This window comes from Hirundo rustica, chromosome 2, assembly GCF_015227805.2.
Source record: "Hirundo rustica isolate bHirRus1 chromosome 2, bHirRus1.pri.v3, whole genome shotgun sequence".
In the NCBI taxonomy this organism is placed as follows: Eukaryota; Metazoa; Chordata; class Aves; order Passeriformes; family Hirundinidae; genus Hirundo; species Hirundo rustica.
Window position 1 is genome coordinate 102,156,595 of NC_053451.1, and position 72,089 is coordinate 102,228,683.

Below are 72,089 nucleotides of genomic sequence, written 5' to 3' on the forward strand. Positions count from 1 at the left end.
ACTCTAGAAAAATCAAAATTTGTTGGAAGAAGTCAGAAAACATCAGCTATCCTTTGTTATATGTGAAAAATCAAGTTTTGCAACATCTATTGGCTGCTTGCAGGGATGATGTCTACACCCTCTTATGCCTCTGTGATATGAAAAGGACTTAATTTTTATGCAAAATTAGTAAAACAACTGAGAAAAATGCATGCTGCAGGCATATTTCTCTTCCTTAAAGAGGCTAAATTCTCCACATGAACTCTTTACAAGATCTTGGGCTCTCACTGGGGATCTGGCTGACATACTGCAAGCTCTGGGATGTGAGACAACCTCTGAAGTGAGAGTCTCTCTGTTATCTTACTAGACACCCTTTGGGCCCACTTTTGGAGTCAGTTTGGTTTGTTCTCCCCACGTGTGGGATGATTTGGCCCCTTCTGCAATCTGTCTACCTTATTTGACATGGGTATTATACATCTATAAAAGTAATCTATCATAAGCATGTGTGCTGCATGCGTTGAGAAGCTTGTTTCGGTAGTGATGGGATTGTAGTATCTGTAATAGTCCCTACACCTGTTAGTGATGGCTGGTTATTGGTTGCTATAATATCGATTGCTGTTATACAATTGATTGTTGCTATGCCACTGGCTGGTGCTGTATTGACTGCTGATGGTAATTTGTAATGGCTTGAGAGACAGATATGTAAACTTTATTGATAATATGTATCCTTGCTTAGCATTTGTGGTGATCTGTAATAAAAATAGAGACATTTAGAAGATTAAGCCTCTTGTGTCCTTGTGTGTTAAAAAATCCTGCAAACCCATGGTCATGATCTCTATATATCCATGGGCTGGATAACCCTTTAGGCCATGATAACCAGTCACCGGCCCAGTTGGACCTGGGAGAGCTTGCACACTCCTGGAGAGCTGCATGACATACCTGATGAGTTAGCCCAGGCCAGGGAACTGTCTGTCTTTAGAGAGTAAAATAGTTCCACAGTACAAATGTGCTCACATTGCTCTTCTGACATGCCCCAATTGGCCTGCATCTTCATTAAACCACAGTGCCCCAAACTGGGTAAGATATTCCTGCTCGGTTCTTACTGATACATTGGGTGTTTTGCCAACTCCACGTGTGTTTATAGATCATGGTACATTGTTTGCCTTTTTCATAACAGTACAGCACTGTTGTATTCTGCTCATGATCCTTCTCCAAAACAGCAACCTAGGTATTTGTTAAATTTACTGTGCCCAAGCAGTTGGGTGCTCACCTCTGGAGCACTCCCTTGCAGTTGTCCTTGGTTTTCATGCCCTTTCTCTATATTGCCAAGGTAACTTTGAACTTCAAACTTGTGTTCCAACCCAACTTTGTGTCACCTGTAAGTGTGTGATTTGGATCACCAGTGCAATCACTGTACAGAATTGGAACAGAAAGACCTCTGGATGAGCCCTTGCTGGCACTTTATATTTTGCCCTTGAAGTAAATCTCAGTGTAGATACAGAACATGTTTTGGATTCACCATCTAGTGATTTAATCCATGCTGTATTTCTTTTGCTGGCTTATAAGAATGTCATGTGAGATCAAATCAAAAGAGTTCCCAAAGTGAGGTTTTATAGATTAGTTCTAGATCTGCTTTTCAGCTGCAGAGGAAAATTAGATTTTTGTAATACAATTTGCTCCTTACAAATCCCCACTGCCTCCTTAGCTTTCTTTATCTTTCAGGTATTTTCTAAATAGTTCATCATTTGATTAAAATAATTTCCAAACTCACTGACATGTAATTCTCCACATCCTCTTTTTTCATGATTATTGGGAGATTTGCTACCATTGATCTGAGCTGGGTCCTTCAGAAGAGGAGGGAAGGAAAATGATTGCTGTTGAATTCATATCTAGACCAGCTGATCATATCTAGTGTAATACTGAGAATGCTCACCATTCCTAGTGGCTTCCATAATGTCACATGACAATTCTGAAATGCATCCTCAGAAAAGGCACAGAGTAGCAATATCTTTTTACAGTCTGCATTTTAGGCAAACTCCTACCAAGTCTGATCTGTTGTGGGAGGTGGACTTAGTACAGCCATGGTGGGAATCAGTTGTGTGCATAGGCCTGCTGAGATCATCACAGAAGCTGTATGCGGTGGGCAAGAGGGAAGAAGAGAAAGAAGGGTGCAGAAGAGCAACTGTGCAAGAGCTGACATAAGTTATTGCCACTTGTTCTGCAGAAATGTGCCTACAGGCTTGCCTAGACAGGGTTAAGCTGATAGGAGACGTAACTCTTGTACACAGTCAACCTGCTTTTCTGCTTCTTTCACAAGTCACAGCCCATGAAAGGAGAGAAGACACTGAGTGAGGGAGAAATAAGGCACATGGTGATCAGGGCACATCAATATCTCGGCAGCAAAGTACTTCACGTTGAATAAAACACTTCCTTGTTCCTGTATCACGCTGTGTGCCTGTGCCTTCAGCACATCTACAGGGTTGTCACACACTGTGGTGGCCCGTTGGCTCCCATTGGTTAGGAGGAAATAAAGTAAAATTAGCTGTGACATAAGCTGAAATGTCAGGCTCTGACTTGAAAAAAAAAAAACAGGTAAGCAGAGTTATTGAAAATGTTTGAGCTCTAAAAAATAAATACTGAGATAAGCAGGGTTCCTTCCTGTTCTACAGTAATACATTACTGTTCTACATTAATACATATAAATAAACAAATAAAAATCAATATTTTTCATTAATAATTCAATTTAGGGATTTTCTTGGCAACTTTCAAATAGAATGTATTTTATAAATGGATCAGAATCACTTTGGGCAACACTGTACAGAACAAAGTTCCTAATAGTGGATGGGAGAAGACAACCTTTTGTTTTCTCCATCCAAGGAGCATTTTTCCATAGTCCAGCCTGACATAAATTGTAGTTAAAATACCAGAAAACCTGATGTAAGAGTTTGATTTAAAAAAAACCTCTAAGTTACAGGAATATAGTTGGTGTTGCATAGCATTATGCCGCAGATAACAAAAATCTCATCAAATAACTATTTCAATATATATATCTTCAATAAGATGACAAATTTAATGATTAAAGATAACTTATATAATAGTCACACACTGTGTAAAGGCTTTAGGAGATGACAATACTCTGCTTAAAAATGTAAAATTATAGAAAAGAAAAAAGCACAGGCTGGAAAGAAAAATAACTGTCTGATTGACAGATTTCAGGTTTCTGTCAGCAGGGAGGTCATTGAATGGGAACATATATCTTCCTCATGGACTGGCCCTGGTACTCAGCATCCTCATCAGTACCTGCAAACAGATACACACTCACTTCTGGTAAACCACAGGCATGACAGAGGTTAGCAGAGAGGTCAACAAACACTAGGGACTGGGGCAAGAGAGCACTTTGAGAAAAGTGCATGAGTGTAGCTAAATGCCAGTTATGCATCAAGGCAAGAGGGAGGAGAAGTATTCCTGTCGAGAAAATCCAGGGTGTCTGGAAGGTTTGTTGGTCTTTCAGAGGAGAAGCAATCTCAGTGGAAAATGCTTTGGCAAAAAAGTTAAACAAAAAGATTATTCTGGAAAATTAACTGGGAGAGATCAATATTCAGTTGTTTCTTAGTACCATGGCTCTAGGGAGCAAAGTCCAGCAAGAGCAAACAGCTGGAGAAAAGAGAGCTGGACCCAGGCCTTTTAACTTGGAAATCAAAGAAGAACACCACTGGAAAATGACTACTGAAGTACCTGGAAGAGCTTGTTTTGATATAAGGGTGACACTGACATGAGAAGAGTGCACTTGAGCTGTTTCTGAAGCTGCGAAACAGGTGTGCAGGCATATGAGTACCAAACTGCCTGTACAGCCTGTAAACCAGTCAAAGAGTACTCAGGCTGAGGTCTTCTCTTACGCTGGGAATTTATATTATCTATTGGTTCTGCAGAGGTAATGGGTTCTTGCTGCATGGAGGGAATGCAAGGCTCTAAATAGGAGCGATATCAATTTATGCAATTGCTTGTTTCAAGTGTAATACAGATTTATTATTTTATCATTGAAAGTTATACTGGGCTTTTAAAATATGTGTCCAAGTTTTAATTAACTCAATGTGCTCATCTTCCTAACAGTTCTTACAAATAATTTGTGAAGGTAGATGGCAGAGGAAGTGCTTCAGGGAACAACAAAGATGTTTGGAAGCCAGGCAGAATTAACTGTTGAACTCCGCAAGTAATGAAGCAACTGCAGTGCTTGCTGACTTCCACATATGGTTTGGGCTTCCCAAAATTCAGGCTGTAAGTTACTGTGCAATGCACTGAAGCTTCCAAGACAAACAATTGTGTGCATGTGTCTGAATTAATCACAGGGATACAGGGTAATGTTATCTGTGATTGATATGAGGTGACATTTATTGGAAATACAGCTTTAATTTTTTCGTGCTAGTGAGAAATGTGGACGCAGAGTACAGAAAGAAACAGACACAGTTTTATCTCTTTCATCTAAGCAGCCAGACTACCAAGTAAAGCAGCCTGCCTGGGTTTTTTTTGAAGTTAATGGAATTAATTATGCTGACTGCAGATGTGCCATTACATCTTCTGAAGATGTGGCTGCTGTCGTCCTGATCCCCACCGCATATACCTGTGAAGTCCCATGAGGATGGGATGTATCTCTGAGCTGCACCCTCCCAGAGTTGTCATCCTCCAGCTCCCAGGTCTGAATACCTTCCCCCAAAGCTGTTCCCACAGCCTCATTGTGAACATCTCTCACAAGAGAGCCAAACACAGACTGGCAACATTGACAAGTGACAGCAAGTCCAAAGTGTCTGTTTATAGGGACACACAAAAGCCCACATAGGGACATGACAGCCAAGTTGGATAGGAGACAGCAGGTAAGTGCAATAATTCACGGTAGTATTTATGAAGTTGTGTTTCATATGAAAAGATCTGCTATTTGCTTTGATTCCTTTTTCTTCTGATACTCTTACCTGCAACTCACAAATATTCCAGGTTACAAATAACACATGCCCTGGATTCAATTTTCTGATTCTGGTCTAAAGGGTACTTTTCATTTCACCAAAGAGTCTTCTCTTTTTGGTAAGTAACAAATGGCCTAGACAAAGAAAGATTTTTTTTCCGCTTCATCTTTAAAATTCTGGGATTATTTTTATCATGCCTTGCCTTGTTGTAAGTTCCTCCTTCTTATTTAAATTCTATACCAGGCAACATTCTAAAGTTGCAGGTACTAAACTCCACAGTGCAATCTCATGCGTTATTTCCTTGGAGTAAGAAGAAAGGATTTGGGGAGTTAATATTTGAGTTAACTGGCCCAGCAAAGGCAAGACGTGGACTGGCTTTTTCATTGGTATCAGGTGTACAGTTTGTATATGCTGATTGCATTAGAAATGAGTAATTACTTTCAGTTTGGCAGAGCTTTCTTTCTTAGCTTAAAAAGTTGTAAACAGAAGCTGAAAGAGGCATCTTGTGTTCTACTAATTTTGAACCCTGACAAAATTGTGAAAATAGAGATGATTTGGTTTGTTGATTTTACTTCTGATAATTCTACAGTAAAATACAGAGAAAATGAGTTTATTGCATGTGGGAATTTCAGCTCAGATATTACAAAACCAGGAAAATGCTTTGGAGGAATTCTGAAGATTCAGTGTTTAGTCTTACTGTATCTAGGAACCTCATTTTAATATCCAAACTTTTTAAAAATGTTACTTTGAGTAATACCATAATTTATGCTGCATTTAATTCAGTCCAAATTGAGTTTCACAGAATCATGAAATCACAATGAATCATTTCACAGAATCATAAAATCCTTTAGGTTGCAAAGGACCAGCAAGATCATCAGTTCCGACTGGTAACCCAGTGTCTGGGGTTGCAATATGTAACCAAAAATATGTATTCTATTTTCCATCTGTTGAAACTGGTTGGGGAGGTATTTTATTTATCTCTTGTATAATCCCTTCCTCATAACTCCGGGGTGGGGGGGAGGGGGTGGGTGCCTTCTGTTAATGGGCCAGCTGTTAAAACCAGGTGGGGCAGTGTTTCTTTATCTCTTTCACAACTGATCCTCCCTCCAGGGGATATCTCCTGTTTATGGGCCATTAAGGCTCACCACATGACTGATACAATTACATCATCCCATTGTGAGATGATCCACCCAGTGGGAAGAGCCAAACATTCCTACCTGGATAAAAGCTGAGATTCAGACCAGCAGGGCAGCCTATTTTTCCACTAGATTTCTCAGAGGAAGGCTGGTCTCATCTCACCACCGCTGGACCCTTCTACAGAATCATCTCTACTCCAACAGGACCACATCTGTTACACTAGGAGAATTTATCTGGACTGCTTTCAGCACCCTGACCAACAAAGATCCAGGTCATATCCCTGACTCTATCAGGGTTTCTAGGATTTTTGTTTGGGTGTTTGTTTGTGTATTTGGTTTTGTTTGTTTGTTTTTGTAGTACTACATTTGTATTTTTAATTTTCCTAGTAAAGAATTGCTATTCCTATATCTTTGCATGAAAGCCCCTAATTACAAAATTATAATAATTTGGATGGAGGAGATTTACATTTTCCATTCCAAGGGAAGCTCCAGATTTCCCTGGCAGACACCTGTCTTTCCAAACCTAGACACCCAGCACTGCTAAGTCTGCCACTAAGCTATGCACCCAAGTGCCACATCCACAGGTTTTTTAATGTTTTCTGGGATGGTGAGTCCACTATCCTGGGCATCTAGGAATGGTTCCAATGCCTGATCACCCTTCCAGTGAAGAACTTTTTCCTAATATCCAACCTGAACCTTTTGTGGTGCGACTTCAAGATGTTTTCTCTTGTCCTGCCACTTGTTACCTGGGAGAAGAGACCAACCTCCACTTGGCTACAACCTCCTTTCAGGAAGTGATCAGGTTTCCCCTAAGCCTCCTTTTCTCCAGGATAAAAAACCCAAGCTCCTTTAGCCACTCCCCACTGGACTTACACCTTCCATTTCTAATATTTCTTTGCTTAGTCTTTGTATGTATGATATTTTCAGGAAGGGGAAGTCTCTTTGCATAAAAATATAGAGTTTGGGAGGAGAGGTGGATGGCAAAAACTTCTTCTTTAGCATATCTAACAGACAAAATTCTTAGAAGCTAGTCTCTCTATTAAGTTTTCAAGGAACATGAATAGCTTCCAAATAGTTACTTCTGAAAAATTGAGAGTATTTTTAATACTTCTGAAAAATTGAGAGTATTTGGATAGTAAAAGATTTCTAATCACATGAATATACATGCAAATCTGATCTGTGAGAGTGGTCTCAGCTATATATGTCAATGTAAACAGCATGGATGTCTGAATTTCCTGCACAAATTAATCTGAAGGAAGTGATGACAACTGTGAGATATGGCAGAACCCATTCCAGAGTTACAGTGACAGTGGAAGACAGGTGCCATAAAGGATGTGCAGGAAAAACAAAATTCTGTTGACAGATGTTGGGGAGGATGAAGCCAAAAAGCCCTATAAAAATGATTGCCTATATTCTGAGAATGAGAAACCTGTAAGTGAGATAGAATTGAAAGTAAGTTTTGATGTTTGAGATGTATTAGCTACTGGATGTCTGGGAAAACAGTTATGTGACCAGCTGAAAGTTACCTGCAGCCAGACCCAGGTCAAATGGGATGTTCTATCTCACCCCCCAATGTATGGTCCATCCCACACCTGTTCCCCTCCCCTGAAGTATCAGGTATCCGTAACCCCATTGGCCCAAGTCTTGTTCCAGCCCACCTTGAGACCCCTTATCTGGGGGCTTCAAGGGTGGGAGGCACTCTTTCCTTTTTGCTCTCTCCCACTTCCAACCTCTCCCTTCCCCCACCTTCCTAGGCCTTGCCACGAGCTGCAGCCTGGCAGCTCAGAGCAGGGCCTCACATCCCTTACAATAAACCTCATCTTCTAAAACCCAACTTCAGAGATCTCTCGTCTACATTTATCTACACTGTCCTGGAGTCCACAGCAGCAGCAGCAAAGCAATTTCTACAGACAAAAATACAATTCATCCAGGAGTTCTCTAGAGGTGCATTCGAAGTCAGACTGTGTTTCAGTGTTATCTGCAGTGGTCCGTAACAAATTGGGAAAATGTGCTGGTTTTGCACAGCCTGGTTTTTGGTAGCAGGGGGGCCACAGACATGACTTCTGTGAGAAGCTGCTAGAAGCTGCTACCATGTCCAGCAGAGCCAATCCCTGATGGCTCTGAAGATGGACATGCCACTGGCCAAGGATGGGCGAATGACAGATGATGGTAACACCTCTGTGACAACATTTAAGAAGATCAAAACAAAGGGGGCACAGGTTTTTTTTCTTCTAGTCAGAGAAGAGGAGGTGGTGAGAACATGTGAGGGAAACAACATGGAGACACCAAGGTCAGTGCAGAAGGAGAGGCAGGAGGTGCTCCAGGTGCCAGAGCCGAGATCCTTCTTCAGGCTGTGGTGAGACCATGGTAGAACAGCTGTGCCCCTGCAGCCCGTGGGGATCCACAGGGGATGCAGAGATCCACCTACAGCCCGTGGGGGAGGTGCCCATCCCAGAGCATGTGGATTCCTGGAGGAGGCTGTGATGAGTGGAAGATCCAGTGGAGATAGAGGGCCCTGTTCCTAGGCTGGAGCAGCCTGTCCTTGGAGCACTGCACCCCGTGGGAAGAGAGACCCACATCACAGCAGTTTTGGGACAGCTGTGTGCTTGTGGGAGTGTGAAAAATAAGGTTCACTTTCTTAGAAAAATTTATAAGTTTAATAAAAATTTGAAGAAAATAGGCAGAGAGACAAAAGCAAAATACAGTTTCTTGGCCGAGGATGCTCGGCACCTAGCCAGCCAGCATACCTGCTGACAAAAAGTTTGCTCCTTAGAAGTATCAGCTTGTTGCATATTTATAAATTCACATGCATGATTGAAACATTCTTTTTGAGTGTGAATTTCTTTGTTCAGTTTCAACCCCCCCTAATCATTTTCCTGGTAGATCCATCTGCGGGTGGGTCCATTCCATCTGATAGCACAGGTCCTATAAATTCTTCTGGGGTTTTGGTTATCTTCATTTGGATAAGATACTTGATAACAGAAGCTCAATAGCGTTTTGGTTAGCAATCTTCATGCAGGAATGCAGGATGACTCCTCCTACCTTCTGGTTTGGCCAGTTTAGATGTTACAAAAAAAACCCTCTAGTCTTTTACTTTTAACACTATGTGACAATCCTAAAAATATATACATCACATTTCTAAACTCATATTAATAAAAAAAGATATAGTACAATCTTCCTACATTATACATACAGTAGTCATTTTAATATTTCCGAAATGCCAACTATATAATATGCATTTATAACAGGAGGGACCCACGCTGCAGCAGGTGCAGTTTAGCTGCTGCTCGTGGGAGTGGACCCACACCAGGGAACTTCACCGAGAGCTGTATCCTGTGGGAGGGACCCATGGCCTCACAGGGGAAGGACTCCTCTCCTGGAGCAGTGGAAGAAAATCTTGGTGATGAACTGACCCAAACCCCCATGCCCTGTCTCCCTGCACTGTTGGTGGGAAGGAAGGGAGGGGTTGGGAATAAAAAGTTGATTTAAGGGCTTATTTTACTTCTCATTATCCTCCTCTGACTTTGTTAGTGATAAATTCCCTTTATACTTCTAAGCTGAGCTAGTTTTGCCCTTGGAGTGTTTTCTTCCAGTCCTTATCTCACTCATGAACCATTTGTTAATTTTTTTCTTCCTTCTCCTCTGCCCAGCTGGGGTGGGGGAAAGCGAGTGACTTTTTCAGGGTGCTTGGTATTTGGCTGGTGTCAAACCACAACAGAAAGAAAGAAAAAGAAAGGCACAAAAAGGCATATGTACAACACATGAGACTGCTTCAGAAAGATTGACAGGAAGAATGTATTTGTGATATGAGCTTCCCTCAGATTTGCATCCTGTTTCCAGCAAAAATGCAGCTTTGAATCCAAATGCACTGAGTCCCAAAGAACAGCTAGTCATCTTGCTCCAGGTACACTGTATTCTAGAAATGCAGGAACAGACCATTAAGAATAATGATGATACAGATGGGCAGAGTATGAGAATTATTCCTCTCCACTGATCCTGCAGATTTGTTCTGTGGGTTTTTTTGTTGAATTTGTTCCCTCAAAGTCTGAGTGGAGCTCTCATAACAAAATAACTGTAATCAGATTTTTCTCCCTGGTGTCATCCTCATGCATTCATTTAACTTCTTTGAGAGGAAAAAGGAGATTGAAAATATTAGTAGGAGCTTGGAAGTGGCTTGAGTATGTGGCATAAAATTTCACAACTTGTTGGACTTTTAATTGAAAATTATTACCTTTCCCCTCCTTTCCAAGCACAATAAAAGCAGATGAGTTGGTTAGAGTCCCAAAGAAAATTGTGCTCAGCTGGATTCACTACAACAATTCAAACTTCCTCTAGGGGTGACCAGATGGGTCAAATGGGAAAGTAACTTTTATATTTTCCTCCACTGAGTTACTCCAAATCTTACTGCCTGCTATTATGGTATATAATATATTGCCATTAGAGTGCCTGAGTCACAGATGCTCAGTGAATATTTTGCAGTCTTCAGCCCAAGATTGTAGTCTTCAAAAGAATACAGCTCTGAGAAAACAACAGTAGAAACAGAGTTCCTCTTCTCCGCAGTAAATCCTGATCTAACAAATGGTCTGGTAAATAAGATACACTGGCAAGATTTAATAAATTTCTGTACATGTCTCTATCCTCCCTTTTGAAAGCATGCATTAACAGGCTAAATGAGTTTCTAAATTTCAGTCTTTCCAAGAAGATGCATGGAAAACAAGGCTGACATGTCACAGGACTGTCAAAACTGCACCCCTCTTCTGGGAACCTTCAGGACACTGTGTGTTCCTCTATTCCCAGTGCTTATGCACTCTCTAATCTGCACTGTACCTGGGCCTGGAAAATATCAAGTCTTCCAAAGTCTTGAATCTTATATGAATTCACTTATGTGTGTTGGTCTTCAGCTGTTTTCAATAAACATAAATAATGTTTTGAATAAACTCTCCAAATTTCCAGGAAACAGCCACTGCTTTTCTGCACCTAAGATCTGCCAGAAACGTCGACCAGTTCTTTACCAAGGCTATACACACTGAATGGCAATTTAAACCTGTAAAACAAGTTAAACAAATTGTTGGGAAAAGTATGCCCTCCTTAAAACCTGTTAGTGGGCTTAGTCATGCTGCAAGTACCTAGAGAGCTAAATATCCAGGGGGTTGGAAAAAAGAAGGAAGGACTAATACAAGCCTGAGCAAACCTGCGTTTTACTACACCACCAATGCCAACACAGCATGAGATCTTCAGCTCTGTCTTCCAGAAAGAAACGATAGCTACAGAATAGATAGCCTTGATGAACCCAGTATCCAGGACAGGAGTACAGGTAGGCAGAAACAATCTGGCAATTTCTCAAAGCTGGCAACAGCTTTTTACAGGTTTTGTGTACAAAGAGCCAATAAAAAACTGAAAAGGAGACACTGCAAGAACCATGAGCATTAGGAAGCAATTGGAATCAGAATGAAGGGTGAACATGGTCCTTAAGATAGAAATCAAAATAATCAGGCTTCAGAATGTCAGCCTTCCAGAAGTTTATCTGGTTCAAATCTGGAAGGAAGAAGGGAGTTTCAGGGAGCTAAAATTTCCTCAAAGAGATAGATCTCATAGATGTGTTTTGTGGCCAACCAGATACCAGGCAGAGTGAATAAGGAAAAGGAAAGGTTAGATAATAATTTCTTGGGGGAAGAAGCAGCAGATGAACCAGATCTCTCTGCAGTGAGGAATTGCATCCATAAATTAAGGGATAGATAGGTAGATAGATAGATAGATTAGATAGATAGAATGCTAAGCTGGCATAACTTAAAAAGAAGACCCACCTTCCAAACAAGGCAAAAGTTGTGAGCAACTTAAAATAAGTAGTTTAATTGTCTCTAATCCTCCATATTTTTCATTGAAGTATCTTCTTTTATAATGTTCTTGTAGTAAAGCTCAAGATAAAAGCATTTCTGTTTTCCAAACTGCACAAAATAAGCCACAGAGCCTGGAAAAAAGAAGCTGCAGTTCAAGAATAAAAGTTAATTGCAATTGAAATATGTATCACAGACCTGTGAAAACAGATAATTGAAAATATGGGTCAGGCGGACAAACAGGTGCTGGGGAAGGGTATTTATTAAGTGGAAACAGCCAAAGGAAAAGATACTTGTGCCAGGTAGTGGATAACGGTGTGGATTAGAGTCAAACTCCAAAATATAAGATGTCTAAAGTGGAATTGATGATATATGTGTATATCATCATGATATATATCTTATATAATGTATCATATATAGTATATAATATATAATATATGATGCCATTACAGATTTCAAAGATGCAGCTGTCAAGAAGTGAGAAGGAGTTCCCACAACCATGGGGCATAGGATCCCGGGGAAGTGGGGGGTGGGAGTCACCTTTGAATGATGCCAAGGAGACACTCAGAGTTGCTAATCAATTGAAATTCCCATAGTTGAGATGGTTAATGGAGGAAACAGAGGCAAGAGAACCCACTAACAGGCAAGACTGAAAAAATTGGGCTGTTAGGGAAAAGCAGTAACAAGAGCAGCAGTCATATGGGCTGGAACAAACAAGGAGTTAATTACACTAGCAAAGGGGAGGGAAAGCCAAATCCTTAAATATATTGCTTTTTCTATCTGATTTGTTCTGACATCACTTGTTTCTTAAGGAAGGACCTTCCAGCACCTGTTCTGATTAAAGGCTGTGGACTTCTTGTAACAAGAAAAAGTATTAATCACTGCTTCCCCACACAGGCAAAGAATGCTCTGTAAATGCCAAACACTGTATTAAATAGCCATGTTAAAAACTCTAGGCAAATAAATATTCACACAGAAGAGATTGTGCAGATGCAGACTGAAGCATGTATAAACTTTGCAACGACTTACACAAGCCCAGAAGCATTTCTGCCAATTATTGGAGTAATAATTTCCAAGGATATTGGCCAATATCCTTCCTTCATTTTCTTTTAGGGATATTTGATAAAACTCTGTGGCTTTGGATTGTGTCACAAACTGAGATTTTTCCTTTGATTGTTTCCAGTAATTTCCCCTTTCTCCAATCTTCTATCAGTTCTGTGAAGGCCATGATGAAAAATCCACTTTTTCTCAGCAGAAGACAAGTCTGCCACATCATGGCACAGTGAGGATTGGTCTTCAAAAAGTCCATATGCCCTCTTCTGAAAATTACCAAAGTCCAAAAACATGATCTTAATCAACTTTAGGCTCTTATTGCATGACCCCACATGCAATGGACTGCCACACACTTCACCACAATCTCTGTGTTTGTCTCTGATAATGCTCATTCCAGCATCCTGGAGTCAGCACTGAGGAGTGTCTCAGGCAGGTGCCTGGCCAGGGCACAGAGCTGTGACATTTCTCTCCTGAAAGCCTTCCCTGGGTAGCTAAGACACATCAGCATGAGTCTTCCACAGAAAAGGAAATTGTAATTTCCATTTGCATTTTTCTGATTGCACATGAAGTGCATGGTTCCATTTTATTCCCAGGTTTTTCACTCACTCAGTTAATACAACAGAAACAGCACTGGTACCCAGACAGCGGGAGATCAATGCATTTTTTCCTAATGCTGTATGTCTTGTGAAAGCCTTCTAGACAGCAATTGAAGTGGGTTTAGATGGGGCACAATACAGCTTTTTTGCAGTGTGTTGCATGCTTGATGAACAGGAAAGGATCAGGGGACATGTTATTAAAAATTCCAGCAGGTGATGGATATACTTAGATTGCACAAAACAAAGCTCCAACAAGAAAAAAAAGCGGAGCTGCTAAAGACTTCCTTAAGGAGTGTATCTTAAAGTGGTAACACTTTTGTAGTTTAAGCAGCAGGAATTGTGACCCAGGTACAGTCTAATCCTTGCTCAAGTGGAGAGTAAGCATAGTAAAGCATCAGCTGCCCATTTATCTTTAAAAAGATACCTCTCAGCTGACTGAACAGTAACAGTGCTGAAGGATTTTTTGTTGTTGTTGTTTACTTTGAATGTTTAGACCATGAAATGTGCTCAATATCAACTCAGGTTTGCCTGACTTTAGAGGATGATTCAGCTCCAAATGGCTGCAGGCTCCTGATGGGTCTCTGCAGAAATAAAAGCTACTCAATTCATGATTAATCACAAGTCTTTTATTTCTTATTTCCCACTCCTTGTTTTGGTTTGGTTTGTGGTTTGATTTTAAATAATGAAAAAGTCAATAGATTCCTGTTTCTTGTCTTTCCCTACTCTGCCCTCATCAAGTATGACCCCAGGTTGTCTCTTTTTGGTCGCATCTGCCTCTTCATCTCACCAAATGTACCATAGCAAGGTTATCATGGATATGCAAAGAGGTAGACATCTCAGAAGTCACAGGGCACATTTCTCTTTTAAGTTAGCTTCTCTTTTTAAAGTACTGGGAATTGACACTAGTTGAAAGTCTCATCTTACAAAAGGAAGGCTTTTACATTATAGATATGCGTGTTGAAGTTGTCCTGGACCCCTTCTATGGTCAACGAAGAGAAAGAGGTATCTCTGTAGCATGATTCCTCTCTGTCCAAAGAAGAACGAATCCAGTCTGTAAGTGCCTGTTCCTTCCCACTAACCAGTAAGGGACCTTGGGATTACTCACTCCTACGTTTTGTCTATCTCCAGCAGCAAGATGACTCTAAGCCCAAATATTCACCCAAATTGTTCAGATAGACAGAATAGTCCAGACACATGGACAAACAATCCCACTCCTTTCTCTGCACCAGTCTTGCCTACTATCTGTGCCATGCACAAGATGTGCTCTGGACCCTGGTCTTTTTCTGAGGCAAGGAGTGGAAGTGCCTGGACCCATCCAGTGATATCAGCTGGGTCCAGACTCTCACCTTTGCTGACCATGTGGGCCAGTACTGGCAGGACTGAGCATGCCACAGCACAGTCCCACAGAACATAAACAGAAATCATTTCCTGAGCCCCCTCTACAGCATGTCATTAATAAGCCTGTGCAATTACATTGCCCACAGCACTTTTACCAAGCTGTGTGCGTCGAAACAGCTCTATTATTCAGCATGCACCATATTAACCTCTGGAGAGCAGCACTTGAAATAAACTCCTGTTTCTCCAACCAAAAGAAAGAGCATTAATTAATTTTGCCCTCATGCTGCTTTAATTCCTCAACAGATAGATTAAATTAAATTGGAACAATACATAGGTGAATTGAGACAAAAAAGGGAAGGATTGCTACACGTGATGTTGTCTTTTGAACTACTTGATGCCTGATTAGCTGAGAGCTCTTCTAAACAACGGCCTGAATAGCAGCTGAATTACTTCAGGAAGCCCTGACTCGGTTGTAAGTGGTGCACACAGGAGAAGACTCATCCTATGTGACATCAAAGGGTGTGACTTGGAGCATCTGTCATTTTCTTTTCCTTCCCTCATAAAAATCTGTCAGGCAGTTTCATCTGCAGTGCAAAGGGCACGTAGATCAACACACTCAGCTGGTGTTGAGTGGGAGAGAAGGTGCGCATCATTATGATAAGAAGTTATGCCAACTGGCACTCATCCATCACGCTAGCATCTCATACGTAAGGAGAGACTGTTTATCAGCAGGATGGAATGCAAAACAGGACAGTCATTTTGTGATTGAAGGAGTGCCAGAAAATATATTTTTTTTTTTTTAAAGGAACCCTGTTACATTGTATTTTTATCATCTAAGTGCAGAACTGAGAGATCAGCTGGCATGTCAGGCATGAGATTGTAGCAAACAGAGGAGGGGCTCTTTGCATCTGTACATGTTCTATGTAGATGGTAAAACAAAATGGTCTTCATTGATTGTTGAGTTTCTTTATGAGACCAGACGACCGCCGATGGCAAAAGGAAAAGAGTCTGCTCTCTCTCACCGGGGGAATATTGGTTTTATTCTGGAGTCCTGCCCTGCCTGGCTGGAGCTCTTTCCCCATGGACACCGGTACCAGAGAGAGCGAGACCCCACCCGTGCCGGGGCTTTTTCCCCAGGGAGCAGGGTCCAGAGGCAGGGACACGGCACTGCCCAGTCAGGGATAAAGTGGGACTGGAACAGAGTTGGGGTACATTCCAGTGTGGGGGACGGGCACTGCTGGGCAAGGACAGACCACGAGATACAGAGAAAAAACATTACAAATCTGATGAAACACAATATAAACCTAATTAATGCATTACAACAACTGATAATGTGTACTTTTCTATCAAAATAATTTTGCGCAGGTGCCAAAGACTCCTCAAAAAGGCAGTTAGTTCAGAAAATTCCTCCTGAGCACAAGTGGTTCCTCTGCTTCAGTATGGGCTTCATAGTCATATAATTGACAGAATGACCATGAAAACTGCTAAATGCTTCTAGAAAGAGACTGAATAACAAGGTTGCAATGTATTAAAAGAGCTGGGGGGTGAGATTTGCTGATTATCTGCCCCCAGACAGATCCATTAATCCTCTACTATTGAGCACACTCTAAATTTATAGTAGAATAAATTGCTTTTGGGAGGAATATTGACTTCAAAGGAGAGAAAAGTAGGGTGAAAGAAAATAAAATAAATCTTGTGCAATACTAGGGGGCTTGTATTCTGCAAGCATTAATAAATAAACAGAAACTCTGCTGTTTTTAAAAGAAACTAGTGGGATGAGGTTTAGGAAAAATAACTATTCTGCAAAGAGAAGTTCCTCCATTATACATGACAATAAAAAGTTGTCAACACAGTCCCTGTCAAATAAAAATTGTATTTCATATGTAGAACAGCAAGGCATTCTAAAACTTGCAGAAGCAGTAGATTTTCCACCCATGAACTTCTAATAAATTTCTTCTCACCAATTTCAATCTGTGTAAGCTGCATGTCTTTCCCTGCATCTGGGTACTCACTCGTGTGTTTGCCTGCCTGCTGGCTGCTTATGACTGAAGCCAGGCTGCAAGATGTGAAAGACAGTAGGGCTCTCCTTCATACCTGTTGTAAACACTGAGTCCTTTCCCAGCTCATGGTTTATCTTGCTTCTCTTCCTTTAGTGACAAACTGCTGCAGTTGTGCCCTTGTTAGGGAGCAGGAGGGATGCCAAGGAGATTTTCAGGATAGCTATGCTCCCTAGGCAGGGGATGCAGCATGGAGTGCTCCCCTCCCACAGAGCATCACACCCTTGCTTATGGATTTGCTCTTATCAACAGGTAGGAAAGCTACCCTGTGACAGATGTCATGCACAGTGTTGGATAAAGGGTTTCAAGGTTGGTGCATTTTTCTTGTAATATATGGAGAAGGGAGGGGAAAACCTGCCTGCAGACCCAGCAAATGACCAGCCGTGCTCACTGGCAGCACACAAATGAGAATCATAGGTCTGCAGCTGCTATGCATAGGTTTAGGGGGCTTTCCAGAAAAAAAACAAAAGCTCAGACACCTCTGGAATTAATAGTGGCTTTGTGAAAAAATATTTTCCTCTAATTTCACATCTGTAGATGAGAATAATTGTGCCATCTCATCAGCAGCTTACAAATGATGTGCCAGTGTCACATTGCACAGCACACACTTGGCCATGTCAAATAATGCATTTATATATGTCGTTGTGGTTGACCTCTCACTTTAAGATAATTCAGGGATGAAGGAATTCCTTTTGTTTTGTTTCTCAGTTAATTTAATGAGAGGTATTAGCTCTACAGTGTACTAGCCCCTCAGTCAGGGAATGGGATTCAGGAGTTTGTATATAAACATCTCCGTCTTCCCCTCTGCAACACATCGTACAGGAGACCTGTCCTTACTATATGTCATCAGTGAAAAGCTCAATATTCTTTCTTCTACCAAAAGCTGGAAACATAACACTTGTTTCTTCTATATTTTACAAGACCTTTTATAAAGACTTCCTTGAATTCCTAACATTAAAACTATCATGTGTTCATTTGACACAGGGATAATTTATAGCAATAGACATGAGCTGATTCTGCTGTCATAATGGGAGAAGAAAAGAAAGCAATTAACAGAGCATTTGGGGATATGAAGTAAACAGAAATTCATTCTCTTCCCTTCCTCCTCTACTACACCCACACACCAACACGTGGTTCTCTAATTTGCTCTTTTACATAACACAAGGCTTCAGATAAACTCTAAGACCAATTACTTTTTATTTAGAATAGGAAACAACTAACTGAGAAATTGGATTTTAGGCTAACAATATGTGCTAGTCTGGTCATTTGTTCCAGAACCAACTTCAAAACACTGTGGGTGATATAATGCGTAACCCGAAAGAATAAAAGAGCACATTACAGTTTAGGCTACTTTTTAACTGTGTGTCCTTCACAGAACTAGAAGACCTTTCTAATTTTCTGTTAACGAGCTACCTCAGTTGTTCATCCTCTTCTCTGAGATGTCCTGATACTTTGGCCAATAAGAATTAATCTCTGTGCCAAAAAGTTTACGATGCTCTGTGGCCAAGCAGGGAAAAGGAGCGTGCTGACATAAACATTAGAAAAGGACATTAGTTTTCAAGCTCAACAAAGCTAGCAAGAAAAGTTAATTCAATAGCTATAGAAGGTTTTTAAATTCCCTCCAGGTTTCCACCTAACACTATTTGCCACCATCACAGAAGCAGAGCCAAGGTGTAGAGATCCAGCACCAGCACTCTCAGCTGGCTTGTGTGTCTTTGTCAGGGAAAGGCCTTTGGACACCTTCCCTGTATTTGCAGAACTGCCCTACCATTTAGAATCAGACAAAGATTATGGTTGAAAAAGAGCCCCAAGATCATCGTGTCCAACCTTTTACCCATTAACATGTCAAGCAGACCATAGCAGTAGGTGCTACATCTGGTTGTTTCTTGAACACTCACAAGCATGGTGACTCCACCACGTCCCTGGGCAGCCCATTCCAATGCTTAATTACCCTTTCAGTGAAGAATTTTTTCCTGAAGTCCAACCTCAAACTCCTCTGCAGCAGCCTGAATCTGTGTCCTCTTGTCCTGTCACTGTCTGCCTGGGAGAAAAGGCTGACCCCCACCTGGCTACAGCCTCCTTTCAGAGAGTTGACAAAGCCTCCCCTGAGTCTCTTCTTTTCCAGGCTGAACAATCCCAGCTCCCTCAGCTGCATTTCATAGGACAGACCCTTCCCCAGCTCTGTTGTCTTTCTCTAGACTCGCTCCAGCACCTCAATGTCCTTCTTGAGTTGAGGAGCTCAAAACTGGACACAGGATTTGAGATGTGGCCTCACCAGTGCCAAGCACAGTAGGACAATCCCTGCCCTGCTCCTGCTGGCCACACCATTGCTGACACAGACCAGGTGCCATTGGCCTTCTTGGCCACCTGGGTGAAGCTGGCTCATGTTCAGCTGCTGTTGACCAGCAAAGCTAGGTCCTTTTCCCCATGGCAGCTTTCCAGACACTCTTCCCCAGCCTGTAGCACTGCATGGAATTGTTGGGAACCGAGTGTAGGACTCAATGCTTCACCTTATTGAACCTTATTGAACCTCACAGAGTTTGCCAAGGCCCATCAGTCCAGCCTGTCCAGATCTCTCTGTGGATCCTTCCTACCCTCTAGCAGAGCACTCCCACCCAGCCTGGTTTTTGTGAACTTACTAGGTATGCATTTAATCCCCTCATCCAGATCATTGACAAGATATTAAACAGGAACACCATAGGAGCAGTCTGGCAGCAGCAGGATGTTCCCTCTGGTTCCTTGCTCTGCTCATAGCAGTGAGTTTGATCACACATATATGACACTTGATTGTTAAAGGAAAAAGTATGCTCTGCAAAAGAAAACAGACTCTAAAGTAGTTAGAAATCTGCAAGGTATAGTTCTTTAAGACATGGTAATGCCATATAAGCCCCTGGCCAAGGGTTTTTTGCAGGGGTTGAAGTTTTTCCAAGCAATTCATGTTCGTAAGCTGGCAAAATTAATGGCTTTAAACCCCTCTGCTACAAAATCGTGTAAATAAATATCATTTTGTCAGAGCAGAGAATTGCTTGCACAATAAATTCATACTTCCCATCAAAACTTTTTGTTTAAGTTTCATTGTTACATTTTCATTAACAGCCTGGGATCGGGTAGTATTTTTTCTGGTAAGATGAGAAAACTCAGATGCCGTGCTTGAAAAATGGGAGAACTGAGATCCCATGCTTGGTAAATACAGTTTGGAATACTGCATATCTCAAGTCAAACCAAATCAATGATAATTGAAATGTAGTTATTACTTTATCATTTCTATCATGTACAGGATTAAAGAGAGCCTTTTCTTGATTAAATGCCGCCAGGTCAAGTTAGAGTTTTTGGAAGATCTGAGTAGAGCTAATGAATATTAAATATGACAAAAAGCATAGGATGGGTCACTCCAAAATTTCCTACAATTTTGAGCCAATTTAGTTGTGTCACTACAGCCACAACACAAATACAAGAGGACACATCCATTTAGGCAGCAGCTCAACAGTTAAAAGCCCAGGTCTGGGTTAGGACATGTTCAGTTGTTTCTTCTGGCCATGGTATCCTGCCACACACATCCTCTCTGCTCACCCCCAAATTCCTTCCTCTGACTGAGGCATCCTGACATGGCAGCAGCATGGGAGCTGTTCACAGTACTTCTGCAGGCATCATTTTCCTTCATGCATATGAAGTTTTATGAACTCTTTGAACTCTTCTTTTAAATCACTTAAGTGCTTTGCCTCAAACTCCTCCTGGACAACCATTCCTGTTTGGCTCCCCGACAATGAAAATGTCTCCTCGCATCCAAATTGTACAAATATATCACTTGGGACATTTTACTTCTTTACCCTAAAGACTACTTCTCTTGCTCTGATATTCGCTCTTACAACAGTTTTAGAGGCAGCAATATTAGCCCAGCCTTTGTAGCGCTATGCTGAACAGGAGCAACGTCTTTCATTTTTCTTCTGAAAAGGGGCACTCATGATCCTTCAGCTATCCCCTTTGTACCTATGTCTCAGCTTGAGTCTGTTAATTTTTGATATCAGAGAATGAGCTACATGGAAGGTTTCATCTTGTAGCTCATATTCCTACATACTATTTGACAGTATCCTCTTTAATATAACATGGAGATTTATTCTGTTTTTCTGTATTATTTTTTCTGTATTATTCTGTTAGCTAAAACACCCATCTCTTCCTCCTCCCTTGTTTATTCCCAGCTAAGCAATCCTTCCGTCAATCATTTATCACTCATCCTGAAACTCTCCCTTTATAAGAAAACTTGATTTCAACTGAATTTTCAAAGCTAAAATATGCCCATTCAGCCATGGCACTTGATCTCCATCATATTTTCTTATTAGCTTGAGGATAAATGTTGGAAAATCAAATGTGCCAAAAGTTTTCCCTCTTCCATTCTTCCATCACACCTGATGAAGTTTGAATGGTTCTCATTTTTTGTCTCTGAGTCAATGCTGAATTTGAAAATTTCAAAATTTGAAAAATTTGAAATCTGAAACTAAAATCAAGACCAGAGGAAGGCAACTAGATGAAGAAAAGTAAAGCCTATGCATCTAATAAGTAGGATCATTTCAGATAACTGCTGTATTATTAATTCAGTGGAATTATGGCAGTAGGGAAAAAACACTAAGAGAAATGGCAGAAATAAAATTAAGATTACAAAATTATGTCAGGATATGTCTTTTAAGTATCATCATGTAAAAGGATAATTGACTGTATCCAGGAAGAATAAAAAGAAGTAATAATCCAAGAGCTAACTAAAAGGCATTCTGCACTTCTGGGATGGAGGATCAATCATATGAATCCACAGTGGAGAACAGATTGGGCTGCCAGATGAGTCACACAGCTGTGCCTGGGCTGGCTTCAAACACAAATTCTTCTGCAGGTGCTGCCATCTGGATATAAAACTTTCTCTGCTCTCCAGTGAGAGATTTTCACAGTTTTCTTCTGCTCTACCAAAAGAAGCGGCTTCAGCAAACTAAACGTCAGATTTCTCCTGAGGTACCAAGTGCTAACAAATCCTTACAGCTAGGAAAACCTTTCTGAGCTGAAGAAGCCAATCACAGTCTGCACCTTGAAGTCAGTCCTATCCTGAAGACCAGCCTTCAGGCACAGGAACTGCCAAGTTTGAGTTGTAATGCCTAATGCCTCAGGTGCATGATCATATGCTGTTTCATGAAAGCCAAGTCACAGCAGCCAGCAGAAATTCTCCACACATCCATTGTTAGTCTATCTCAAAAGCGAAATGCTCCTTAAACCTTCTTTTGACTTCAAAGTGTTTCACTTGGAACTTACACTACATAGACCAAAGTTATCAACAGTATTTGCTATTTCAAGATCTTTTTATTGAGTATGAACTTCAATAAATGACCAAGTCTCAGAGAAGTCTCCTCAATGCTGGGCTTTTGGGAAGATTCTGGCTATGCAACTCATGATCTTACTCCTATCACCATGAGAGGTACCATAACTCTTCACTCTGTTAGCCTGTCCATGTCAATCTCATGAAGTTCAAGAAGGTCAGATACAAAGTTCTTCACCTGGATCAGAGAGATCGCCAGTACCAGGAAAGAGTGGAGGATGAATCCTTGAAGGAGGACTTGGGCATACTGGATGAAAAGCTGGACATGACCTGCAATGTGCACTCACAGCCCCCAAAGTCAACTCTATCCTGGGCTGCATCAAAAGCAGCACCACCAGCAGGTTGTGGGAGGGGATTCTCCCCCTCTGCTCTGGTGAGACCCCACCTGGAGTGCTGCATCCAGCTCTGGGCTCCCCAGTGCAAGGCAGACATGGACCTGTTAGAGCAGGTCCAGAGGAGGGCCATGAGAGGGCTGGAACACCTTTCCTAAGAGGACAGGCTGAGGAGAACTGGGATTGTTCAGATGGCAGAAAAGAAGGCTCCAGAGAGACCTTAGAGCAGCTTTACACTATTTTCAAATCCCTTCTAACCCAAACTGTTCTGTGGCTTGATGATTCTGTAGGTTTATGAAGAAGGAAGAAGCTGAGGGAAGAAGCATCAATTAGCTCTTTAGAGATTTAAATTTTCAAAGTTATACAAAGTATAAGAATTGTGGACAAAAAAAATGGTAGTTGTTGCATGATACAAGAAAAGAGCATGTAGTAAGCTGCATAAAGAAATACTTTCTTGTAGCAACTGATTTCCCAGGAAGTCTCACTAGAAGATTTCAGATTGAAAATCACTTGAAAGGTACCTACTGCATACAGACTGTGTTGCAGGGAAAAATCAGTCTTTAGGCTGCTGACCTTGAAGAACTATAACATTGTCAATTTTTAATTAACATTGTTAATGACATTGGAGAGGAAAAGATAATGATAACATGATTTTGTTCTGTAGAAGAAATAGAAATATGCTTACTAAATGGATGACCAGAATGGATGATGTGCAAATAAGAGGAGCTGTTCTGATCTGGTACTTTGTTGTTTATCTTCTTTGTTATTACATTAACAAAATTTTTAATGGCGTATCACTTCCCTATGCTAAAATCTGAACTCCAATTTTTGACAAATACTGTGTTGAAAATCAGATGGGTATTTAGATTATGATTAGATCATAATGAAGCAAGAAAAAATATTTTTTAAAACCCTAACCCAAATAATTTCTGGAGGTTGTTTACACAGGAAAAGAATGTTCAGAGAATTCATAGAAGATTTAACCTCCTTTCCATCACTAAATTCTATTTAAAACTATAAAGGGTATAGTTTACATTTCTAATTATCACTCACTGGAGGAAGGCAATCTGTTCCTCAGGGAGCAGTTTTTCTTTTGGCTCCTCTGTCTTTGCTGTGCACAGGTATCAAAAATGGAAACATCAGAAATAGGGACAGCATGGAACAAAAGCGACAAGAAAAGGCATAACATAAAACTGTCAAGGTCTAGTAAAAGGAAGCTGTTACTTTTCGTTCCAGTTTGAGCTCCCCACCCAAAGGATCTGGTATCTTCTTGTGGGGAGTTCAAAATAGAGTGCCAGTTTTTCTTTTAACTGCACTTCTTTTACCACATGTCTGTTAGATGTGCAATGTGAACAAATATGAAATAAATGGTAGCAGATCTAAAATTATGTGCTTTTTTTTTTTTTTTTTTTTTTTTTTTCCCCTTAACAAAAGATCAAGGAATATAAAATACAGGGATTCAAAAGTATATTGAGTTGGGAAATTACAAAAGCAACAAAGATGACAACAAAGACTTTGTTATCTTCATATTTAACAATATGAGTCAGTAACAATATGAAGTGACTGACATTAAAAGAATAGAGTAGGCATTCCCTGTAGGTATGGTACAGATGCCCCAGACACTTACCTGATAACAAGATGAGCTTCTGATGATCTTTGCTTCTTTCTCACCAGTGAAATCTACTGCTGAGCATATATTAAATACGGCTTTGGCAATGCAGTTTTATGTATCGCGAAGTGGACCGTCAGTAAAAGAATGTAAGTTGTATTCCTGAGTAGATATATATGCACTTCCTTCAGAAAAAGAAGAGTTTAACTCCTAGCAGTCATGTGAGTTGTACTGTCCTGTACACACAGAGGGAAGGACAGGATGTCCCAGCCTGCCAAACAGCACGCAGGTCCCTTCCCCGTCTTTCCTCCTATACTCACCTAAATGAAGCAGCGTTAGGGCAAGTCATTTAAAGAAAGTGAATGAATTTACTGCCTGAAGGAATGTATCTCTACATTCTCAACTAGAAATCCAGGACTTAGATTCTCACTGGCCACTTTTTAAATACATAAATTAAAGAGGAGGGGAAATGCAACATTTTAGGCTTCTTAACATAGAAGCTAACTTACTGTGAAGCAAGAACATGTCTTTGGGTTGTTCCAATGTGAGCTGGCTCTCTCTTAGCAAGGTAATGTGGCAGTTTTGCCACTAATCTAAAAAGAAAAGGCTTTCTGGCAGAGTGGTAAAAGTTTCTCTTTTTTATGATGTCATCTACCTGGCATCATGACATGCTTGTGTTCCTGATCACAATTTCTGAAAACCCATGGTACTTTTGCTTGAGATATGAAGAACATACCAGAATGCTCATACCTTCTCCATGAGCAGGGACCAGGCTCCTCAGTGGTGCTCAGCAGCAGGATGAGGAACAGCAGCCATAAAGTGAAACATAAGAAGTTCAATCTCAACATGAGGAAGAACTTCTTTATACTGAGGGTGGCAGGACACTGGAGCAGGCTGCCCAGGAGTCTCTCTGGGGAAATTCAAAGCCCACCTGCGTCACCTGCTCCAGGTGACCCTGCCTTGGCAGAGGGTTGCACTGAATGATCTGCAAGGCCCTTTCCAACACTAACAATTCTGTGATTCTATGATTCTGGGATCTTATCACGAGGTATCACACGTGGCTGTCCTCAGTCGTAATGCATTCAGTTCTCAGGCACAACTAAGCAGCAGTAGCAAAACTGAGGGGATGCCCAGAGCACATTGCTGTGTGCAAATGCAGACATGTGGAATAAAACAATCAAGGCACATTATCTTTTTTTAAGTCATAGTTAAGTAATAGCATATGACAAGCAATAGGTCATACTCAGTTTTGAGATTGTTCTGGGTGTGTAACACAGTATTAACAAGTATTTGGCTTGGGATTTATTCTGGGAACACTGACATACACAACCTGTGCTATCTAAGCACATTCACAAGTTAAAGTAGCACCATAATTTTATCTTCTCTTTCAACTGGAGAACATGTGTTGCCTTTGTTTGTTATCCACATCATTCAGATCGACCAGTGAGAATCATCAGTCATCTAAGATTGCTCAATTTACTCTCACATATTCACTACAGAGATTTTGGTGTCGTTTATTTCCACAGCAATAGTATACTGTGATCTCACTAGGGGCTTCTCTGCAAGTATTTGAGTCTTATTTTATTCATGAGGGTCTGTCTTTGGCTTGTTCTTCTCCCTTCTTATACTCTCTCTGGGTAATCTCACCCTTCACTTCACATGAAAGCAGATTTGCAGATCTGCTCCGTGCTTGCCTACAACTGCCAGCAAAAAGCTGCTGTGGCTCTCCTGCTATCGGGCACAGGCAATGTTACTTTAGCTGATTTTAATTACTGGTAGCTGTAGAAAATACTCTAGAATTCTGGGAACCAAGATCATTGAAATTAAAGTAAATTTATTTAAATGAAAGATAAACACACATAATGTTGCAATTAAGCATTCTGGCTTCAAAGGGATTTGTTTTTTCTTTTTTTTTTTGAGAGAGAGAAAGAAATTAAGGGATCTAAATGAATACACAGCTAATGGGAATAGAGTTACGAAATTACAACAAATTTGGAGCAAAATCTCATAAATGTAAATATGGCAGGCCTGAATATTTCCTCCCTAAAATGCATAACGGAAGAGGAAAACAAGGACAGAATATTCACTATTTTCCACTAAATCTATGAAATGAGAAATGGTATGATAAAGAATAGCAAAAAAATAAACTAATTCAAGAGACAGAGAGGGATAGTAACAGAAAAACAGATTAATTGCTTGGGCAACAGTGGCAAATATTTCAGCTTTGATAGCATGCACAGCTTCAGGGCAAATCTTGAACTTTTGAAACAAAGCCAGTGGAGCAAAAGGAAAACAGGATAAAATGTACTATGAGCTATCAAATATGGCTCATGGCACCTAATATCTCTCTTCAGTAAAAAGCTGATTTTCAAAACCTAAAAATATTTCTAAACTCTAGGATGCACCTCATCTATCTGGATTTTCATGGAGTAGGTGACAAACTGTCCTGTATCATAATTTATTGTTGAAGTTGGAGAAGAAAATATAAACAGAAGAACTAGAAAATTATTGATCTGATGGGGTTTTTTCTTTTTTTTTTTTTTTCTGTCTTTGTTTACTTTGTTGTTGTCATTATTATTTCAGAGAAGAAATTCTGTCTAATACTGAAAAAGTAAACTGTCATGCTGGGAGTTTCCCAGGGAAGGTTTCAAAGAGATGGATGAAAACGTGAAGTTTTTTCTTATCTTGTGTATTTTTACAGTAGACCTGACACATGTATGGGATATTTTTCATTGAAGTTTACTAAAAATGGGTGTTTGGGGTCATCATAGACCATAGTTCAAAGAAGGTTTAGAAGATCACACAGGATGAGTGGGATGATTTTGAAAGCTGGAGTTACAGGCATTGGTTGAAATATACCTCTGCCAAGTACAAGCTTGCAGGTTTTGGAATTCTGACTAGAAGTTCTGTTAGGAAGTCATCACCAGAAAAAAGTTCCAGAAATACCTGAATGTATCATATCAATCACAGAGTGGTTATAGGTCATCAATGCAATGAAAACTGAGAGGAAAGAAATCAAATGCAATCTCAAGAAAAAGTCAAGCAGAAGATTCCTGAAAAAGACATTCTGAGGTAAAGAAACTTGTGCAGTATAAAAGGAAGCTTGGCTCCTACTGACATGCTATAACATGGTTATTACTGGTAGCCAAGGGTTCATCTTAAATCAAAAGGTTCAAAACCCCAAGAGATGCCAAAGATAAAATGGAGAAAAATTAAGCCCTTTTCTTCTCCCTCCTCAGTACCCTCCTACTTCTGACAGTCTTTTTAGCCTCTTAGAAGTTGAGCTTGAAGCAAGATTTTCAAGTTCTTATCACACAGAAGTGTCACTTGAAGTATTGCACTAAATTGCATACCTTGTGCAATCACCTGAAATGTGTCAAAAGAACTTCTCAGAGATCATGTCACTCGCTGATTCCTCTGCAGCTTGTGTAGGCATCGTGGGCAGCTTTAGACAAGCTAGCTACTGGGAAAGAGGGAAACCCTCTGAGGGGTGCCAAAGGCAGGAGAAATATGATGCTATGGCTGCTCTGGTGGCTGCCTCACATCAGATTGCCCACTGCAGCAGCAGGGGCCTCCAGTCCCTGAATCTGGTAGCTGGCAGAACATGTGGGGATGTCTGCAAATCTCTGAGGTTCCGTTCTGCTTTACGTGTAAGATAAGCCGATGCAAAGTAGATACTAAGAGCTCACTTGTTTTCTGTCATTGCAGAAAGGAGTATTTTTGCTGAAGAAACAAATAGCCAGAATGCATTGTTTAGCTGACACAAAGTAAACCCTTAGATTTGTTTTTAAGTGACTAAGATACATAATTTTTTTATGTTTCCATAACAAGCTGTAGAGGGTCAACCCTCGGTGGATTTCAGGCACCCACCACAACCTCTCTCTAACTCCCCTCTTCAGATGAACAGTGGAGAGAAAATATAACAAAGGGTTCATGAGTTAAAGACTGGGAGAGATCACTCACCAAAAAAACATCATGGGCAAACCAGACCAAATTAGAGATATAAACTGAATTTATTAAGAACAAAATCCGAGGGCAGGATAATGAGAAGCAAAGTAAGACTTTAAAAATACCTTCTCCTCACCCTTCCCTTCTTCCCAGCTCTACCTCTTCTCATCCCAGGGGAACAGGGAGACAAGGAATGAGTGTTGTGGTCAGTTCACCATGGATTGTTTCTCCCACTGCTCAGGGTGAGTTGTTCCCCTGCTCCAGTGAGGGGTCCCTCCCATGGGAGGCAGTTCTCCATGAACTTCTCCAACATAAGTCCATCCCAGGAGCAACACTTCTCCACAAACTGCTGCAAAGTAGTCGCTCTTCTATGGGATGCAGTCCTTCAAGGATGGGCTGCTCGAGTGTGGGTCCTCCATGGGATGACATATCCTACAAGGGATCATTCCAGAGATTACTTCTCTTTTCAGGTCCCTGCCAGGAGCCTGTTCCAGCGCAGGCCTCCCACACATTCACAGCCTGCTCTCAGACATGCACCTGCTCCAGCATGGTGGATCTCTGCATCCCCATGCCTTCCATGGGCTGCAGGTGGATTTCTGAATCCCTGTTGTTCTCCATGGGCTGCAGGGGAACACCTGCTTCACCATGGTCTTTTACCATGGGCTGCAGGGGAATTTCAGTTCCAGCATCCAGAGCACCTCCTGCCTCTCCTTCTCCACTGACCTTGGTATCTGCAGAGTTATTCCTCTCACATGTTCTCACTCCACTCTTCTCTGGCCGCAATTATGTCTGCACAATAACTTTTTTCTCCCCATCTTAAATCTGTTATCACAGAGGTGTTACCATCATTTCTAATCTGCTTGGCCAGCACATATATCTCAGAGCTGCCAGGGACTGTTTTTATCAGATGTGGGGAAGCTTCTGTCAGCTTCTTACAGAAGACACCCCTATAACACCCCTGCTACCAAAGCTTGGCCATGCAAACCCAATAGAGAAGAATAAAAGATATAACTTCAAGCAGATATTGAAAAATGGCCTGTGTGCCATGAAAGGCCAATATGCCAGACAGCACAGCTCTGCAGCTGCCAAAAGCATTTTTCCACAGGGGACAGTGTCAGGATCGCACAAAAAATGAAAAGGAAATAAGCCTTAAATAGAAGTAAAATTCAAACTGGATTTGTATCTGTGAGGCTGACAAATCTCTTTGAAATAGGAAGCATTTGAGGTAACAAAGGTTGGTAAGTAGAGATAATATATACAGGAACAAGTAGTATCAGGGCATTTCTTTCTAAATCATATTTGTATAAGGCCATAGAAAAAGATGAAATGAAAGATGAAATGAAAGATTGCTGTTGTAAAAGGACAAAAAAAGAATGAAAGGACAATAAAGACCTTTTGAGACATATTGTGTTATAATCAAGTTCTCAGAAATCTATAGCAATGATCAAGTGAATTCTTTGAAATGCCACAAGGAGCTTTCCATGGTATGGTGGAAAAGTGTAAGTGAATGAGAATGGAGAAAACAAGAAGCACAGTCTGAAAGGGAGTTTCCTCTATGCAAAGGAAAACCCTCTTCTAAAGCCTCTTGTCTTCTCTGCCAGTGCCCAGGCAAGGAGGCAGATGCCTGGTGAGCTGAAGGCAACCCTGAGGCAGGAGGAGCTGTCTCCCTGCTGTGCAGCCCAGAGCATAGAAGCGACATGCAGAGGAACATCTGTCCCTGTAATAGCAGAGAAGCCTTCCAAAACATTCACTGTTTAAAATGTTCGGCTCAGCAGCCCTTCAGCTGCCTGCACCATGGCGTGGGTGGCTGTGTCCCGTGTTTTCGCACCCCAAGGCAGGTACTGTGGGGCTCTGGCAGCAGGAGATGCAGGCATGAGGAAGGGACCGAGGAGGAGGGAACACAGGCAGTAAAGGACTTTTCCCTGTGGGACAGGAGCTGAGTCAGGCAGAGTGTATGCTGTAAACACAGACATCAGGTGGTAAGGGTAGAGGATTTTGGAGGAAGTGGTCTGACTTTCTGCCCTCTCCCAGTGTCAGAGAAGCCAGAGGGCCAGGGATGGCACAGGAGGCCCATGGGATGCAGCCAAGGTGGGTTGGCAAAAGAGCAATAGAGACAGATAGAAGGATGACTGGCACTGGAAGGGGGGATATAGAAAATAAAAACATATGAGAGAAGAGTCTGCAAAAGACAGTCTTTACCAAGCTGTCCCGGCACAGCGTTACCCTGAGTTTTCCCTTGTTCTCCTAAGGGCAATGTGACGCCACTCAGGCATGCAGGAGCCCTTCCACTGATGGTGGGTAAGTGTGACCTAGCTGGCATTCAGCTGGGAAGAGCAGAGAGGACAAGGAGCCCCCAAAATGCCTACAAGTGGGTGTGGGAGGCACCATGCTGCCAGCCAAGGGTACCCCAAAGGAATGAGCAGGGATTGCTCCTGCATGCTGATGTCACCTTCCTGAGTAGGAAAGAGCATCCTTATGTCATCAGTGGAGGAAACTGTGCACAAGGGTATTTATACCTATGCCACAAGGAGCAGTCCTTAGCTTAGTTGTATTTAAAGCACATGACAACCTCTGCAAATGTAAGGCAAAGGTGAAAATGACAGCAGGGATGTAGAAAATTGTTTGAAACAGACAGAAAGGTCTTTTGAGCTAGGTATGCTTAAGCAGCAAAGATGATGTAGGATTGTTTACCCGGGGATCCCCAGTGAGTTCTTTTGTCTGAAAAGCGCAGAATGACTGAGCATGTGTGACTCTCACCTGGCACACTTGGTAGGTCAGCGGTTTATTCTGAAGATTGGACCTGCTGAAGCAAAGCAGGGCATCTGCCCAACATGCCCACTCTGCTCAGACCAGCCCCATTCCATAGGAGAAATCCAGGAAGGAAATACTGCAAAATTTGAGACACTTTTTCTAGTCCCAGCTGACATATGTCAGCAAGGCTGAGATTTACATTTGAGAGGCAAAAAGCAGCAAATTTGTCTACATCTGCCACTGCCTGGCAGCCTGGACACATTCTAAACTTATCATATCATCGCTCTCCAGACACCTGCACATAACAGCATGGATTTTACCTGAAGTGAGTTCATGTCTATCCCATGCTTAGTGAAGATCTGTCATTTTTATTCAGCAGCTCTCAATGGTCAATGGAAACACTGGCCTGCATTTTGGTTGACATGCGACCTGGCAGTATCAGAAAGACCAAGTGTTGCCCAAGGACTGAACCAAAGTGTTAGAAGGTAGCTCACAGTAGCCCTCCTTAACATTATTCTAGTAGAGGCCATCTGATTGACTTATTGATTCCCTGGAAATACCCTTTAGCAGGATCTACTATGGAGATAACAAGAAAGAGCTTAGGCCTCCTCTGTCTGTAGGCTTTAGTACAGAAAACAAATAATCACATGAACAACAGAGCTAACAAAGCTTAGTCACCATTGCCATCTGTTCCATACAGATGGATTTTACTGGGCTGACAATACCTCTGCTCTGTAAAGACACTACTGTAGCCTCTGTCTTTAACCAGGCTTTAACCTGGGTGCTTATTTTCATGAAATTGTTCTCTAAAGTGGCTTGAAAGTTGCCTGTAGTTCAAAAGCTAACACAGTGGAATAGACACACAGGCATATACAAACACACAGAGCCCAAGGAACCTTATTTTCCTTTGAGGACCAGGCTGAAGAATAAGCTGTAACATTCATTTCTGAGAGAGGCAGGAAGAAAATCCATCAATAGAGAATTACAACTTAAATGTATCCTCAAGTAATACTGATCTCAGTGCTTGATTATGTGTTAGGTTGCTAAAACAACATCTAACTCAGTTATTTTCATGTGCTTATTTCACTTGCTTATTTAACTTGAAGAAGTAAGTCATCATGTCAACAGCCAGTAGTGGAGTGAATGTTCAGAATTAATTCTGTTCAAAGACCAGATCTCTCTCTCATGGCCATTCAGTGCAGGACAGCCCACTTGAGCACTGAGACTGGGTTTGCAGTAAGCTCACAGCAGCATGGGGAGCCCATCCTGAAGTGCTGGGGAGCAGAGGATGTGTCATCTATCTGTTGCAGGTGGCACTCAAGCTCTTTCAAGAGAAAGAAATAAATATCATGCCAGTCTTACCTGTCAGATACTGGACTGTCAAATCCAAATTTCTCAAATTCTTTCATCATCACATGACTTGTGACTGATGGTTCTGATATATCAGACCTTGTTTGGGGTGGCATGCTGCCTGTCCGCTTCCCAGAGAACATCCCAGGGAACAAGGGAAAAGCTGGAATGAGCATTCCAGGCTAAGCAAGCCCACTCTCAAGGAAGATTTTTTTGCTTTGATTTACTTTGTGTTCCCACCTTGGCTGTGTCCCAGCGTCGATCCAGAGGATGGCTAGGGGGATGCCAAAGGGGAGAGCATTTCCCTGGAGCTTGGGAACCCTGGCAGTGGCAGCCTTGGAGGAGCATCCTCTGTCCCTCAGTGCTGCAGTGGGATCAGTGAGTGCTCAGAGTGCCTCTCCTCCCCCATCTGTAGGAGGCCTTTTGCAGGGGAAGGTTGTGAGGGAAAGGGACAATTGGTGAACCTGAGGGAAGGGTCCAGATCTGGGAGTGATGAGGCTCTCTCAAAAGCAAGATTCTCTCCAGCTTTGGCACCTTGCAAAAGTGCCTTTCCTGAAGTGCTGGGAAGACAATTGGCAATAGCAGGAATTGCCTTATCAGATCCTGTTCTTATCTCAGTGACCCCATGAAGCTCCCAGGATACTCTCTAGCCAACCCCTACAGTGTCTTTTATCCAAATATTTGGTTTAGAGACACTTTAACTCTCACTGCTTCTGTCCCTGAAGCTGAGCCCAAATCTCTCCCTTTCCTGTGATAGAGCACCTTTAGACATTTTCCTGAACACCTCTGGTTCTTTCTAGAATTATTTTCTGCACCATGTCTCACCTGATGCCACTACTCAAGCCAAGAAATGTCCCCAGGCTGCTTTCTGAGTCTCTGTTCTTTCATATCATGCAGCAGCAGGTGCTTGGTACTGACTGCACGATGCAAAGCCGTGGTCTGCTGAGCAGTGCTGGCAGCCTCGCTCTCACCCAGACATGGAGAGAGAGCGTGATGTTGTTCCATGCACATCACTGTAGGTGGGCTCTTGGTGGGTGCTGCTGTGGGGAGAGGGGCTAGCATGACACTGAGGGTTGGAAGCTGGACTTTTCCTCAGCTCATGGGAATCTATCCCTGCAATAAAGCTGCTTCTTGGCTTTCTGAAAACCACAAAAACATGCCTTTCTGCAGGATAGGAGGAGCAAGGAATGTCTATGATATTTGCAGATGGTTTTGGGAGAGCCACATTCCTGATGCCTTCAGCCAGGTTACTCTTAGAAAAATGAAAAATGAGCTCAGTGGAGCGCATATCTACAGTCCCTCCTCCAGCCCACCCTGCCTCCGAAAATTTCTCAGGCAGGCCCAGGCAAGGGGGAGCATTGAACAAACCAGTATCAGATGGAGACGACATTGGTGTGCAGACCTATTGTTAGACTCTGAGCATGACTATCAGCCTGCCCTCCCATAAGCCAGTTTAGGAATGAGAGAGTTAGAACTCCTGTGGAGAAATCAGAGAACTGGAGGCAGTTCACCAAAAGCCTTACAGACTCATGTTCCTATCCCATCCCAGGTTTTTGCCTCCTTTACTCTGTCTATGATTCTAGACACAAGCAGGAGTTTGGGTGGCAGAAACCAGGTTGGCAGTAAGAGGTTAATTTAGTGCACAGATTAATGCTGGATGCACCAGGGTCTATCCTAACAGCTCCATCACATGTGACAGGGTAACGTGTGTAACGTGTCCATTACGTGTGGCAGGGTAAGGTGTGTAAAGTGTCCATCACATGTGACAGGGTAACATGTGTAATGTGTGCATTACATGTGACAGGGTAACATGTGTAACATGTCCATCACATGTGATAGAGTAACATGTAGCATGTCCATCACATGTGACAGGGTGCTGCGCTTGCTGGCACAAACCAAAGCTCCCCTCATCTTGCTGGGTTTTTCCTTATTGTGTTCTGCAAATAAGGCCTTCCTCATGTCTGTCTGTCTGTAAGTGCTCTCTGACACAAGGTAGGTAGAGAATCTTCACTCCTGCATGGCTCCAAGTGCCTTGTTCCATCCTGGTACAGAACATCCCACCTGTTCGTGACTCAGCACCTCAAAAGAATGTTATTTCTAGGATGGAAATTAATGTAGTCAGCCACAATTTTTTTTTTTTTTTCTTTTTAATTATTCCCTTTTAAACCTCTAACACTATGATTATCCTTGCATATATTGAAAACACCCTTTTTTGCACTGACTTGCTTTTTTTCAGTTCTGATTTTGGGCTTGGATTTTTTTTATTGCTGGGGGTTTTATAGGGCTATTAGTGCTCCTGTAAAAAAGAAAACCCCCGACACCAAACCAACAACCACACACTGAGTGAGACCTGTTGCAAACACTTTCTGTGTCAGATATGCTGGAAAATCCGAAGACAATATAATGTTGAAATAAGCTTCAGTAAGAAATGTTCTTAAATACTCTATTGAGGATTGTATTGAGTATTTTAGATTGATTTTTAATGTATTTTTTTTTCCAGACAATTGAGGAAGGATACTTCTGAGGCAGATAACAGCTTTAAATGCCTGTTTAACTTGATAGTTTGCGAACAATGTTCATGAGCTGCACAAGGAGCCATCTCAAACTCCCCAGAACTGTAACTTATGACCAGCACCCCACCCATAGAGCCCCACCTTGGGAGCCACAATTGCACCTGCATGGGCTGCACTGCTCCCTCACAGTGGAGGTGGGGATTTGTCTCACAGCAAACCTGATGTGCCTGAGGAGCAGGGCAAAGGCTTCCTTGAGACATCACATTTAATGAGAGTGTGGGATGCCTGGGCCAGCTGTGCAGGAGGGCTCTCTGTTCCAGGGCATCCAGCTCCCTGCTCAGGGCTGTGCAACACACGATGTACCTCAGAGCCCCAAATTAAATGCCCTCTGCTGAGGGCTTGGCTCTGGTGCCACGGCACTGAGGTTGTGGGGAGGGCCTCAGTCTTTCATTCATGGAAGATAAGAGAGAACAGCTCCTTGGAGGGGGGCATGGCAATGGAATGAGGCTGCCTGCATGCAGATCTGAGGAGTGAGCAACACGGCTCACAGGGGAATCTTTGTGATCCCTAGTGCTGAGGAAGCAGAGTAACTTCATGGGATGGTACCCAAATGGATGGAATCTGGTTGAGGGAAAATAAGAGCAAGAAAGCTTTCTCTCTGAGGCACTGGCAAGAAGAGTGCTTGAGCTGCAGCACAAGAGTACTCTCCCCCGTTGCATGCTTGATGCTTTTCTGGGAAAATAGGCTCTGCCCACTAAGCAAACAGGACCACAACAAATAAATAGCAGATGAGTCTATCAGTTTTATCTTCTCCACAGAAACAATCTGAAATACCTCTGATAAAAGCTAGCAACTCGGGCTAAAACTGAGCCACATCGTTGACAAATTATCCTTTTACTTATTTTTTCTCAGCAATCTATGCTCGAGATTTTTTCATCTGTATCAAAGGTTGATTTTTTTTGTTGTTGTTCTTCTCTATTGCTTTCATTCAGTGTTTGGAAGAGCAAATTTATTTGTACAGAGCTAGGTAAGCTTTGGTGTTTCTCAGTGTGATTTTTCAAGGGCATAGTGTTGCTGTTATACATTTCCTTTTCATCAGAAAAGCAGACTGGCCTTTCTTTTGTAATTCAAGCCTGAAAACTGACCAGGTTCCAGTTTCTGGTTTTCTGTTACTGAGTTCCAGCTGCAGAAGTCAATTTGCTGGCATGCAGTCGAAGTTCAGCTTCTGATGAAAGGATTCTGCAGACAGCAGAGGCAGAGGGTTTTGCTCAGAGTGGTAACATGCAATTCCTACTTGCAAAAGGATCAATCTGCCCATGAAGATCACTCTGAGGAGAATTCCAACTGTTACAGTGAGGAAATTATGAGGAGGGATAGAGGGATTCCACTTAAACATGTGAGAATGAGCAGAAGGACCAGAAAGAAGTGGGAAAGGGAATCTACAAAGGAAGAACCATTTGAAGAAAAGAGGAATAAAATTAGAGGGACAGCAGCATAAAAAGGAAGATGAGATGGAGGGCCAGGTGTGGGGATTTGGTGTCTGAAATGCAAGGAGTGGATATCATGAGAGGGGTGGGACAAGACATGTGCAAATCTTTGAGGGAGCAAGCAGGAAAGGGAGTCACTTTACTTGTATTTACTTGTGTCCCTGTAATCCTAAAAAGCTTATTTTGATTCTCAGTAGTAAAAAATATCTCCAGTGGTGTTTTAACTAGTCTTCAGGGCAATTAAAGCAGTAGTCAAGACTCAAAAGTGCTGTATTGTGAATGAGAAATAGGACGTGAGCAGAGATTGTATCTTTAAGAGGCCACTATTTGTTGCGATCCCCACTGTGACAAATAGAAAAATGTATCATTGCCTCAGCCCAGCTGCTGAGCACAAGTGCCTGACGTGCCATAAAGGGGAATTCAGACTGTGCTGGTTTTGTCACGAAACTCATCTATTGTTTTTTTATCTTATTAAGTGGTGTGTTCAGGGTTACAGCTTGGAGTCCTTTATGTCCTTATAACTCTGCACATCCAGTTAGTGAGTAAAAGAACATAAACCTCACTGCAAATTGCCATTCTAGGTATTGTGTCCTCATCCTACTTACACCAGCTTAGTCCAGCCTTACTTCACTGCCCCTTAGACTCCAGGCAGCTGGGTGATAATCTTGACAACCCAGCTATTGCCTTTTTTCAGGCTAACTTGCACATTGGATGTACAACAGGTATCCATATACAGGCAACATTTACAAAAGGTTAGTTTAAAAGCACAAATCTTCTCTTGCTTGGCAAATCAGGTTCTAGTTAAGCCTGAGAACAGGAGAAGAACCTCTGCAACATATGTCTGGCTTCTAAAACGCTTTTGCAATATTTTTCCCATAAGAAAGATAAAAATAAGATTGAAAAGTCTAAGGGCAAGAAAATCAAGCAAGATCAACAGCCACTAAGACAGATGTTTAGCTACCTCATGCTGCTCTGTCCCGGAGTAAAACCTTTCATTTTGAGCTTTATTTCTCATGTGTTCTCCTCTGTTTGCATGTTTATATCAATTTCCTCATATGCCAGGGAGAAAGTTGCCAAGATGTTCTCAATTTTTTCTTCAATACAAAGTGTATTGAACAGATGATTGTCCTGGCTTGCTATATTTACCACAGCATTTATGCTTTACACCCCTCCGCATCACATCAGTGTAACTTCATTGGTCTTTGCTGACCAGGTACTTTGCAACCCAGGTTTGCTTTGTGTGTATGCTTGCATAACTGATTTAAAATCCTGTCCTTACCCCACAGATTATGTCCATCTTGATCACTTAATTAAGATTTGTTTTCCATTTCCACGCCAGTGATTTTTCCATAGAGCCTTGACCTCAAAATTTGCTTTCCCAATGCCTCCAAAATTATTTGCTTGTCTGCTTTCAAGCTCTCTTCTTGCTACCACTTTTTTTTTTTTTTTTTTTTTTTTTTTTTTTTTTTTTTTTTTTGGCTTCTCAAACCTTTTAGCACATAAAACCCTACTGTACTGTAGTGACTGTTTTGCTCATTTGTTCTCTGGTACACAGTATCTGGATGAGGTTCTTCCTCCATTTATTTTATAGTATCCATTGCCTTGCAGTTCTCCCTCATCTAATCAGCTCTCAAATCAAGCTTTCGCAGCCTCTGGAGAATGGGTTCTATGTTTTGCTTTCAACAGAGATAATGTGAAAGGAGCAAACACTGTAATCAGTTGAAAAGAGTGAATGTATTAACTGTAAGGCTCTAAAGCATCTTTCCTAGAGCCACTCTTCTTGACCACATGCAGAGCAATGATAATTATTATGTATAAAAATGTATGAAAAAACACACATTTGTATGAAAAATATTCTATATTTTCTTTCTTGTTACTTTCCCATCAAGACAAAAATTACTCCACCAGCATTCAAAGAATCTGATATCTACAGTAAATAGGGACAGCAATAACCTACAAAAACTATCATTCTAATTTTCCACTTGGTGAACAAGACTAGGTATTTTTTCTATTTTGGTATGTTCTGAATGTTATTCATTACTGAAAAGACCATGGCAATCATAGCTATAACGTTTAGAAAACAGAAATTTCTTCATATGTAAGTGAATAGCATTTTCCCCACTGGATGGTAAAATCTTGAGTTCAGGTGGTGTAAAACATAGTTGTTTCCACTTTTTGAGACAGAAAGCTAAATTTAGGTTAACTGAGCTGTAAGACTAGCAGTGTTTTGTGTTCTGGCTGATTATCAGGGCAATGTTGATATTGATTGAATTTTACTGAAGAAGAAACTGATACCCTTGATGCAACAACCTTTTTCTTATCTGACCTGTCTACTTACTCCATTTCTGCATCAGTTTTAGGGGTTTTAGTGTTCCTAACAGAAATTTAAATACGAATACATACTACTTTTCTTTCTTTCGTCTTCATCAAGAAGGTATCTGAACACTAAACCAAACAAACTTTTTCTGCTAACAAATCTGAAATGCATTGTGCAATTTATGAATATATAGAGACACTGAGACGGCACGAGCTTCAAAAGCCATCAGAAGAGGATAGAGTGGAACTTAGAGACCAGGAGAAATAATAATGCCAAGTCTGTACTACATCCAGTGTCTGAAATATCAAAAGATAGCAATGAAAATTGAACAATGCAGTGATCATTGAAGGCATGATTTGCAAGGCACCTCAAAAAGGTAATTTGCATGAAAGGAAGGCTGGAAAAAGCCACTTTTCCCTAAAAAACAATAGAAACATACCTAAAGAGAAACTTGAATGCATGAAAAAAAACCCAAATCTCATGAAACAGGAGAAGGGAAACTTGTCTCCACATCACCTGGCTGGTGAGCTCTGTGTAGCTTCACCTGCACAGTGGCACAGAGAGATCACAGTAAAGAAAGAAGTTGTTGTGATTCACCTTGCATAGGAGACTAATAGTCAAGCCAGAACATGACAGAGAAGTAAATTCCCAAATTAGCTGTAGTATTAAGGCAATTAAAGAGGATCCTTTAAGTATCCTATTGAATTTTCAAAGTCTAGTGCTAGCAGATGCCACAGGAAAAAGTGACTAGGAAAAAAGCGCATGCTTTTCATTGAAATGATAGATGCAAATAGTACCATATTTCTGAGAAACCATGCAGGGTGTCTGAGAATCAAAATAAATTTGTTGATCTCAAAGCATTCTGCAAAGCTACAAGTGTCCATTTGGAGGCAGGTACCATGAGATGCAGGAAAAAGCAGAGAAGTTCCTCTGCTTTTTATTTTCTTACATCCTTCTGGCAAGTGGCAGCAGGTTTAAGAAAACCTGTATTGTCACAAAGGTTTGGTTTGTTGTGACTCAAAAGAGAAAAAACTGCTTGACTCTTATTGTTCATGAGGTCTAACAACAGTTGAATAAAACATGGAGTAATCTGTTGGAATTCAAACCTTTAGATGGAGTCCACGATCCACCTGAGTCTCCAATGAGCTCAACCACTTTGAGGTTTTTTCAAATTATCAGCACATGACAGGTTCCCCACTTTGGTACTAAACTAGTGCTACACATGGTAATAGGCCTACATTTACAAGTCTTGAGGTTTGGCACCACAAATACTTTTGTCCATCACCCTTTTATTTGGTTGGTGATTTTTGTTAATCACTAATGCCTGTTGGCTAACACTTTAGTTGTGTCTTCCACAGAGAAACCAAGGCTAAAAGTAAAACAATCTTTCAGACACAAAACAAAAATAAAATTACTGCAACAATAGGCCATAACTGGCTTTCAGACATCATCTGAGAATCCATATATTGTGTTTTCCAATATTTCTAAAAAGACAATGTTAATATTAATTTTGCAACAGTTCATAATGAACAGAGGAAAGCAAAGACTGATGAACCAGTCCAAGGTGATATGGAAAACGAGACCAAATATCCAGTGTTTCAGGACAAAGAGCATGAGACAGAATAATGTGCAGAAAATCCAACTGGGGTTATTCTCTTCCTGTTTCCTAAGTGTCTGACAGAAAGTTTCTCAAGTTTCTAAACCTCATCTTTAATAGGTACCTAAGGTGCCTGTTGATCTTATTATTTGTTCTGGTTTACTGTCATGTCTTAATTACTTTTTTTACTTCTAGGAGAAAAAGTATTAAGGCTATCAGTCTGCAGATTGAAAACTATTTAAAAATTGGAAACAACAGGTCAGACTTTTCAGGACAAACATAAATCAGTAATCCCCAGTCCCATTGCTGGGACTAGGGTTGGAGCCAGTTTAATTAAGCATTTTTGTCAGTGACCTAAAGAAGCTATTTCATAATAAAATTCCCAAGTTTGCAGATGGTACTGAGCTTTTTCCAGTGGTCCAGTGCTATACCAAAGGCAAGTAACTTCAGAAAGAACTGATGTGGGCAGAAAGGTGGCAGATATATTCAAGGCAGAGAAATATGCCTACGCAAAAATAATCTGAAACTTACCTCCTTTATGTTCAATTATTATCTAACAGAAAAGATATCTTGGAGTACTCACTGACAGGTCAAAAAATAATAAAGAACAGCAGCCAAAAAGGCCAATAAAATATTTAACATCATCAGGAGGGGGCCTAGGAATAAAATCAAGGGCATCATTTTGCTCTATATAACCAAGTCCTGTACTGAGTTCTGTGGGTTATTCTGGCCTTCGTATCTCAAGAGAAATGCAGTGAAGGTAGAGAAAGTGCCAACAAAGGCAACTAGAAAATATCAAGGCTATGAAGCAGCTTCTTTACTCTAAGAGATTTTAAGGGCTGGGGCTCTTTGTGGAAGAGACTAGAAAGAGAATGTGACACAGGTTTTAAAGATCTTTACAGTGGAATGTTGGAGTCCAGGGCATTCCTTTGGCTGCCCTGGAGGGTCAGAGACCTTGGACAGGGGGGTCTGGGACCCTGGCCCAGAGCCCAGAGGGACATTGGCTTTGATCTCAGTCCATGGGAAAGGCTTCCTGCACTGCGGGAAGGATTGCAAGCCACAGGAGTGTGAAAGATAGTAGTTTAGCTTATCACAGGGTGAGAAAACAGTAGGTTTGGGTTTTTAGTATTGAAGTGAATGGGAGCAAGATGGAGGATTTGGGGCATTGTCTCCTGCTGCTTCTTTCTTCTTCCCTCACTCCATTTTCAGCAGTGACAGTGGCACAAAGTAGTTTCAAGAGATTGGGTCAATGTAGAGATGACCTTTTTAGTATTAGTGATAGGCATTGGCAAGTAATGATAAATAAAGAATACGTAGCAATTAGTATAAAAGATAACTACGTATAAAAGATAACGACAGCCCAGTCCGGGAGGAGTCGAGGAGTCACCAGATGTCCAGGCAGCTGCACAGACCTTTGTTGGGCACTGAGAAAATTGTAAGATAAGAAACAATAAACGAAGCATGCAACCTTGAAAAATCAGAACCTGACGACTCCGTCTCTTTCTTGCATCTGGCTCAGAGCTTTGCAGAAGGCAAAAAGACTCTAAAACCACCTGAATCTCGGAACCAAAAACCGAGAGTGGAAGACAAATGGAATTCAGAAATCACAGCAGATCCCACCTAATCATACTTTCAACAACCTTAATAAAAGAGTTTTGGATGCTGGGGCAGTATCAAGGTAATGGACCATTGAAAGTGCTGCAGTTTGCATACCCTCCTTTAGTAGAATTGACATTTTCAAGCATTCCAGGCAGAATGGTGGGTTGGTAGGGTTTGATCTGATTGGGCTGGATAAGATTTGATGTGACCTGCCAGGATGATTCTTGTGTTCAGATCTCTGACCCCAGGGCTGCAATATGCAGCCTCCCTCCTCAGGCTTTCCCCAGTAAGCATTAAACTATTTGAAGGAAAAGAAAACAAACTCTGCCTGCAGCTCCCCTATAAATCTTCCCCCAATTGCCAGCCACATGGTCACAGAATTTCTAATCTACATAATATGCAGATTGATTGATTGTAACTGTCCTTTTCTTTTTTGTGTAGAAGGTATGATACTATGCTGACTTAACAGACCATGTCTTCTATGAAGATGTGGATTTTTCTCACCCCTTCTATGTCCAGAATTAGAATGCCAAGCAAAGGTTTTGCAGGTGGTGCCTGCTGTTTAGTGAGACAAAACCTCTCTATTTTTCATGTGTACCCAGATACAGACCTTAACCACAAGCCTGGATAAAATCTTTCCTTTATTGAACAGATAATTCTGTTAAAATCATAGAGAGAAGCTACTCTTATCTTTATTTTCACATTTGAAGAACCATTAACTTCTGATGTGACTACCAGGGTTTATTTTTAATGAGGAATTGTTTACACTGACAACTGCATTCAGGCGGTTGAGATAAAATATTTTCACTAAACAAAAGAAAATCCTTACTGTCCTTCTTACCCATTAAATAACACTGGTGATTACCTGAGGTAACTTACAGTTGCAAACTGATCTTTTATTCAGTCATATGTGTCACAGCTTTCCCTATGTAAAATGGGAACAATAACAGTAAGATTGGCTATAAAAGTAATGTTTTCTTCCATGACAGCAAAGTGGAGATGAGAAATGACTGAGCACTTAAATCTCTCAGATGCTTTGTTGAAGTGTTCAGCAAAGTGGACTCAGGTTTCTCTTGCACCATTCTTCAAAAGCCATGAATATGGTTCAGATACTCCAGTGGATTTTTTTTCATATTCATAAGGCAAGAGCAGCTCTGGTGTTCATTCTTATTTTCAGCTGTGAGTTTAACACCAGAGGATATAGAAGAGTAACTAAAATCTCCAGAATTTATGTTCCCACAGTTTCTTTCGGTGAAAAGGACCCAAACAATTTTCCCTCATTCTCAATGGCTTCATTGTCTTAAAAAAAAAACCCAAAGAGTAAGCAGGGTAATTAATATTCATTGGTTATCCTCATGAAGGAAAGGAGTTTTCACGGCAAGCTAGGTGAATTAAGCCCTGGAGAAAGGCAGGCATTACAGTTGCCTGCTGTTTCCTTGCCTTGCTATCTCCTGGTTCATAAAGCAAGTGCTTTGTCTCCCTGTAGGACCTGCCAGCCTAAGTAATGGGTCATTGCCTCACTGCAAAGCAAGAGGGAAAAGAAGAGCACTATGTTTGTGTAAATGCTGCTTGCAGACCAAGCACATTGTGCTGGCTTGGAAGGCAGGAGGTCAGAGGAGACTGGCACACCACCACGGCCAGCAAGGCTGCACCTGGGAGTGGTGGGAATGGAGAGCTGGCATCTTCTCCTCTGGGTAACAATCAGACAGAAAATTTCCATCTGATGAGGGAATTTAGAAATATTTGCAATTTGGGCAAACCAGGTTAATGAAATATCTACTGCTATGAAATGTAAACTTGAAATATTTCCAGTTGTCATGACAAGCTTTTCTGTTTGTCAGGCTGCTCACCTGTCTCTGCCAGGTTCTCAGCACGTGAACTCCAGTGGGACGAAAGCCCTTTGGGGGCTGCCTCATGCACCCTTTGGCAGAGCCCAGTCACAGTATATGCTTCCAAAATGGATGTAAAACTGACCTGGAGATGACTTGGGCTCACAACTTGTCACACACTACACGGTAGCATGTTTGCAAGCCATGATTGTGAGAAACCATGCAAAAATCTCACAGGAAAGCACAATTTCAGGACAGTTATAAAATCTGTATTCGTCTGAATCATAAAAAGAGCTAAGCTTCAAAGAGGAATGTTTAGGCTGATGTTAATACAATGTGACAGGTTGGGTTGGGAACCAGTCAATTTAAAAAGGACATCGTTAAGGTGGGAAAGTTTTCAGTAAAGCTGGGACTTTCAAATGTTAGTGATTGTCCAGCATGTACACCCTTATTTTAATTTCTCTTCATTTAACCCCTGTTTCTGTCACATTTATTGTTTTCTACCACTGGATCATAAAAATTCTTACTTGGATTCAACGTGAGTGACTCACAGTAAACCATGCATTCAGCAGGAATAGAAAAGTTTCAGTGTTTATCCACAAATAATTTGATTTTTACTTGTTTTGTTGCTATGCCAAATAATTTAATGAATGTTTCCCGAAACAAAATGTCAGCCTGTGGCATGACTGCAAACTACTCAATAGATGTGTTCTTACCTGTGTTCATTATTCTTGCAGATCAGCATTAAAACATTGGCTGACCTCAATGATTGATGTAAACACTCAACTTCATGAATTACCCATGCTCCTAATTAAGCCCTTTCCACAGCTTACTGTCCCAGTAAACTGGGATATACACATTCTTCATGTATATTATGTATATTTAAAGTAATAAAACATTACAGAAAATAAACTATTTTTTAAAAATCAAAACAGAAACAACAAAAGCACAGGCTAGAGATGTTCTGAGCCCAGTGAAAACCTGACAAGCAGTGGGAAATGCTTTCTTTTCAGCTATGGCAACCACACAGAAGAGATTCACATCTGTGAATCTCAGTCTTTTAGACTGGAGATCAAACTAGTCTTGGATATTAAAAATACCCTTCTAAATTCTGAATTGTGCTGTCAATTTGCTACCTCAACTAAAATCTATGGCAAAGGGGCCATGCTTTTAGGAGAGTCAAAACTGTCCCTAGTAAAGAAAGCAGATACATTTCATGGGAACTAGCTCCCCTGTCTAATCTTCATGAGGTAGGTTTGCCTGACAGTGCAAGAGATGAAGTTTTCTTCTTCAGCCAATTTAACACTTCTAAAAGGACACAAAGATTTATCAGGTGCAGCAAGTGATTAGAAGAGCAATTAATTTTTTTTTCCTCTCTAATTCAGTATTTTCAATACTTTTTATCTTCTAGATCTGTTCCTTAAAATCCATGGCGATCTGCGGCAGAGATGAAACCAAGAAATGACTCTGCAAACACAAAATTAAATTCTCAACTCCTACATGTCTTCAAATGACATCAGTCCCTTGGTTTTTTTCCCCCCAGAGGATTCCTTCCTGTGCATCATCACAGCATCATGGTCACTATGGGCAACATGTCTAGGCTAAGCCAGCTCTCTGGACTCCCCAGGCTTCCCTAGAAAAACAGATCCTTTCAGAGGGCAATTCAACCTTCACTTTTGGCTGGATGAGAGGAATCACAACCAAAGAGTCTAGAAAGAGACATACCTGGCTCACAGTCCCACCAAGCTGGCCAGGCAAAGATAGGATAAACAGGGAGAAAAACTGGCCACACACAGTCTACAGCTATTGTAAAATATTTAGCTAGGGGTGACTTATTTTTGCAAACAAGATGAGCTACAAAAAATCCCACCAGTCCATGGTTTTGGAATAAGGAGGCAAGAACCATGTTTAGTTTTATTTGGTTCTGCCTTTTTTCTCTTCAGTGCTTTTCTTCTCTCAATGATATTTTATGAAAAACCTGGAAAGCCTGAAGTCTCAGCAGCGTGAGAATGCAGGGCAGAGGAAAATACCTAGTAAAATTTGTAAGATGTTGAGTCCCAAGAACAGAATAGTAGCACAAGATTCAAATATAGATTTTCAACCAAGGTGAAATTTTGTTGAACTCTGACAGCAAATTTCAGGTTTGCTTGTGGGAAGGGGTGAAGAGGGCAGAAAACAATGTAATACCACAAGCTCTTTTCTCCTAGGAAATCAAGCAAGAGGTATGATTCAAATTCTCCACTAACCAATTTGTATGGGGAAAAAAATAGATATTTCTTGTCTCAAGAATTCTTTGCAAAACACACCAACCAAGACCACTGGTGCATCACAAGATGGAGAAGACAATGTTCAGAAAACTAGGAAATTTTTAGGAATAGGAATTTGTAGGAAAATAGCATATGATACTGCTGCAGGCAAAAGAATGGGAAAAGGAGATTTTTTTTTCCAAAAACACAGCATGAATTTTCAAAGTGGTATGATACATTTACCTGCCTGCAATTTAATGGCACTGCACAAACACTATTGCATATTCCATTTAAATAGCACTTCTTCTAAGACCAGATGGTTAAGAAGCTTGCTTCACAAATGCCACATTTTAGCAACCTGGAAAGGTTGTTACTTTCGATCCTCATTTTCATTTATTTAAACAATAATGATGAAAGAACAGGATGCTTCAGGCAGACTGAGGTTAATAGGTATAAATTGTGCTCTGGAGTATTGACTCTTTCAAGTCAGTCATTGATTCCCATAAAACAGCCTGCATCTAATTATTTTTTATCTTACTGTAGAAAGTGTGTATGAATTAACCACATGAATATAAGGTCAAATCCTGAAATTTGTGTTCAGTTTTCAGTTCAATATTTATTGAAGTTACATTCCCACTGAAGTGCAGCCAGAGATCAAAGGAAAGCTCACTTCTTTCATTGATGCTTTTAGACACACACACACACACACACACACAAGCACACACAAGAGTTTACCAAGTGGTCTGGTGCCCAGGGCACTCTGCACGTTGTGGAAGGTCCAGCAGAGCTGAGGCCTGAATTTCATTTAAACCACCCAACTCCCAGATAAGAGTGCTGGTCCCTAGGCTATGGGTCAGTTCATGGTGTGTTTATGTTAATCATGAGTATTTTTACCTGAAATATCACCTTGGGCACGAGGAACATCCCCAAAGCAAATTTCCACAACCAGTACATTCCTTCTGCAGATTTTGTGACTGAGAAATTTATGTTTTGCAATGCAGTGAAAAAAAATATAAACCAGTTCATGAGCCACTCCCTGATTTGTGTTACAGAGATTGAGAACTGCTGACATTGGGATGTTGCTAGACAAATAATGAGAGTGGGGCTCTTTTCTCAGCCTGGCATATCCACGGAAAAGGCATTGAATTATTCATCCTCCAGCTCCCCTATCACCAGAGAGAAGCAAGCTCTCACAAGAATAATCCCATGCTATCATGCACAGCTAAAATAGAGCAGACAATTCAAATCCCAAATGTTCCCTCTACTACTTCAAGGGACTTTAGTGATGAGCAACTGCGGTGCAAATTTCTTCAGCAAGGTAAGGGCAAATCCCAGTCCATGGGCCCTTTCCCTGAAGGGGTAAGGTCATGGAGCAGGGAAGTCATGCCTGTTGTCACTCTCAAGATCAATTGCCAAGGCGGTGGCAGAAGCCAGGCTGTGTTTCCCAAACCACTGGGACACGTGGCCGTTCCACGTAGCAGGATGCTTTGCCCAGATAAACTTTATTTGCTTGGCCACTTTCCATATAGCCAGATTCTTCCACATGCTTGAAGTATATGGGCTTTCTCCTGTAGATGTGGGACATCTCTCCCAGCAACTGAAAGTTACAATCCAAGGACTGAAAGAAAGAAGTATTTCATGGCCAGAGTGTGGTGAGATACATCAACTTCTACTTAATGGGGGGTTTTGCTAGCTTTAAAATATAATTGCTTTAATGTAATTGCTTTAATATAGTGCACTTTATGTTATATCAATTAATGTTTTTAGCTTTTATACTGTGCAGTAATTCTAATTAAGATCTTCTGTCTGTTCATTTTTCTTAATAAATAACATATCTTTTAGAAATATATCTGATTTGCCATCATTAAATTTGCGGGACAAAGTTACAAAACCTAAACTGTTAACAAAATCTGTGGCTAAGGAAGGATTTACCTTCATCTAAACTCCTTTCTAGGGAGGAGTTTAAATACACAAAGGAGTCCTTTCTGCGCCTCAGACCCAAAGAGAGGGCTTCTTTAGCAAACTTTGTCTGAAGCACCCACAACATTCCATCAGAACACGATTCCGTCCAGCACTTTGTAGCAATGTTGATGGGTATTTAGTTTTTGGGGAAAAAAAAATAATTCCGTTCACCTTTAATAAAATTAAAGCTTTAAATTAAATTAAATTAAATTAAATTAAATTAGTTTTTAATTTAATAAAAATTTCAGTGTCACTTGCCCCACATATGGGTCGGTCTGGTTACTTAAAACACCTTACCACTGACAGAGACCAATCTGGGTTTTGGACCCAGAAACCCTCTTGGGGAATACTTAGCAATGGATGCACCAGAAGATGCAAGTTTCTTTTAAGATACTGATTTAATTAGAACTAATGAACATTTACTTCTTGATGATCAAAAATAACACCCACACAATAATACAGCTGTTGTTTTCAACCTCTCACTCAGACTTGCTTCTAAAATGTGTCCATTTGTTATAATGAAGCACTGCATTGGCAGCTGTGTTTCTTCTGTGATTAGTTTGATCTGCTTCAAGCACCATGAGTTTGCTTTACTTTATCAGGGCCAGGCTCTGTCTCTTTTTAGCCAGTGCTCAAGGAACCCTTACGCACAGCATTTGTCTGTCTCGAGCTTCTGCTGCCTTTCAGCTCATCACATCAGTCTTTCCAAGATGTTTCAATAAGAGGGGTTGAAGTCTGTATTGAAACGTTACCCTGACCTTCCTCAGTGGATTCAAGCAGAATCAGAGTGCCTAAACATGTGACTGTTACCTGTGCACAAAGCCTCCAGGAAAACCTCTGTTCCAGAGGGCTGGCTGGTGCCCAGCTGCTCATCTGCTGTCCCATCCTTTGCAGAGAGCTCAGCCCACGCGTGGTTCCCACACCTCTCTTGTTCCCACTGCTGAACTGACACAGTGGTTTCCCTGCCCTCTGTGTCTCTAACACTGTCTGCAAAGGGGCCCTGGTTTCTTAAAATCTTCTTACATATGGAGCAAGGAAGAAACTCGTTGGAGGGAGCACTTTGGGATTCAGTCCTCTGTGAGCAATATCTCAGCACTTGAACACATGCACTGACTGAGGGACCATGTGAGTCACACAAATCTGCTTCTGAGCTCCAGCATTAGTGACAGAGCAGAGCAACTGTCTGTTTGTACCAGAACTGACAATTCATGGATGCAAAAGGAATGTCAGACTGGATTTAAAGCCCCCTCTGAACTTAATTGCACTTGAATATCTACTTAAAAGGTTCCCATTTTTATTCTTTTCTGCAACATTAACTTTGTCTTTCAGCCCCACTGGAAATCATCTGGCCTCTCTTTGAATGAATTGATTCTGAGCATCCAACTCATTACTGCACTATAGGGAAAAATTATCACAGAAACTGTCTGCCAAGCATCCTGATTGCCAGCTGATGCAGAATTGTAAGTGTCAGTGAAGCAAACATTCCTTGATATTTGTCAGATTGCATGTATTAATAAGATTATTTATTTTGATAAATGCTGGCAGCATATGTAACCTCTTCAGAGCACACCACCAGAAATTTGTTGACAAAGTTGCACGAATCAATACACCATGTACTCTTTTTTGTGGTTTTTTGTTTGTTTGTTTTTGTGGGGGTTTTTGTTAGGGTTTGGGGGGGGGGGTTGGGTTGGGTTTGTTTGTTTGTTTTCCCTGTGCTTTGGAGAGGTTTTTAATATCTGTTATTAATATATTTATTTATGGGCATAAGAGCATTTGTACAGGTCCAGCTACTACATTTTCCTGTCAGTATCAAAATATCAAAAGCTAATATGAAAAGCTTTAGCAAACCATGTAAGAAAAGGGAGATGTATTGTGCTTTCCTACTCATGCATCCTTTCAATAACCCATGACTTAGGGATGTCCTGAGCTCATAGCTATTTGTGTGTTTAATCAGAACTGGTGGATTTTCACACCTTATAAACTGCTGTATAAATGGCTTTTAGCCCTTTTATACCTTCTGCCTTCACCTATCAGAATGATTACAGCTAATTTTGAGCTCATAACTTTGTAAATATGGTGAAAGTTGGTTTTTCTTATGTGTTTTACTTTGCAACCTATCAACACTGAATTTCATTTGCTATTTTATTACCCAATTTCTCAATCATGATAGAATCACAGAATGTTATGGGTTGGAAGGAACTTCAAAAATCATCTCATCCCAACCCCCCTGCCTTGGACAGGGACACCTCCCACTAGACGAGATTGCTTGAGGACTTTTCCAACATGGCCTAGGTTAGGGCATCCACAGCCTCCCTGGGCAACCTGTTCTAGTTTCTCACCATCCTCACAGTAGGGAGTGAAATTAATTTCTTCTTAATATCTAACCTAAATTTCCCCACTTCCAGTTTGTACCCATTATTCCTTGTCCTATGACCAGTTTCTGATGAAAAATCCCTCTTTGACTTCCTTATAGGCCTCTTCAGATACTGGAAGGTTGCTATGAGACTCCACACAACCTTCTTTTCTCCAGGCTGAAAAAACCCCAACATTTTCCATCTTCACAGGGAAGGTGCTCCAGTCCTCTTTGTGGCACTTCCCTGGACTTGCTCCAGCAGTTCCATGTCCTTCTTAAGCTGGGTACACCTGAACTGTACACAGTGCTGCAGGTGGGGTCTCACATGAGCAGAGTAGAGGGGGAGAATCACCCCCTTTGTGACCTGTAGTAGCAGGAGTGAGTAACCTCCTTCCAGCCTGACCTGCGAGCCACTCCTTTTGATACAACTGAGGACAGGTTAAACTTTTTGTGCTGCAGGTGCACACTGCTGGCTTATATTGAGCTTTTTATCAACCATCACCCCCCAGTCCTCCACAGGGCTGCTCTCAATCACTTCTTCACCCATCCTGTAGGTGCGTCTGGCGCTGCTGCAAAACAAGACCTTGAGTTTCACTTTGTTGACCTTCATGAGGTTTGCACTGCCCCTCCTCTCAAGTGTGTCAAGCTCCCTCTGGATCCCTTCTCCCCAGCCTGGCAACTGCGCCACAACTCTTTCACTCTGAGTTTCCTCAGCAGGTCCTCATCCATCTACAGAGGCATCCTGGTACTGGTTTGCCAAATTTCCTCCTTGTCGGATGCATCACTTCTGAGCTTGGAGGAGGTGATCCATGGATATCAGTAAGCATTCTTGGGCCCCTCTCCCCTCCAGGGTTCTATCCCGTGGGATTCTACTGAGTAGGTTCCTGAAGAGGCCAGAGTCTGCTATCCTGAAGTCCAGGGCCCTGAGCTCGCTGCGTGCCCTTCTCACTGCCCTGGGCATCTCAAACTCCACCATCTCGTGGTCACCACAGCCAAGGCTGCTTTGGAGCACTACATTCCCCACCAGCTCCTCTCTGCTCATGAGCCTCTCCTTGTTGGCTCTTCATAAGGAAGTTGCCATTGACACATTTTTATTTTTAACCTTTTATTCCTGTCCTTTAACAATCTTTTAATCTGGAAAGAAACATCTCTCTTACAGCCGTTCGCAGAATCCTTGGTGAGAAAGATTTCACAGAACTGTTTCTGATTTCAGAGAATATTCTGAGTTGGAAGGGACCCACAGGATCATCAAGTCTAGCTCTGAAGTGAATGGTCTGTATAGGGATTGAACCTCTGACCTTGGTGTTATCGTCACCATGCTCCAACCAGCTGAGCTAATCTCAGGGTCTAACTTGTTAAAATCTTTTCAGAAATTGACATATCTTTTTTACTGACTCCTTACACACTAGTCTTGTAAGGAAAGTAATTTTTCATTTCGGAAAACTTAGAAATTTGGAAAATTCTGACTCTCCCTAGTTTCATCCTATTTATCCAAGAGTCTACTAATTTTGTTGGCATGAATCTATGTCAGGGAGGTTTAGGACCACGACATCCTAGGGGTGGCTGACTGCATGGGAACACCATAAGCCCTGAAGATTCTGCTCTGTGTAAAGTGGAGGTGCCAGACTGGTGCTGAAATTAGCATAGGTGCACCTGGGGGAAATGCCCAGGCCACCAGATTCCAATAAAAGGATAGTGAGATGCTACCCCACTTTTAAAAGGTGATGCAACCATGGTGGATCCTAGGGTGATGACTATCTACCCCTCTCTCTCCATTTTCTTTCTCTTTCTTTTCCAACCACCTTCTCCTCAAAATACATTGTAAACCTGACCCTGCCAGTCAGTACTTTGATAAGGGCCTTGTTCTGTCTAGATGCTTTAAAGTTTGCTAAATGAAAGTTTGCCAGGTGCCTTATTCTATCTGGATGTTCTAAAGTTTGCAAGTAAAAGTTTGTTATTGAACCTCCTGAGACTTTTGTTGTTTCTCCCATATACCACCCAGAGTAAATCAAATTACCTTCCCCTAAACCCACCCAATGGGCCAGGCTTTACAAAATCATTTGAACAACGCTTGTAGGCACATGGTGTGATCCTTGATGCTGTCCTGCACAGGGGCAGGACTTGAACTCAATGATCCTTGTGGGTCCCTTACATTTCAGGATATTCTATAATTCTATGATTCCAGAATTCTTGGCAAAGAAAATATCAAAGCTGTAATCTGCAACAACTAGTTTCTCTTGGTCTTTTTTAGAATTTATCATCATGTTTTGAACCTTTTGTTCTCATTGAAACAAGACTGGTGTAGGAGAGATACACACCTAGAAGAATTAGCTTGGGATTTTCAGATCTGAGTTCACTGAGAATAGGAGGAAGAATTCTATCTAGTCCTGTTTGCCTATTATTCCCTCTATAATTTTTTGTAAGACTTCTTGAACTACTCCACTTTGAGACATCTATTCTGATCACAGAAATTTATTTTCTACTCATTTTGCAAGGAATTAAGAAGTTTAACATCTGTTATTTTAATTTCAGTGTGATAATTTTGCCAATTAAATATTTCAATCTCTTTGATCACAACAGAGTCATTCCCTAGGAAGATTGAGAAAAAAAAAATGCAGAGCAATTGAAGGGCACTAACTGCCTCAGTTTTATCAAATTCATATTTCATCCCAGAAGCAGGGATGACAGCTTTCCAGATTTAACTAGCTTGTAACAGTTTGAGATCTGTCTAATTGAGCAAGCTTATTGTATATGACAGCACTGCTCATTTTTCTCAGTGAAGGTTCTGTAACTGGGGTCCATATTGCTTTTGAGCATCAGATTGATGTGAAAACAAAAGTCATGTGGGAGAATGATATGGGTTATTGACTGCACTGCAGGGAATACAAAGGCAGAAAGGAGAGCATTAGTGTTTACATACAGCTGAGCTAAACAAGGATGCCAAATGCTCCCCACTAAGAAGTACTTGAGCCGTGACCACTAACTAGCAATTTTCATTTTAGACAGCATATTCTTTTTCAGTTTAACACAGATCACTGCTATGGGCAAGAGTTTTTTCTCCTTCCTTGTTTTACAAGTTGTTTAAATGCCAGAAAACAGTTGAACTGGAGAAAAGCATCGGGATAAAAAAATTACCTGGTAAAAAGGTGTGTGAAACCGCTGGGTTTGAAATTGAAAAACAGATTTTCCTCTATGTGGGAATTTTTCCTCCCACAAAAGCCCTCTTACAGGTGTCACTTGGTTTCTCAGATCATTGTCAAAGCTACATTACACTTGAAGGTGCAAGTACCAGTCTTTCACAGAGATATCTGGGACTCTGGATCAAGGAGAAAAGTCTGGAGCTTAGAAGCACATACTGGGAACAGATGAGTTTACCCGCTTCATCTCCTTTTATGTTTTTACACTCCTGTAAGGAAAAGATGTACTGCTTTTGCCTAAACCTAGAAAAGGGAGAAAGCTTGAATGCTGCACAGTGAATTCCTGGGAGGATGACAGTTCACACCATGTAAACAAGAGTAATAGCACCAGAGGAACATGTTTGGAGTTGAGTTTTGCCTCCCCCAACTGGTTCGGAGGAAGGCCACTGTATTTCTAAGAAAATATGGCACAAACCACGGGGCCTGAGACAAGTAGCAAGTGGAAAGACTGGAATAATATCTGCCTTTGAAAGAAATCTGCCACCTCAAACACAAAGCAGAGAAAATTAGAGGAAATTAGCATGCTCTTAAACACATTGTAAAAACCATGACTTTCGCAGATCATCTCCTCTTGCCCCTGACATTTACACAATCAGTTGAAAAGTGTTCACCAGAACCCTGCTGTCAGAGCTGGAGACCTTGGGAGGGTGCTTCTTGCTTTTTCTCGTGAGCAAGAGATATTTTGCATATTATGTAGGCAGGAAATATTTTGAATCACTTTGGGGAGTTCTGTTTTGATTTTCTCACAACAGCTATAAAATTTAACCTCATCTCTGCATGGGTTTTTACTGATGCCTTTTTAGTAACTTTAAACATATTTTCATATTATTATGGGAAATACAAAAAAACAAACCAAATTCTGTCTTTGGCAGGTTTCTCTCACTATATCCTAGTCAATGTTCCCAGTGTTACTGAGGAAACTACCAAGGATGAGTGGAAAAAACAAAACAATCTTTACATTTATTTCAACATAATTTTTAAAATATTATTTTAGTGACATTTTTTCTTAATTTCACCCTTAACTTTGATGTTGGTATGTCCCAATGGAGCAGTGTTTTTATACATGTCCAGGAGTACTGAATCAAATGGCTTATTTTTGACAGCTGTCTTACACATATCAGAGGCACAGAAGTGCCTCACCTCACTGCACTTTTTCTGGGGTCCCCAGCTTTATTTTCTTCCTCAGTTTCTCATGTGGTTCATTTGAGTACCAGACTTGCATATTCTCTTTCAGCAGAGAATGAAGGAAAAAAAAAAAAAGGGAGGGGAAATTACCTCCACATCACTAGCTGATTTTAAGAGACTCAAACACAAATGTCAAAATCAAGTTGAATGTTTGTCACCGGACAACATCTAATCCATTGTAACTAAATCTGTCTATAACTATGTGTGGTATAATGTATATTTTAGTATTTTATTCAACATATTATATGACTATTAAAATTACAACACTGGATCTCAGGATTCATGGCAGGAATACTTCCTAGGCTGGTCTGGTCACGAGGAAATTTTTTCTCTCAGCCCCAGAACAGTGACTAGTCTGATGCTCTCAGCAGGCTGGGTCATGTTTTAATCTTGAAATTTTCTGAAACCAGCAGCAACAAACAACACCTGCATCCTAGGCAGGGGTTAAGCACTAATATCAGGTCTCATTGCCTGTAAAGAGCACAAGATGTTTGCTACAGATTTTGGCCAACTAATGTGAACATGTGCCCTAAGACACAACTGTTGTTTTTCTAAATGTCTCTTGTTTCAGTGTATAAGAAACCTGACAACAGAATACTGGTACAATAAGTATAATTGCAAAAACACCACAAGAGAGTGAAAACTTATATAATGGGAAATGGCTTATGCAACAGATTTCATAAAACTTGTTTGTAGATTGACATCAGGCACTTGGCTCTATTTTGACCAAAGGGAGATGGGGTGATGAAAGGGATGTGCATACAAGTAAATGTTTGGGGTTTTCTAAGGTTTCTGGGGAGACACTGAGAAGATGAAAGGAGCCAAAACTGATTATCCTGATACCTTTGAGGGGTCAAGGAACTGAACAGGTCTGTGTTTCTGTTGACTTATGACCTATTAAAGAAATAAGAAGGGACATATCCATTACTATTCTACTCTTCATGTCCATGGTCATGACAAAGATGTTCTAGTCCAGTCTATAGACTGACTTACTGATAAAAAGGAATTAACATGTCAAATAAAACCATTCTCCTTTGTCCTCAGATTTATTGTGTTATAAAGACCAAGACCTAATAAGTCATATCTGGGAAATTCACTCTTCTTCTGCTGTCATCTGTTTTATGTTGCTGCATTTTTGGTCTGGAAATATACATGAAAACCAGAAAGTGATTTCACAGAGTCCTACAGAAGGGTAGATTTTTCTAGTAGACAGTAGATGATATCAGAAAATATGACACTTTTTGTTGAGCATCATATTTGTTATTTACCAGATTTATGAGGAAAAAAATGTTTCCACAGCTGTAGCCCTAGTAAGATCTTTTAAAATGGTGGGGTTTGATTTCATTTGGTTTTTTATGTTGGTTTGCAGGGTAATGTCCTTCTGACAGAAAAGTAATCAAATATATTTATAGATATGATACTTGGATATAATGAAATAGAATACAAACATAAATATCCCAAGATTGGACATGATCATTTGTTTCACAGTCGATATAAATGCAATTTGTTCCTCTTATCTATCCTAACTTTATATAAGAAAATACCATAGATGAAACCTTTTTGAATTTGTGCATAATATTTTTTCATAGAAATATGCTGTGATGAAGACAAGCTTTTCAGCTGAAAGGTGGAATTTCCCGTTTGGACAACATTACAGAATTATGAAACTGCCCACATATCTCATTTCATCGATCTCTGAATAAAGACATTTAATTCCATTCAAAAGTTTTGGATTTAAAGGTGAATTTACTATTCTAAATCAGAAGCAAAATCTCTGATATGAACTTATTTGGGTGACGAATCACTTGAACATTTTGGTGAAAAGGATGGATTGTCTGTTCTTGAGAAGTATCATAATTTGAATTTTCTCTTTCTTTTAGAGAAAATAATCAATTTTTACACTGTTTGTGGTTTTAGTCTGAAATTTTACAGGCTTAGGATAAAAATATGTCCTGTCCAATTTCAAGAAAAGCCAGCTGAGGCACTCTGAATTGTGCAGGGTACCTGACAGCTACCAGGACAATGTGCTTTCCAAGGTGTCTCTTACTGATTGTTGTATGTTCAGGTTATCCAGGCTTTGCAATTATTCCAAAGGAGATTCTTTGGATATATATGAAACCCAACCTTCACTGAAACTAATGACTTCTAGAGAGGTCTTGAAACAACTTTATAACTTCAGAGCAGTATCCTGCATTCAAGCCTGGAGCCTAAAACCTTAAAGGAATGTCAGTGGCATGGTGGTAGGGTATGAGCATCCATGGATTAGGACTAATATGTGGTTTAATGGAGAGAATTCTCTGGGAAAGCAGTTCATGGTATGGATTATCTTATGAGACAGAGCTCCTCCATAAATTCACCATCTGATGTACAGTGCACTGCAATAATATTTCTGATAGCTAAAGTTTTGGTATTAGGCCAACATCTGAACTCTTTCACAGAAATTAGAAATAGAGCAGGTGTTGTGGTTTAACCCCAACTCAACCCCACACAGCTGCCCACTCCACCCCAGTGGGATGGGGTTCAAATCAGAGCAGTGAAAGTGTGAAAACTTGTAGGTTGAGATAAAGACAGCTTAATAGGTCAGCAAAAGTTTTGCACAAGCAAAGCAAAACAAGGAATTTATTCATCACTTCCCATGGGCAGGCAGGTGTTCAGCCACATCCAGGAAAGCTGGGCTTCATCACGTGTAAGGGTGCCTTGGGAAGACAAATGCTGTATCTCTGAATGTCCTCTCCTTCCTCCTTCTCCCCCAGCTCTCTAGGCTGAGCATGATGCCGTGTGGTGTGGGATATTCCTGTGGTCAGCTGGGGTCAGCTGTCCTGGCTGTGTCCTCTCCCAACTCCTCGTGCACCCCCAGCACCCTCACTGCTGGGTTGGGGTGAGGAGCAGAAAAGGTCTTGACTGTGCAAATGCCACTCAGCAATCACAAAATCATCTCTATATTAATGAACCTATTTTCCGTGCAAATCTAAAACATAGCCCCATACTAGCTACTATGAAGAAAATTACTCCAGGCAAAGCCAGCCCGGCAGGGGAGCTCTGTGTGGCTCCAAAGTGCAAATTAGAGCCCTTGAGCTCAAACAGAAGCGAGAAGGAGGGAGCAGCCTGCAATAGGAGGGCCCTGCAGATGTGCACCTGGAGGTGACCCCACTGAAGTGTTTCCAGGCTTGCACTTGATACAGTTCTATATCTTCACTGCTGTTCAGCTCAGCCTGAGGAGTGATGATGAGCTAAAGCACATATGAAATTCAGCTCAACAAGCTGATGCTAAAACAGTAGGAAATGTCAATTCTCAGCAAGGGTAACAACATTTCTGGGGCATAAATCATCTGCTGGGATACAGCCAGACAGCAGCAAATTGCAGGCTAATAAAAGGAAATATACATGATATATTGTAGGTGTGATTAAGTTGCAGGGCAAATAACTGCCAAATATGACTATAAAGATTGTAACACAGAGGAAGGGGTGGGGCAAATCAGCATGAGCTGCAAAGGAGGGTGAGACTGGCAGTGCTGTGGTGCATTTTCATCAGTGAGCCAGCACTCAAGAAAAGAGCCAGCTGAGGCTGCTGAGGGTGGTTCTGAAGAGGTACAGTTTTGGAAAGGCAAAGCCACTTGGCTTCCTGCAGCATAGACTGTGATTTGAAGTGGCAGAAATACTGGCAGAGGTTGTGGTTGTAAACTGAGCAACAGAAGCAGGTGGGAATGCCATGAGCACAATGTTTTCCACACAGTGTTTCATCTTGTGGTTCGATTGTACTCACCCCCTGGGAAGCCAAACAGCATCCTAATCTGCACCCATTGTTGTATAAATAAATACTTATCTGAATTACCCCTTTCTCTGTGAGGCTAGGATAATGCTGGGTCAGTAGAAGCCTCATGCCTGCTCAGCTAGAGGAAAACACTTTTCCTGACCTGGGCCCATGGCCAGCAAGCTTCTCTCCTCCAGACTGAGTGCTTCACACACTTCACACTCCTGCCCCCAAAGCTACTCAGCATCTCCTCCCGGAGCCTCTACTGCACGCTAACCCCTGTCTTTGCATCATATGGGCAGTTGAGTGACAAGGATGGGCACCCAAGGCATCCCAGGGGCAGGAAATCCCTTTGGGGACTGAGTAGTGTGAGCTGGGGCACTGGCAGGGAATAGGAAGGACCTTTCTTCACCCAGAGCAGAAAGACAAAAACCCCTTGGAGACAAAGGCAGAGAAGGTAGCCTGACAGGGGTTCCCATTCAAAGCAGTGGGAACCATGGGAAACAGCATTTTAGCAGCACTATAACCCCCCAGAGGATGAGCACAGCTCCAGGTCCTGATGCAGAATGTCCCACCTGGAGCTCTGTGCTCAAAGATATCTGTGTGAGGAGCACCTGGAGTGACCATCTATGATCAGCCTCCAAGGTGAAGCCTTGACAGACCTAAGAATAGTGTTCTTCCACAAGGAAAAAAAAAAAAAAAAAAAAAAAAAAAAAAAAAAAAAAAAAAAAACCACCCACACCAAACTGTATCTGCTGTGGGCCTGGTGGTAGGTCCAAAGCTGGGCAGGTTTCTAAAGGCCACAGGAGCTGCTTTGGTCACACACTGAATCTTGGCACATAGGCAGAGATTCTGGAAATAAGAGTTATACTGACCCTCAAGAAAATGTTACTCTCACAAGAACAAGTAAAATGTAATGAGTAACTTGGACAAAGCAGCTGATAGCCATCAGCTATTTTTCAGCTTTACCAATCTGAAAGCAACATTGGTGGTACAGCAACATTTTTCTTGATAAGCAGAAAACAAATGCATCAGATTAATAACTGATGATATTGTGCTTCAGGAAATAACAGACTAGAATATCTTTATTTAGGCATCATGGAAGATTAAAAAATAATCTAAAATTGCAATATGATGCAGAGAGTACTTTGATGCAGCGCTGATGTAATTAGATACCCTCAGTGTTGCATAAACACCTTTTTGTAGGTGGTATTAGGGCTAGCCTCAGTAAACTGCACAGTAATTTCCATCTGACAATTACACATGCCAGCCACAGAATACAGAAATACTCTGTAATGTAAATTCCATGCCAGTAGGGGATTTCACCTGAGGTAATCAAATCTGCATATGTTGATAGATGAATGTCTGACATACTCAGCTGTACAAATCTGATTAAACCTATTTTTAAGAAATATTTTCAGCATTATGTACTAGCACAAACAGCCATTATTTCCTGGTTATTTTTTAAGACACAAAACAGTTACACCAATTTCAAATTTGAAAATTGCACATGCGATTACAGGTTAGACACATACAGGAGAGGAGAGGGGAGAGGGGAGAGGGGAGAGGGGAGAGGGGAGAGGGGAGAGGGGAGAGGGGAGAGGGGAGAGGGGAGAGGGAAGGGAAGGGAAGGGAAGGGAAGGGAAGGGAAGGGAAGGGAAGGGAAGGGAAGGGAAGGGAAGGGAAGGGAAGGGAAGGGAAGGGAAGGGAAGGGAAGGGAAGGGAAGGGAAGGGAAGGGAAGGGGCAAAAATTGTGTGCACAAATAACAGTTTTACCTGTGAAGAATTATTTATTTTAGTTATTCTGACCATTTCTGCAACCTAGTTACAGAATATTTTATTTCTGCTGTGTGTTTTCTTTCTCTCTTGAAAGATGTTTATCATCGTCTCTGGCATATAAAAGGAATATTAGGACACAAGCTAGCAGTAATTTTCCAAATAAGAGTCCTTTGAAACATGTATGTAGCTTATTTTAATCATATGACTCTCACCTTAGGGCAGCTGCTCTCCCAGTATTAACAACCTTTTTCTATACAGGTAATGGTATGCAGGTAATAACCACTTGCTTGTGATTTGTTCTGTACCACATTAAATTGTCACAGGATTTTGATTCAGTGATTTAAGAATTTGAAGATTCTCTGAAATTACTAGCATGGAGAAGACTGAATTCATCAGAAGAATCACAGCCCAAATAAGTGTACTTGAAACACAAACTGGAAAAAAGAATGGAAAAAGTCAAAACATAAAGGGAAGGAAATTGCTGGGTGGAGAAATAAATCCTGTATTTAATATAGAAAGTCTTTATCTGGTTTTGGCTGTTCATAGACTATTTTTCTTGTGGTTAGATTATAAATGTGTTATGTCAGCATGCTGATTATGAACTAAATGTGACAATTTAAACTGTAGCATGTGCAAAAACAGTCTATATCAGTATATGTAAAGATATATACTGACCTTGAGTATCCACAGAAATATATTGAAAAAACATAGACTTAATGTAAAAGTGACTTTCTTTTAAGACCCAAGCAGGAAACTGCCTAAAAAACTTCGACTCATAAAATGTGGGAGTCACAAATAACATTTTTTCAATATTTCTTATTCTTTCATATTGTGATAAGTGAATCCTAATCTGCTCAAAAAAAATCAATTGTTGACTTGCTTCTACCTTTCTGTGACAGCCTAAAGTGGGTCTTTCTGTTCTGAGTGCCAGATAATTTCTTTACTAAACACATATTACTGTCAAAAAAATAAGTAAAGTAAGTAAATGAAGGTTTCAATCCTAAATCATAGAAAGTGTTGCCTTTTTTGTTGTTGTATTGTCTTTCCACCACATCAGTGAAAATTAAAGACAAGTTAAATATACTGCCAGCATTTTAAAATGTTTTTCTATCAAAGAAAGATTAAAAAACCAAAGAAAAAGCCAAACAGAACACAAGCAGGAAATAATAATTTCAATCTCTGCCTTTTTTTGTATGCTTTATTTTGAATTACTTGTAGGAGGGATTTAGTTTCTGACAGATTGACCTTCAAAAGGGTCTGAAGTCTCTCATCTCCCAAACTAGTCTTGAGTTCTGCTTAAGACTGTCATAGATCCAATAGCTTATGTAAGAGCAAAATTAATTTAAAAGGTACAAGCTCTCATGTGGGAGATTAGGGACAGGCGGTCGGAAGATATCGCGCTGTACGGGCAGACAGAACCCCTCCCTCAACTCTTAGCTGGTTAGTGTCCTTGATAAGGTAAGCAACACCTAACTTGTAACGTAAGCAGACGGATGTGATGTAGCAAACAGAGGTTTTATAACTCCATGTAACCAGTTAATAAACACCATTAGCCGTCCACCACACTGGTGTCTGTGAGCTGGTGGTCAGAGCAGCCTGGGTGTGGCTGCCGTGTCGTTCCTGGAACCAGGTCTCTACGCCTCAGCGGAGGTAACACTCTCACTCTTGCAATCTGCTTGATTTTGAAATAAACTGAACAAGTCTGTATATGGACAAACCTTATGAAAGTCTAAAAAGAAAGCAGTTATCACAGGCCATTCGGCAGCTGTGATGCCACAGCTCCTAAATCTAGTTATTTCTGCTCATGCACCTGCACCTCCCCCTGTCTCCAGTGCCACATACTCCAAACACCTTCTCTCCCATGGAAGCACTGGTCCTCTCCACTTCCCCTCTGCAGGAATAACCCAGGTGTCATCACAAGCACTGAGGCTGCTCTTCTTCTCCTCTCTTGAAGAGTCCCTCTTTTCCTTCCTTGCAGAGGTGAACAAGGAAACTCCATGAGCTCTGTGTGAAGCAGGAAATGAAGAAAGTATTTTTTGCTTGGTTTGGAGGACCCCCTCCAAAAGCAGTGCTTCTTCCATGAAGAGGGGGTTCCTGGGGCCTCCTTCTGATGTGGCTGAAGCAACTCTCTTCTCATTCAATTGGCAGAGTTATGGGCTGATGAGAATCATACCACCAGCTCCTGCTTATACAGCCTGCAGGATGTAAAGCTGAAAATTGCTCACAGCTCTCAGGAAATTATCTGATAGAATTAGAGCTATAACTTTCTTTTATTCAATTATTTTCTGAGAAGTGATTTTAAGCGCCAGCATTTGAATAGAAACTCAGCATCAGATTAGTCCTTGAACAGAATCTATAGTGCCTAATAGCCCATTCTCTCCCCCAGTCAATAGAATTTCTTCTTTAAAACCTCAGGGAAGCAATTGTTGCAGCTGAGTTCAATGAGGTATTTGCTAAAGTATTGTCAATTAACAGTTATATTGACTGGAGAATTTCAGCTGATTCCTTTGTACATTACAATCACATTAAAAAAGATATCAGGAGGCAATTAAATGAAACATTATTTAAAGACACCTAATATAAATCTAGTGATTGAAATATATTTCAAGTTTTTACAGAACCACCAACATTTATCTCATTGACATGAAATGGGAGTTAGATAAAGAGACTTAATATTTCATTTGGAACATTTTCTTGTCTTTAGGATTTCAATGCTTTAGAGAAAGTATATACTGAGAAGCTCTTTAAAGTAAAGGCCAGATTTCTTTAAGCAGAAGATAAACAGAAAAGAGATAATGAAGATTCATTTTTAAACCATAGTTTATATCTGTTTTAAAGCCTTCTCAATTTTTCTCTCTGTTAAAAAGTAAAACACCACAATGTGTTATTTTGGCTGTCAATTTTTTTTAGTCTTTGTTTTTTGATTTTGGGGTTGGTTTTTTTGTTTGGTTGGTTGGTTTTGCTTTTTGTTGGTTTTTTGTTTGGTTGGTTTGGGTTTGTTTGTTTGTTTGTTTGTTTCCCCATGGGATAAAATTTCATCCATTGTTGTGATGGATTCTTATCCATTTAAGAAAAGCTGTCCATCCCTGGAAGGTGACTGCTGCTTGTTCGACATTTCAGAAGGCAGCTCATGGCTGGTGCTCGGCCACAGCAGCCAGCCTGCAGTGTTCAGCAGCCTGGCAACCCAGGCACACTCAGGAGGAGTTGGGACAAAAATGGTAACTCCACAGGAAATGCAATTGTTCATGTACACTGAGCACACCTGTAGAAATCTGGTAATGTATCTAAATCACAAGTTTGCATGTTCAAGCATGTAGCGGTTTTAGTTAAAACCGGGCAGAAACACCAATTAATGTAATGATTTTACATTCGCCAAATTCTGTTTGCCAAATTTAGTGTAGTGGTCTCAGTATTTATTTTCTTTCTGTGGGAGAAGATCAGGAGAAGCAAAACAGGTTCAAGCTTAAAAATAAACAAATAACTTTATTAACAAACACTAAAAGAATTGAAAAGAAAAAAAAAGGTTTAAAAAAAAGAAAAAAACAACAAAATAAAACTTCAGAACACTCCTCCATCTCCTTAGGAACTGTTAACTTTCTTACAAACATAAAGAGACACAGCTTGTGGTTTTCAGTCAGTTTCACCATTGCAACACTCTTTTATCACTTTGGGAAAGGATTCTCTCTAGAGTCCTATGGAGACACTCACTACAAGACAAAAACCATTTTGTGGCTCCCAATATCACAAATCTGCAACCGCCCGGAATTTTTGCAGATTGTGCTGTTCCACCCATTAGCAGCCTTCCCCTGGCTACTCATGGGCCTCTCAGTGTATCTGGGGTTCTGTTTAAGAATGCTTCTTCTAGTACAAAACAAGGATTCTCTTCTTCTAGCTCTAAAATCGTCTCTATCTTAAAAGAAATAAAAACCTCCTTGTACCCCAGGAGGCGAGGGCATCAAATCACTTTCTAAAATCATCTTTGTCTGAAAGGCTGAGACCTTCTTTTAACTCAGGAGTGAGGGCTTTGAGATTCTCACTTAAATCTCAATCATATCAGTCCCCAATTTTGATTAGAACCAGCATTCCCCCAAACAACATTAAGATGTTACAAGGAACAGTCCATTTCTCCATAGTTTACACCAGAGGAGTCCAGTTTAAAATGTCCACTTCCTCAATCCCTCCTTTCAATAATTTTTATCAGTTCTTTCACTCTTGCTCCACTGACTTCATGCTGTGTCTTTTCTACGTCCACTCTGTCTCTTTCTTTCCTCTCTCAAGGAAGGGTTAGGCCTTAGAAAGTGTTAAATCTGCCCAGGCCTGCAGAGGCTCTGTGATTTCTGCCCAGGGCAGCAGTCTCTCTCTCTGTGTCTCTCTCTCTCTCCTGCTGCATCTCAGATCATAAGCCCGGGTTTCCTCTCTCTACTCTCTTTCTTTCTCTGTCTGGAAATCACCGGAGGAGGGGAGGAAGGAGAGCTCTGCCCACCCCTCGGTGACAATCGGGGCGGCCTTGGCCCAACGGGGCCTATAGCTGTTATCAGGGGCCTGGCGGAGATCCCTCCCTGCTCTGGGGCCCCGGGGCTCCATGGCTCCAGGGAGGTTTTTAAAGTAGTTGATGCTAAGCTGCAACCTCTCCTCCCCTGCCAGAAGCCAATGGAGCCTGGCTAGGCCTCAGAGACAGCTCCCCCCTCAAAGTGGGGGAAGCAGCAGGCCCCACTCAATGTTACCTGTTCAGCTGGCCAGGAGGAAAAGGGCTGGCTTGAACAAAATCAGGCTTTATATGGGTACTGCCCCAAGCCACATTCAGCATTCTCGGTGGTCAAAGCAGGTGCCAATATCCCAAACTAGCCTTCGATAGGTCCCTGTACTTTCCAAAACAATTCCAAGGTCCTGACAGGGCAACACCCCACATTCCTCCCTAACTAAAAACCAAACTGTGCCAACCCATGACAAAGCAGAATTTATCTAATGGCAGATTTGAAATGCAGGTAGTCTTGGTGAGGGGGCTGGTGCAGAAAGGAAGGAATCGGCAGACAGGGACACTGGCTGAGAATGAAGGCACACCAGCCATAACGCATCCCAAGTGCTCAGGCCTAGCAAGACTATTAACAGCACTTACATGATCAGCTCACTAGAAGCTAGAGGAAAAATTACCAATATTCACTGCAGAAGATGATTCTGGGTAGAATTTGGGTGCTTGTATCCTCAAATCATATTTGTAAGTTACTGAGAGGAAGGGAAGTAAGACATGAGCACTTGTCAGAAGCAAAGGCAGCATTGAGAAGAGGGCAATGCTGCTGCAAGGCTGGCCACAACTCAGAATTCTGGGCACATCCTGGGTACTTCCAAGGAGAAGAGAGCAAGTTATTACACAGGCTTTCTATTATTAAGCCCGATTTCTTTTTAATGACCTCTTTTTATGACCTTATTTTTACTGTATGGATGATCTGAATTCTTATCTATAAGGACCTGGTTTTTTGTTCGGTTAGGTTTTCAGTCAGTAAGCCTGTATGTGAAGTGGACCAAGTGGACTTGAGTGAAACCAAGATCACTCCATCTTTCTGTCAGCAGTGGAACCAGATAAAACAGCATAGTTGGGAACTCCTGAGTAATCTGTGCCCTTACATACATGGGGGAACCAAGAGAAGGTCTCTGTGATACCAAAGAATCAAAGATGACAAATTTTTTGGCAAAGAATTATACCAGGAAAACCCCGGAACAACTCTTACACTTCCCAAGAGAAGCTCATAAAAACTCAGGTGGTAAAGCAAACTAGAGGGTAGGAAGCTATAAAACACAATTCTAGGGTATTCTATAAATCACAGGGTATTCTAAGACCCTTTTTGACTCTCAAGGTTTGATTGGGGATTATAGAAAGCAGAAGCTTCATGTAACTCCCTTGGTTAGCCTGTCATTTAATAAAATAAGGACATAATAACAAAAATAAGACTGCCATTGCCAGGCATGTAAGCTTTTGTAAGCCTGGATGTCACTAGTCCCAGAATGGGAAAAGTTGGGGAGCAGTGAATTATGATTAGGTAAAACCATATAAAACCAGATCTTTGTTTTCCAAAAAGATCATTCATTACAGATTAGTTACTTCAGCTAATATGAATGCAACACTCATTTTTCCTTCTGCTAATGAATTTTCAACATTCCATCGAATCAGGGTCAAACTGAGGCTGCCATCAAGAGCAACAAGTATTACAGTCTAAGTATACAATAAGTATAAAGTTAAGGGCTTTTTCCACAAATAGAGACTGTAAGAACTGTAAGGAATTAAAATATCAATCAATTTCTATACATTTGCAACCAATTTGAATTCATAACCTGAACATATAAGGAGAAATATTCTTTCCTAACATAAATCACTTCACAAACCTTCAGAGGGAGACTTGGAAAATTACAATCCTTTTTTGTCATTCCACTCAGGGTATATTTTTTCATAGTGTGTAATGCTGTTCCTGTGCATTTTCCATTTATCTAATAATATAAAAATGTACCATTTGAAGCTTGGCAAACAGATCAATGTGGATGTTACCATCATCTCGATAAACAGATATTTCTGTGAGAGTTGAAATATGGATGTTTTGTCTAGCAGCAAATCTGGCATTCATCCTAGGGTGTCTTCCTTGTTTGACATAGTCTGCAGCTTGTAGGTCTTGGAGAGACTGATATGATCACAGGAAGGTTTTTTCAGATGAAGCTGAGACCAAAGTTCAGCCCATTTACAGAAGATGGTAACTCCCAACAGGTTTTCATTTCTTTCTACAAGACAAATCAGCTCAAAATGATGCAGAGACATTTCCAGGTTAAATCACAGCTGCTAAGAGGGCTGCCTTGAACAGAAGGGTTTGTGCTTTAAACCTGTATCAATAAAGCAAATAGAAGACAGACGAGGTGATCCAGAAAGTTACAACAATAGCTCAGTGTTTAGAGAAACTGTTCAAAGGAAAGGGACAAAATACTTCTGTTGAATATTTGGCTGTCTGGAGCCAGAAAAGAATGAGATTAATCACAGTGGTTTTGGTTTTTTAAGAGAGCATGGGGACAAATTAAAGAAATTGCTCTAAAGTTTAATTTCCTTAAGAAACTCTGAGGGCAAACCAAATGTTTAAGAAAGCAAAAGTAAAAGTGTACAAAAATTATGTTATTATTTATGAGGGAAGGGATATATTCTTTTTCCATATTCCATAAAATCCCTCAAATTATTGTCATGTCCTTATTTTACAATTACTCCAAAGTCCTCTCACCCCTCTGTCTATATCTCAAGTCTGTAAAGTTGGGACCAGAGCTCCTCTTCAAAAATCTCTGAAGAACTTGCAGGTCTGCAGATAAAGAGGGCTACATGAATCTAAAGTGTAATTTTTATAGACTCTGAAAACTTGATGGTCTTTAAGGGCCGCCCACTGGCCAAACAACAGAACTACATTGGTACCCTCTTAAAGCAAAGCTCCCTTCGCCTTGGATTTAGGTGTGTGAGGGCTTTGACCTCGAGGAGGGCTCAGACAGGACCTGGGCCAGGGTATGGGGAAGACCCCGAGATTATTTGGAAGAGAGGTGCTTGTGGGATTATGTGAAAAGAAGCAAAATTTCCATCTAGAAAACCACTTTCAGTGCCTATTTAACCTCATTCTACACTGAGTTCCCTGAGGATGGATTTCCTGGTTGTGCCATGTGTTATTTTTCAAATGAGTCGTGGCTTGGTGCATAGAAAGAGAACTTTTTAAAAGAACCTATGAAAATTTCAGGGGAAGCAGGCTGAAATGGGCAAAAAGCCAGGGAGAACCAGATAGAATAGAATCTGAGAAGAAACTTGTGCTTAGCCTGTTCCTCAAGCTTTCTTCTCCAGGACTAAATCTCTAACTCAGCCTATAGCTGCCAGGAACTGAGTCAGATTTGAAAATATGGTCCTTCTTCACATAGACTAATAATGCCAGCTCTCTCCAGCCATCTGGCAGAGTCCAAGTCTGGATCACATCACATCAGTCTGCCAGATCACCTAGACACATTTTTCTCTTTATATGCTGTTGTTATACTCCTTTGTTCTGTTTCCATTTCCACATTATTCTTCCTAACTTCAGTGTCTCATGTTTCTCCTGCTCATGAGGAAGAGCCTTCCTGCAGCAGTGAGCTTGAGTGAGTATCCTTCAATCATCCTACATGGGGCAATCCATCAATGTTCTATCCCTGCACTGTGAGGTCCAGGGCCTGCAGCTGGCCTGAATGGTCTTGATGATTCTCAGTGTTCATGGAGCATACAAATCTAACCTGCCCTTGCAAAAAAAGTGACATTTCAGCCTTCTTAGAAAGTCACTGGAGCATCTTGTCTGCCTAGCATCAACACTGTCATGTTGTTTCATGTTATGTTAGAGGTAGCCAAGCCTTAGGAGTGACGCCTGAACGCTCTCCTTCCAAAAGCACAGGCTGCAGACAATATTTTTTTCCCAGGTTATGCAGAGCACTCACTGCTAAGTGAAAAAATGGCAAATTTGGCCTCAAACTTTGGCTCTGGAAAGCAGTGACACAGCTCTCTGAAGGAGACTGATTCTCCTAAGGGTGGCTACCAAAATAATCATTTAGCAGCTAAGAATATTCCTCAGGCTTTACTCACATAGCAAGTTTATCCTACACCTCAGCCCAGGCTGAGATTTATCTTCTTGTGCCCACTTCTCCCATTCAGTCCAGAGACACGGTGCTTCCTGGTCACCCTTTGGGTGCTTTCCATGAGGAACAGCCTCCAGAATCACTTCCCTACAACACTAAGCCAGGGAGCAAGGGAGGGCAAGCAGGCAAGTCCTGGCCACCCTCACATTGCACTTCAGGTTCCTCTTCTTGGTGGGATCTCAGTTGTCCATTGCCATCTTCTGAGTGACATCCAGAGGCTGTCAGCACTATCATGGATATAACAGCGATGAAGAAGGTGCATCTGGCCAAAGAAATTGTGTTGGATAGAGCTAGCCTGGCAAAGCCAGAGGTGGGAAAAAGCACCGTTCCAGTTCTGATAACTCAAAAGTTGCCTCTCCTGGTTAGAACTACAGACAGAATGCTTCTCTGCAAAGGGAAAGTCCTGACAGCCTAGCCCTGGGGCACTCTCTCTGCAGAGCTTATTCTTGGGCACCACAGAAACCAAACAGCCAAGAGCATGAGCTGACTCCTGTCCCTCCTGGATTCCTGAACACTGTGATAAAAAAGTAGTAATTTAGTTAAGCGGCAAGGAAAACCTTGTGTTTTCTCTTTACTTCAAACCATCCTTAATTACCGTGTGAAATACACGTTTCCTGTGTTCACCTCCTCCTGCAACAGACTTCTGACATTTTTCAGATCCTGACTGTGCCTCCTGCTCTCCAGTGACCGTAAGGGAAGCTTAGGGTGGCAAACTGAGATCTGCAAGTCCACAGTGAGACTGAGGCAGAGTGAGAGAACAGATGTAGGTCAACACAGATGAATGAGAGACTGAAAAACCTGCCTTGGTGTCTGAACCAGCTATGGGAAACAAGTCAAATGCAGTAAATCACCTGCAGATGGGATTGAAAGAGCTGGTAATCACAGCAAACAAAATCAGCAGTAGACAAGCATTCCTTTTACTAGCAGAAGAACCTGTGCTGTATTTCATTAAATCACACAAATTCAAGAAAGAAACAGCTGTTTGTGGGATCCTTAAGCACTGGCAGCAGACTATAACTTAAAATGACCCATCTCCCCAAGGCCGAATCTATGGTTACACTAAATTAGGAAAACTCTTACTGCCTTCAAAAGTCCCCAGGTGAACTTTAACTTCTGTATCTCTGAGTTTGTCTTTGGTTTCCATCATGAAAGTAATTCAGGCTTATGCTATCTATAGACAACCCAGTCCAACACTATAAAGTGACTTCATGTCTTTCAACTCATTATAGATGAGTTGAAATAATACACCCAGGGTCCTTGACATATAATGTTCTGTCATAATAATATTGGAAATACTCAAAATGGGGAAACTCATTTCATAGTTTGTGCCCTTGACTGACTGAGGATAACATTTTATGTTGCCCTGGTAAAGGGTGGGTGAGATCATGCCTTTCATGTTGAAAAAAAAAAAAAAAAAAAAAAAAAAAAAAAAAAAAAAAAAAAAAAAAAAAAAAAAAAGTAAACAATTCTGTGCAGAAAACTAAAAGAGAACTCAAAAAGAAAACTCAAATTCGCCTTTCAGACCCATCCTTCTTTTCTGCAGCCATCATTCTTGTTATGTCCTACTCTGGCTCATCCCTCAGTATCACAGACACGCCAAAATCTAAGATCTTCATGGCAGCCAGGAGTGTTCCTTAGGTAAGTGTGAGACAGCCCTGCTCATAGAAGTATTTTTGCATAGGAAGTAAAATTCCCTCAAATAAGCTCCAAAGTCTAAGAGATCCAGGATACATGCTTCTAGACAGAGAGCTCCCTTGCATGAGCACCACAGCCCTGGTTCATAGCAGCCTCAGGACTTGGCAGGGACAGCCTTCTCCAAGACAGTGTGAAGCCAGGTAAGGAACATGTCATGGAAATTATAAAGTGGAAAAGTAAGAAGCTACTAAGCAAATGCCATGGAAGGATTCCTGCCTGTCTGAGACAGCAAAGCAGCTTGTCCTGGCCACCCAAGGGAGGGCATATGTAATGAAGCAAAAAGGGGTGACATTTTCTGCAAGGAGGCTTGAATTTTTATTCCTGTCTCTCCAACCAAAAGGCTATTGAATGTCATGGAAAGGCTTTCAAGCTCCCTTTGAACCTGGAAAAACCTCCCAGTGATATACTGACACGTCTTCAGAGCAAAACCAACCTGACCAGATTGCCACACCAAGGAAACCCCAGCTCACTGCCGAGGTGGGAAATGGGGCTGGATTTTCAGACCAGGATCCCTTATCCAGGCACCAGAAGGTTGATGCTGAAAGATTCAAACTGCCTCTGGGGACACTGGGGAGGCCCTGGGAAAAGCCATTGAGCCCAGCTTTCCCATGCCTGCCTGGCTTCAGACATGAGGATACAGCATCTCCTCCAGTGAAATGTTTCACTGTGGGCAGAAGACACACATTCTGCTGGCATTAATCTTTCAGCCTTCTCACTGCCAGTCTAGCTTGAAGGAACTATTACACAGTCTATAAAGTTTAAAAGAATAAGAAAAGCTAAGCTCCCCATTAAATAGGTTGAAACAAAAACTACTCAGTTTATCTCTTCTGTAGCAGCCACACAGGCTAGACACATAACAAGAGTGAGAAGGGGAACGGGGGCTGCAAGAAAGAATTGAATTTGCAGAAGATGCCCCAAAAGTACAGTTACAGATACAGTTTTTGAAAGAAAAAGAAAAGGAAAAAGGAAAAAGGAAAATAAAAAAGGAAAAGAAAAAGAAACCCGACAAACAAAGTTGCTGAGGAAAAAAAAAATAAAATAGAGAACATTGTCAGAAATGCACCCTAAATAACTTTGGTTCATACTAGAGAATCAGAGCAGAGGCATCACAAATCCTGCCCTTGGATTTAAGGGGGTCAGGGTGGTTCTAAGGGTTTCTGTTTCCAGACAGCCCCGATTTTCAGTGTAAGTGCACCATCCTGCAGGAGTAACAAGAAATTAGAGGTTTAAAAACGTAAACTCTTCTCAAAGCTCTGCTCTGTGTGTGCATCCAAACCCAGGGAGAGATAAGCTCAGCTGCAGCAAATGCTGCTCCCATCTCCACTTCCACCTGTCATCATGACTTACCAGGCATAGTTAGATTAGCAAAATATGTGAATAACTGGAAAGAATGCTGGCGCTTTCTGTCCAGGTTAGACGTGGGAGGAGATGTAAGAAAGCTTGCACTGTAAATGGAGCTACTCAGAAGCTATTTTGCTTTTCTGTGAAGAGGGATGTATTTAAACTTCAGACGAGGATGAATGACGGAAAGAAGCAGCGCAGATTACTGAGCCGGGATGGGGCGAGGACAGCGCAGCCGAGGGAGGAGCAGGAGCGCCAGCGGAGCGCAGCTGGCGCTGGAGGG